Raw genomic sequence first — 72089 nt, 5'->3', positions numbered from 1 at the left:
GCCCTGTCTAGAAGAAGCGTTGGATTGCTTCAGAGACGTTGGACTCCTGCAATTTGTCACAGACAAGGAACACTGGAATGAAGAGCTTCTATTACAGTTTTATGCAACTCTTCACATTCGAGGCTACAACAGGGATCCAAAGACTTGGGTCCTTGAGTGGATGACAGGCAATATCCATCATGAAGCCAAAGCTCTTGATATCATTGAGCTCACAACCCTGCCCACTCCTGGTGAATACTATGAACCAGGTTGTCAACAACACCAGAATGCTTTGGAGAGCATTTTTCAGAAGCCAGAACCCAACATGAGCCAAATGTTGAGCATGATGAAGTCTTTGCCTCACGACGCTGACTAACCATCTGAATTCTTTATTGAAGACCTAGAGTATATGCCTCGCACCATTTACCATATTATCAGAAAAACTCTATGGCCTGTCAAAGGACATTCATCTACAGCGAAGCTTAAAGGAGCAATGAAGACTTTGGTTTTCTATATCTTCAATGGCATCAGATTCAATGCTCAAGACTTCTTCATTAGAAAATTGGCTGCATCTGGCTCCGACATTTTTGGTTTGAAGTTCTATGCTCCATGGGTAATGCGTCTTATCAAGCTGCACTCTGCCTTCAACTATCAGCCATCTGCGCACAATCATCTTGTATTCTTGCCAGAGATTGATATGTCTATTGAAGCTATTTACCCAGAGCCTGCTAAGGATCCGATTTATCTTCACAATGCTGATCGTCAAAGCTTCACCCAGCCCATTGAAGGAGTTCAGGCAGTCTCTCGTTTTTATCCCTTGGCCGCTAACACACGTGCCCCTCGCGCTCAAACTGACGCCACTGGAAGCACCATTGCCCAAAGGCCTCGGAAGCGATCTCGTGTTCTCAATGACCGAGAGCTTCTTGTCGCGCTACATCAGAAACAGGATAAGCATCATAACTGGTTTAAGCGTCAGATGCAAAGCCTCTTGGTGGACGTCAATCGCATTCGCAATCTTGCCACCAAGAATGCCTTTGTTACACATGAAACTTATCGGAGGTCTTGGAAGAGTTTGACATTGCTTAGTGCTGAAGCTGATCTGCAAGACAATGGCTTCACAGAAAGATTCAAGTTTGACTCAACTCCTCCAAGGAATGCTCACTTGCGTCGGACTCCCTCACTTGAAGACTCTGACTATTCGTCCTCAGCTGCAATGGTGAATGCCAGAGTCATCGATGACCAAGATGATGCCACTTCACCTCCTCCAACTTCAGCGCGTGTTGACACTGCAGCGAGTTCTTCTGACCTCAACGACGACCCTGCTGCCTCGCCTGCACCTCATGGGAACGAGTAGAAGCTCTATGTCTTCAAACCTTTTTGGTCATTACTGACAAAAGGGGGAGAAGCATATGAGTTGATAGTCTTCAAGCGGGTCCATATGGGTGGTTGCTTTACTTTTTGCTACATTTGCCAACTGCTTACAACTCTCGCTTTTGATTCATTTGGTTCATTTTTGAGTTGTAACACTTAAACTCGATGGTCATTTGCTACTTATTTGCTATTCTGTGATGCGATGATAAATTCCGCATGTGCGATGATAACTTCTGCACTTAGGTCATTTTGCAGACGTCCATTTTTCATTATGCATGTCATTATCTTCGTAATATCAAATCATGCATGATGAATTGTCATCATAAGTTGAAGAGGATCTCCACAAGTACAACCTGCCATGTGCGTTTGCATTCCAAAAGTAAATTACTTATATGCACATCTTCAGGGGGAGCCATTTGCCACTTATGAAGACAATACCCCATCCTTTACAATTTCACATATTTTATTCCCCGTTGAAACTTCAACCAGTTTGTCATCAATCACAAAAAAGGGGGAGACTGTAAGTGCATCTAGTGCCACCCCTAGTTGGTTTTGGAGTATTGACGACAAACCTGGTTGAGGGACTAATGTGTTTGTGAGAATTGCAGGATAACACAGGTAGAAGTCCCTCATTGATTCGTTTTACCTACCGAAGATGACCCCTAAAAATGTATGAAGACATTGAAGACAAAGGTGGTATGTGAAGACATTCACATTGAAGACTGTGACAAGAGAAGACATCGCGTGAAGACTATGGAGCGCGAAGACTTACTTGTTTCGTCGTTCTTTTTCTTCTTTGTTGAGTCATAGGAACCACCGTACTGTTAAGTGGGGTCCAAGTGAACCGGTCAGAATGACTGAAGTGATGCTTAACCAAAATCCTATGTCTTCGAGCAAAGACAATGAGAGCAAATCTTATCCAGAGATGGATAAGTCAGCTTTGCTTGTAGCTCAAGTAAAGTTGTCGTGTGTGTTTGAAATCTGACCGTTGGAACACATGTCAGTTCCTTAGTGACCCAGGGTCATTTCGGACAAATCGGGTTGGGTTGCCTAGTGGCCATAAATAGCCCACCCCCTACACCATAAATTGGTTGGCTGCTCAGAGTTAGTGTACGGCTTTTGTCGTTTGAGAGCAACCCACCTCGAAGCCTTTGAGAGAGAATTCCTTGTGAGGACAAAGCCCTAAACACCCAGAGCCAAAGAGTGTTAGGCATCACTGAAGTCTTCCTGTCTGTGTGATCTGAAGACTTATTACACTTGAGGACTGTGAATCCTCCAGCCGGTCAGGCGTCACGTTCTGAGCATTCAAGAGTCATTGTGGATCGCCGATGAACAAAGTCTGTGAAGGTTTGGAAGTCTACCTTGAAGACTTACCAGCGTGATTGAGCGAGGACTGGGTGTCCTTAGCTCAAGGGGAATAAGGTGAAGACGCGGTCTTCTGAGTTGAATCTCAGCCTCCCTAACCAGACGTACAGTTGTCACAGCAACTGGAACTGGTCCAACAAATCATTGTCTTCAACGAGCCACTTGTTCTATCCTTCCCATCTCTTTATTTGCAGATTGGTCCTTGTGAAGTCATTGCATGTTTGCATTATCTATTTGTCGTCACTGTGTGACTGCTTGTCCTGATTGGCTTCATACTATGTTCCGTCCTGATCTATACTGCCTAGCTGCTATTAGTCTTTGTGCTTTCATTTCATTGAATACTTGACTATGGCTTGCTTAGTGTAGTCTATCTTCCGCTGCAGGGTAATAGGTTTATTTCTATCGTTTGTCTTCGAAACTTCCATGTTTTGAAGACTTTCCTAAAAATCGCCTATTCACCCCCCCTCTAGTCGATCACTAGCACTTTCAGGATGGCATGGTGTTATTACATAGGTGCCCCTGGCGGTTCACATCTGAAGGACACATGGCGATCATGCAACACATTGGAGGTTGTTCCACGTTCCCACACACGCCTGGATTGTCGGGTGGTCGTTCCCACTTCTTCGAGTTTCAGGTAAAAAGGATTGAGCATTGAAAACAGATTAATGTATGTCTCTGTATCTTCTGCTGACAAGGACGCAGTGAAGACATTCGACAGTTTCAATAGAATGCATATGATTTGGATAGATAGACTTAAGATGGGAGCATAGAAAGGTCAGGGTCCGATCACATTCACTTAGTTCAAAAGATTCGCCTAGAAGACATAGCTATAAGTGAATGCTGTAGAGGACAGAAACCAAATCAGTATATTGAAGATAAACATGAAGCCATGTTAAAAATGAAGACAAACCAAACAAAAGTTTGGGGTGGCGTTACCCACTGTATAGGAAGTATTAGACCCAGACACGGCGCACAATTATCGTGGCGCTCCGAAGTCAAATTCTGCGTTAATGTATTCACACTTAGAGTGTAAGTCTTCATTTGTTGAAGATATACGTTACTTCGTGTGTTTGCACATCTAAGTCATCAACATGCATAAGTGTTAGGATGTGTGCATGATCACAGGACATTTGAGGATTCCAAGATATTTAGCTCACACCGCAACTTGCAAAACCTTTTCTCATCCAATGGCTTTGTGAAGATATCTTCCAGTTGCTCTTCAGTGCTGACGTGAATGATATCAATATCTTCCTTCATGACATGATCTCTAAGAAAGTGATGACGGATCTGAATGTGCTTTGTCTTCGAGTGCTGAACTAGGTTGTTGGCGATCTTGATGGCGCTTTCATTGTCGCAGTAGAGTGGCACTTGCTTCAGATAAATGTCATAGTCTTTGAGTGTTTGCTTCATCCATAGAAGCTGAGCATAGCAAGATCCAGCAGCAATGTATTCAGATTCAACAGTGGAGAGAGATACACAGTTCTACTTCTTTGAAGACCAACACACAAGTGATCGTCCCAGAAAGTGACATGTGCCTGATCTAGACTTGTGGTCCACCTTGTCACCAGCATAATCAGCATCCTATAATCCAACTAGATCAAACTCTGAGCCCTTTGGATACCATAATCCTAGTGCTGGGGTGTGAGCCAAATATCGAAGAATTCGCTTCACAGCTAAGTGATGCGATTCCTTTGGGGCCGCTTGGAATCGGGCACACATGCAAACACTAAGCATGATATCTAGCCTAGATGCACATAAGTAAAGCAAGGAACCAATCATGGAGCGGTATACCTTTTGATCGAACTCTTTACCATTGGCGTCAGAATCTAGATGACTCTTGGTAGGCATTAGCGTCGTGTAACCTTTGCAGTCTTGCATTCCAAACTTCTTCAGGCAATCCTTGAGGTATTTCTCTTGAGATATGAAGATGTCGTTGTGTTGCTGTCGTATTTGAAGACCAAGGAAGAACTTCAGCTCACCCATCATGGACATCTGATATTGCTGTTGCATCATGTATCCAAACTCATCACTGTATTTCTGATTAGTGCAGCCGAAGATAATGTCATCCACATATATTTGGCACACAAACAGTTCACCATTGTAACACCCCGGATATGATTTACCTAATATGTAATCCAACTCTTACTGTTTCCGGCGTTAAGTTATTTTATTTTCTCGGGTTCGGGTTTTTGTCTCCGTGTGTTGTTGTTGTTGTCATGCATCTCATATCATGTCATCATGTGCATTGCATTTGCATACGTGTTTGTCTCATGCATCCGAGCATTTTCCCCGTTGTCCGTTTTGCATTCCGGCGCTCCGTTCTTCTCCGGTGGTCATTTCTACCTTTCTTTCGTGTGTGGGGATTAAACATTTCCGGATTGGACCGAGACTTGCCAAGCGGCCTTGGTTTACTACCGGTAGACCGCCTGTATAGTTTCGTACTATTTGGACTTCGTTTGATGCTCCAACGGTTAACCGAGGGACCGAGAAGGCCTCGTGTGTGTTGCAGCCCAACACCCCTCCAAAGTGGCCCAAAACCCACCAAAACCCTCTCCATCATCTAGAGCGTTCGATCACGATCGCGTGGATGAAAACCGCACCTCATTTGGACTCTCCTAGCTCCCTCTATGCCTATTTAAAGACCCCCTTCGAAAATTCTCGTTCTCCTCTCCCCGAAACCCTAGATCCACCACCTCGCGCCACACCGGACACGTCCTGTCCGGCCGGACAAAACGCGCCACCGCCGCCCAACGAATCGCAGACGGCCACGTGGGCAGCCGCGCCCACTTCGCCGCCGGCCCGCCCGGGCCCAGGCGCCCCCCCTGGCCCGAGCCGCCGCCTTCCGCGGGCCACTTCCCCGCCGCCGCGCACGATTGCGCCGCTGCCCATGCCTCCTCACCCGCGTCGGCCACCACCTCGCCGCGCCGCCGCGCCGGCCGATGCGCCGACATCACCGCCCGGCGCCCTGGGCGGCGACCGCCGACCCCGCTGTCCTCCTCAAGGCCGCCGCCCCAGATCCGTAGCTCCAGCACGCCCCCGCGGCACTCCGGCCGTCCCTGCGCCAAAACCACCTCGCCGGAGCTACAATGCCCGCCGGCGGTCCTCGGTTCGTGCGCCGCCCAGCAAACCCTAGATCTGTGATTCCGTTGACTTCTCCCCCTCTCCCCTTTATTTTTTTGCATACTTTGAGCTGTGATATCTCCGCATCCGTAGATCTGTTTTGGGCATATAGCATATCAAAATGTTTGTCTCAGAGAGCACATCATTTCATCTCATTGCACCATTTTCATTTGAGTTCATCTTGATGCCCGAAATGCTGTTGGAAGAATGCCATTTGAGATAATTGTCAGATCTGCTGCTCCAATTAGATATTTGTCATTTTTGCCATGATTAATGTGTGCATGATATGCCCCTGAGCTCTACATATGTTTTGTTATATGCTTTGCCATCTTTCCGTAGGTGCAACCCATGTATTTTTGTGATGTGTGTGGTGACTAGCACAAGCTTGCAAAGTGGTGCATTCGTTAATGCTGATTTCAGGGACTTAGCAATTCCACTAAGTCCTTGATCTGTTTATCTCAATATGCCATATGTTCATGTTGTTTCCTAGTGATCTGTGCCTCTTTTGATGATGATCAGTGAGGATGTTTTGTTAATCTTGTAGTGCTCTATCCATCCATGTCTTTGTTTGCAATTATGGAGCATCCTAGCTTGAGTCAATCTAGCTCTACTTTTGCTATTTCGTGAATCTGGGCAGATTTTCTACTTGTTAGCGATTTTGCCGAGGATGTTGTAGTTGATCCGTGCATGCTATGCTATTGTTCTTGCCATGTCTAGCTTGTATTTTGTGTATTCTTGATGGGTGTATGCTTAGATTGTCATGACATGCTCTGTAGTGAGTGCATCGAGCTCGTAAACATGCCTACTTGATATCTGTTTTTGCATTCTCCAGTTTTCACTAAGTCTGAGAACTGATTATGTTTTTGCCATGTTCACATGCTTGCAAATGTATTTTCTGATCCCTTTTGGCTCAAGGTCACTAAGGTACTTTTGTTAAGCTCTTTGAGTAGCTCCATGTCATGCTTTACTTTTCCATGTTCAGGCCTTGTAGCATATAGTTTTCATGCTCCAAAATGTGCTACCTGATCTGAAATTCCAGACAAGTGTTAATTTCACTAAGTCTGAAATCTGTTTACCAAATGCATTCTTGCCATGCTTGTTTGAACCGGTTAAGAGATGAATTGGCCGTAACCCAGTATTCATCTTTTGTTAAGCATCATGAATGGATCCCTTCAATGTATTTTGTTGCCATGTTTGAGTGTTGTAGCATGTTCATCTTGTTGCATTTAGATGGCTACTTGCTGTATATCGCAGACCGGTGCCATATTTGAATTGCTTGCCATTTCCAAACCGTGACTCCGATTCCGGCGTTCTTTATATTGTTTTTAAGCGAAATCATCTCACCTTTCCAGTGGCACACTTGGTTTTCCAAGTTGAGGCCAGGTTCATTCATTCCTTGTCAAATCTTGCATATGCATCACATATCGCATCCCGCATAGCATACCATGTTTGCATCATGTTGTTTGAGTTTGCTCGTGGTTGATTGTGTTCCGTTTGCTTGTTTGTCTTGTTTGGGTAGAGCCGGGAGACGAGTTCGCTAACGAGGAGCCTATTGAGTTTGCTTTCGAGGATCCAGTCAACTCTGACAACTTTGCAGGCAAGATGATCATACCCTCGAAATCACTACTATCTTTGCTTTGCTAGATGCTCGCTCTTTTGCTATGCCTATGCTACGATGCCTACCACTTGCTTATCATGCCTCCCAAATTGCCATGTCAAACCTCTAACCCACCATGTCCTAGCCAACCGTTGATTGGATATGTTACCGCTTTGCTCAGCCCCTCTTATAGCGTTGCTAGTTGCAGGTGAAGATTGGAGACCGTTCTTTGTTGGAACATTATTTATTTGTTGGGATATCATTATATTATCTTGTTATATTAATGCATCTATATACTTGGTAAAGGGTGGAAGGCTCGGCCTTTTGCCTAGTGTTTTGTTCCACTCTTGCCGCCCTAGTTTCCGTCATATCGGTATTATGTTCCCGGATTTTGCATTCCTTACGCGGTTGGGTGATAATGGGAACCCCTTGATAGTTCGCCTTGAATAGAGCTTTTCCAGCAATGCCCAACCTTGGTTTTACCATTTGCCTCCTAGCCTCTTTTCCCTTGGGTTTCCGGAGCCCGAGGGTCATCTTATTTAACCCCCCCCCTCGGGCCAGTGCTCCTCTGAGTGTTGATCCGAACAGGGCAGCCTACGGGGCCACCTCGGGGAAACTCGAGGGTTGGTTTTACTCGTAGCTTGACCTATCTGAGTGTGCCCTAAGAACGAGATATGTGCAGCTCCTATCGGGATTTGTCGGCACATTCGGGCGGTGTTGCTGGATTTGTTTTAACTTGTCGAAGTGTCTTGTAGAACCGGGATACTGAGTCTGATCGGAATGTCTCGGGAGAAGGTCTATTCCTTCATTGACCATGAGAGCTTGTCATGGGCTAAGTTGGGACTCCCCTGCAGGGATTTGAACTTTTGAAAGTCGTGCCCGTGGTTATGGGCAGATGGGAATTTGTTAATGTCCGGTTGTAGATAACTTGAACCTTAACTTAATTAAAATGAATCAACTGTGTGAGTTACCGTGACGGTCTCTACTCGGCGGAGTCCGGGAAGTGAACACGGTGTTGGAGTCATGCTTGCCGCAGGTTGTTCTCTAGTTATTTCATTCGCGCTTTGCCTTCTCTTCTCGCTCTCTTTTGCGAATAGGTTAGCCACCATATATGCTAGTCGCTTGCTGCAGCTCCACATATTTACCTTGCCTTACCTATAAGCTTAAATAGTCTTGATCGCAAGGGTGAGAGATTGCTGAGTCCCTGTGGCTCACAGATTACTTCCAAACCAGATGCAGGGCCTGATGACTCCGTTCCAGATGACGCGCTTGAGCTCAAGTGGGAGTTCGACGAGGACTCACGCCGTTACTATGTGTCTTTCCTTGATGATCAATAGTGGTGCCCAGTTGGGGCGATCGGGGCCATGTCGCATGTTGGGTGATCTTTTATTTTGGCACCGTAGTCGGGCCACGAGTGATTGGATGATGTAATGCTATTTATGTACTTTGATTGACGTGGCGAGTGTAAGCCAACTATGTATATCCCCTTCTTATTATCTATATATTACATGGGATGTTGTGAAGATTACCTAACTTGCGACATTGCTTTCAATGCGGTTATGCCTCTAAGTCGTGCCTCGACATGTAGGAGATATAGCCGCATCGAGGGCGTTACAACCATCATATGTCTTCGTGAAGAGAGTGGGATCCAGGGAACCAGGTTTGAAGCCTTTGCTCTTCAGGAAGTCCTTCAGTGTGTCATACCAAGCACGAGGGGCTTGTTTGAGGCCATACAGTGCCTTGTTGAGCTTGTAAACCATGTTAGGATGTTTTGGATTTTCAAAGCCAGGCGGTTGTACAACATACACTTCTTCTTCAATCTTGCCATTGAGAAAGGCACTCTTCACATCCATTTGATACAGAAGAATGTTATGATGATTTGCATAGGCCAGCAGTATGCGTATAGCTTCAAGCCTAGCCATAGGAGCAAATGTTTCATCGAAGTCAATTCCTTCAACTTGAGTGTATCCTTGAGCAACAAGACGAGCCTTGTTTCTGACAACTTGACCATGCTCATCTTGCTTGTTCCGATATATCCATTTAGTGCCTATGATATTGTGCTTACGAGGATCAGGACGCTTGACCAGTTCCCATACATTATTCAGCTCAAACTGTTGAAGCTCTTCTTGCATAGCTTGAATCCATTTAGGTTCCATGAAGGCTTCATCAACTTTCTTGGGTTCAGATATTGAGACGAATGTGAAGTGCCCATAGAAATTTGCTAGTTGTGTTTCCCTTGAATGAGTGAGTGGACCAGGTGCATTGATGCTATCAATTATTTTCTCAATCTGTACTTCATTTGCAACACGAGGATGAACGGGACGAAGATTTTGCTCTTGCTGATCATTGTCATTGTTAGAAGGATTGTCTTCAGGCTGAGTATTGTCTTCAGGTTGATCAGGTGCAGAGATGATGAGTTCCTCTTTGGGTTGTGCTTTAGATGGTATGATTTCTCCAGTACCCATAGGCTTGATGGATTCACTGGATGGAACTTCATCTAGCACATTTGGCAGGTGCTCTCTTTTCGAGCCGTTAGTCTCATCGAACCGCACAACCACAGTTTCAACCACTTTATAGTGGAAGAGGTTGAAGACTCTGTAGGAGTGTGAATCCTTTCCGTAACCAAGCATAAAACCTTCATGTGCTTTCGGTGCAAATTTTGAAGTGTGATGTGGATCCTTGATCCAGCACCTGGCACCAAATACTCTGAAGTAACTGACATTTGGCTTCTTAGCAGTGAGGAGCTCATAGGATGTTTTGTTCAGAAGCTTGTGGAGATAAACATGGTTGATGACATGGCATGCAGTATCAATGGCTTCAGGCTAGAACTTTCTTGGAGTCTTGTATTCATCGAGCATCGTCCGGGCCATCTCAATGAGTGTTCTATTCTTGCGTTCCACGATGCCATTCTGCTGTGGCGTGTATGGATCTGAGAACTCATGAGTGATGCCCAAAGTATCAAGATAAGTGTCGAGGCCGGTGTTCTTGAATTCAGTGCCATTGTCACTTCTGATGTGCTTGATCTTGACGCCATAGTTGTTCATGGATCGATTGGCGAAGCGTCTGAAGACATCCTGCACTTCAATCTTATAGAGGATTATATGCATCCATGTATATCTTGAATAGTCATCAACAATGAAAAAGCCGTAGAGACAAGTAGTAGTAGTAAGAGTTGAGTAGTGAGTGGGACCGAAGAGGTCCATGTGTAGCAGTTCGAAGGGTTGATTCGTTGTCATGATTGTCTTCGAGGGATGCTTGGCCCTCGTCATCTTTCCTGCTTCACAGGCACCGCATAAGTGATCCTTGTTGAACTTGATGCCCTCGATGCCTATGATGTGCTTATTCTTTGCAAGAGTATGCAAGTTCCTCATGCCAGCATGCCCTAGCCTCCGATGCCAAAGCCAGCGTTCTGAAGCTTTTGCAAGAAGACATACAGCTAGCTGTGGTCCTGCTGAGAAATCTACCATGTACAAATCATCTTTCCGATACCCTTCAAAGACTAGAGACTTGTCAGATTCCATTAGAACAAGGCAATGATATTTTCCAAACATCACAATCATATTCAAATTGCAAAGCATTGAGACAGACATCAAGTTGAAACCAAGGGATTCAACAAGCATCACTTTATCCATGTGCTGATCCCTTGAGATTGCAACTCTACCTAGACCCAATACCTTGCTTTTACCAGTATCAGCAAATGTGATGTGACTCTTGTCAGATGGACGTAAGGTTGAGTCCATGAGAAGACTTCGCTTGCCAGTCATGTGATTAGTACATCCACTATCAATAATCCATTCTGAAGCAGCTGGTGTCATAACCTACAGTGCAGTTAGGGGGATAGGCTTCACGAAGAGAATTGTGAAGCATAAAAATTTGATGAGCAAGTGGATTATGAAAACTTAGATCGAGGTTAGGGCTGATAGGACAAGTTGCAAGTGACTCAGGAACAAAATACATAATAAGACCATTTGGGCATTTGATCTTGCACCCTACAAGATGTTTAAGGTCCCCAGCAATAGCTTCAGATGCATTTGATTTTCGGCTAGAGACCCTTCCCTGCAAAAGAGAGTTAAACTTTCTTAGCCACCCACATCTTCAAGGGTGGCTTCGAAGCAATGAGTCTAAGTGCGGCATCTGAGAATTTTGGCTTTGGAGACCTAGCAAATAGTCTTTCAGGTGGACAATAGTACTCATAAGAATAAACAGAGTAGTTCTGGGTCTTATGAACATGGCGGTTTGATGAAACATGCTCATATTCATAGGCCTGAGTATGGTTTCCCTGCAAAACATTTGCGTTAGTGTGATTCAGGTGAGTCCTCTGTCTGTATGAAGCCTTTGGACCATATGAAGCCTGTGGTCTGGGGTTTGTCTTCTTCACTTGTGGTGTCATGACGACATTCACAGGAAGATTCTCCAGACACTTTTTCGGCACCCAGACTTTCTTCATAGGTGGCCCATTCCTGCAGTTAGTATGGCAAACACTTCACCATTCTGATTCTTAAATTGTTTATAGTTTGCATCAAAGGATTCATCAATAACAACGGGATTAGCACAAGTGAAGCCAGATAGGGTGGATGGATCCACTGAAGGTTCCTTTGCAGCAACCCATGTGGTTTTGGGGTACTGCTCTAGTTTCCAGTAAGAGCCATCAGCATTCATTTTCCTTTCAAACCCAACACCCTCTTTCCTAGGGTTTCGGTTCAGGATCTTCCTTTTGAGGACATCACATAGTGTCTGATGCCCTTTGAGACTTTTGTACATCCCTGTTTCAAGCAATGTCTTCAACCTAGCATTTTCATCAGCAATAGCAGTGGCATCCTCAGCAGAGGGGTTAGTTACCACATCAACAGTTGAAGATATTGCAATAGTAGCAGCAGTAGAATATACTGCAACAGAAGTAGCATTGTCACGCTCAATGCATTTAAGACATGGTGGTTCAAATCCTTCCTGAGCGGAACTGATCTGTTTGGCGCGAAGTGACTCGTTTTCCTTTTGAAGATCTTCATGAGCCGCTCTCAATTTCTTAAGATCTTGCTACCTTTGAATACAATCATAGGAAAGCTTTTCATGAGTTGTTGAGAGCGTTTCATGATGACTTTCAAGTTCCTCATACTTAACATGAAGATTTTTTATGTCTTCAATTAAGGACTGAGATTGAGTCATTTCAGCGTCTAACAGGTCATCACTTTTGTCTAACAGTTTTTGAATATGTTCCATAGCTTTCTATTGTTCAGTTGCAATTTTAGCAAGTGTTTTGTAGCTGGGTTTGGAACCACAATCAGAGTCATCTTCACTGGATGTTTGATAGTGAGTAGTGCGTGAGTTTACCTTGGCACCGCGTGCCATGAAGCAGTAGGTGGGAGCGGAGTTGTCCTTGTCATTAGCATCGGCGTCGGTGATGAAGTCATTGTCTTCAGTGCTGAAGATGGACTTGGCAACGTATGATGTAGCCAGACTCGCAACACCAGAATCGGACTCCTCCTTAGACTCCACCTCCGCCTCCTCAGAAGAGGACTCCTCCTCTGAATCCATTTCCTTGCCAACAAACACACGTGCCTTGCCAGACGAGCTCTTCTTGTGTGATGAAGACTTTGAGGAAGACTTGGAAGAAGACTTTGAGTATTTCTTCTTCTTCTTGTCGTTAGAGTCATACTCCTTGCTCTTCTTCTTGTTGTTGTCATTGTCCCACTGCGGACACTCAGAGATGTAGTGGTCGGGTTTCTTGCACTTGTGGCATGTTTTCTTCTTGTAGTCATGAGCAGAAGCTTCATCATTCCTTGAGCTGGATCGTGAGGACTTTCTGAAGCCTTTCTTCTTGGTGAATTTCTAGAACTTCTTCACAAGCATAGCAAGCTCCTTTCCAATGTCTTCAGGATCATCAGAGCTGCAGTCAGATTCTTCTTCAGATGAGGAAACAGCTTTTGCCTTCAAAGCACGAGTTCACCCATAGTTGGGACCGTAGATGTCTCTTTTCTCAGAAAGCTGAAACTCATGTGTGTTGAGCCTTTCAAGTATGTCAGACGAATCGAGTGTCTTGAAGTCAGGGCGTTCTTGAATCATCAGGGCTAGGGTGTCAAACGAGCTGTCAAGTGATCTCAGGAGTGTCTTGACGATTTCATGCTTGGTGATCTCAGTAGCGCCGAGAGCTTGAAGCTCATTTGTGATGTCAGTGAGTCGATCAAACATGAGCTGAACATTCTCATTGTCATTTCTCTTGAAGTGGTTGAAGAGGTTGAGAAGGACACCGATTCTTTAATCTCTCTGGGTTGAGACGCCTTCGTTGACCTTGGAGAGCCAGTCCCATACTAGCTTAGATGTTTACAGAGCACTCACACGGTCATACTGCCCTTTGGTCAGATGACCACAAATGATGTTCTTGGCAGCGGAGTCCAGTTGAACGAACTTCTTGACATCAGTAGCGGTGACACCTTCACCAGCCTTGGGGACGCCATTCTTGACGACATACCAGAGGCCGACATCAATGGCTTCAAGATGCATGCGCATCTTATTCTTCCAGTAGGGATATTCAGTTCCATCGAAGACGGGGCACGCAGCGGAGACTTTGATTATCCCTGCAGTCGACATAGCTAAAACTCCAAGTGGTTAAACCAAATCACACAGAACAAGGGAGTACCTTGCTCTGATACCAATTGAAAATGCTAGTGATCGACTAGAGGGGGTGAATAGGCGATTTTTTATGAAAGTCTTCAAAACATGGAAGTTTCGAAAACAAACGATAGAAATAAACCTATTACCATGCAGTGGAAGGTAGACTACACTAAGCAAGCCATAGTCAAGTATTCAATGAAATGAAGGCACAAAGACTAATAGCAGCTAGGCAGTATAGATCAAGATGGAAGATAGTATGAAGCCAATCAGATCAAGCAGTCACTCAGTGAAGATAGAAGATAATGCAAACAGGCAATGACTTCACAAGGACTAACAGTAAATAAAGAGATGGAAAGGATAGAACCAGTGGCTCGTTGAAGACAATGATTTGTTGGACCAGTTCCAGTTGCTGTGACAACCGTATGTCTGGTTAGGGAGGCTGAGATTCAACTCAGAAGACCGCATCTTCACCTTATTCCCCTTGAGCTAAGGACACCCAGTCCTCTCCCAATCACTCTGGTAATTCTTCAAGGTAGACTTCCAAACCTTCACAGACTTCGTTCACCGGCGATCCACAATGACTCTTGGATGCTCAGAACACGACGCCTAACCGGCTGGAGGATTCACAGTCCTCAAGTGTAATAAGTCTTCAGATCACACAGACAAGAAGACTTAAGTGATGCCTAACACTCTTTGGCTCTGGGTGTTTAGGGCTTTGTCCTCGCAAGGATTTCTCTCTCAAAGGCTTCGAGGTGGGTTGCTCTCAAATGACAAAAGCCGTGCACTAACTTTGAGCAGCCACAATTTATGGTGTAGGGGTGGGCTATTTATAGCCACTAGGCAACCCGACCTGATTTGTCCGAAATTACCCTGGGTCACTAAGGAACTGCCACGTGTTCCAACGGTCAGATTTCAAACACACACGGCAACTTTACTTGAGCTACAAGCAAAGCTGACTTATCCAGCTCTGGATAAGATTTGCTCTCATTGTCTTCGCTCGAAGACATAGGATTTGGTTAAGCATCACTTCAGTCATTCTGACTGGTTCACTTGGACCCCACTTAACAGTACGGTGGTTCCTATGACTCAACAAAGAAGAAAAAGAACGACGAAACAACTAAGTCTTCGCGCTCCATAATCTTCACGCGATGTCTTCTCTTGTCATAGTCTTCAATGTGAATGTCTTCACATACCACCTTTGACTTCAATGTCTTCATACATTTTTAGGGGTCATCTTCGGTAGGAAAACCGAATCAATGAGGGACTTCTACCTGTGTTATCCTGCAATTCTCACAAACACATTAGTCCCTCAACCAGGTTTGTCGTCAATACTCCAAAACCAACTAGGGGTGGCACTAGATGCACTTACAGTGTTGCTGAGCACTGTCATGGCCCATCTTCAGAGGTTAGTGGGACCCTGGTTCTCATTACACCGACATCTGGCGTCCTGTCGGAGGGGGATTCGATCATAGAGGGCTTCTACATCAACACCATTGCCCTTTCGATGAAGCGTGAGTAGTTTACCACGGACCTATGAGTCCATAGCTAGTAGCTAGATGGCTTCTTCTCTCTCTTTGATTCTCAATACCATATTCTCCTCGATGTTCTTGGAGATCTATTCAATGTAATACTTTTTTGCGGTGTGTTTGCCAAGATCCGATGAATTGTGGATTTATGATCAGCTTATCTATGAATATTATTTGAATCTCCTCTGAATTCTTATATGCATGATTTGATATCTTTGCAAGTCTCTTTGAACTATCGATTTGGTTTGGCCAACTAGATTGGTTTCCCTTGCAATGGGAGAAGTGCTTAGCTTTGGGTTCAATCTTGCGGTGTCATTTCCCAGTGACAGTAGGGGCAGCAAGGCACGTATTGTATTGTTGCCATCGAGGATAACAAGATGGGGTTTTCATTATATTGTTTGAGTTTATCCTGCTACATCATGTCATCTTACTTAATGTGTTACTCTGTTCTTCATGAACTTAATACTCTAGATGCAGGCAGGAGTCGGTCGATGTGTGGAGTAATAGTAGTAGATGCAGGCAGGAGTCGGTCTACCTGACACGGACGTGATGTCTATATTCATGATCATTGCCTTAGATATCATCATAACTTTGCACTTTTCTATCAATTGCTCCGCAGTAATTTGTTTACCCATGGTAATATTTTCTATCTTGAGAGAAGACTCTAATGAAACCTATGGCCCCCGGGTCTATTTTCCATCATATAAGTTTCCGATCTACAATATTAGTTTCGTATTTACTTCCTTTGCAATCTTTTACTTTCCGATCTATAAACCAAAAATATTTGCTTTACCGTTTATTTATCTCTATCAGATCTCACTTTTGCAAGTAACCGTGAAGGGATTGACAACCCCTTTATCGCGTTGGGTGCAAGTTTGTTTGATTGTTTGTGCAGGTATTCAGTGACTTATTCGTTGTCTCCCACTCGATTGATATCTTGGTTCTCAAAACTGAGGGAAATACTTACTCTACTTTGCTGCATCACCCTTTTATTTTCAAGGGAAAACCAATGTAAGCTCAAGAAGTAGCAGGGCAAAGTAGTCGTCCATCAACGTCAAATGGCCTCATGCGTTGTGCCCAATTGAGCACCGATGGCCCTTGATCGATCCCTTGAAATTGAGAACATGCTCTTTTGTTTGCCCCACGTATGCGAGAACCACCTACATCATACTTGTTTCATCCATGTAGTTCTCCTCATCGGACGAGTAGTTGGACGACTCAACGTACTGCTTGTATATGTACTCCATGTCCAAATCCATTGCTTCAAAGAAGGGACAAAAAAAATTAACATGCGCATTTCACGAAACACTTGTCGGAGTGGTGACCACAGTAGGGGCGGATGGTACCTGTGCGACGGCGGGCGGGCGAGAGGTGTGGACCAGCGGTGGAGGACAAGCAGCGTGGAGGCCTTGTGTAGTGGTGGAGGTCGCGGAGGTCCGACAGGGGCTCGACGGGCAGCCCGGGTGCTAGAGCGGTGGCGTCGCTAAGAGAGAAAGCGGATGCAAAGAAAGAGGGGAGGATGGAGACTTGGTTCGTCGGTCCGCACGCTTGCGGGAGATTTGAGGGTTCATTGGAGATGCCATTAACGTCAAATGTTAGGCAGGTCATCTAAAAAAGATTTTGAGACATTCCTTCAGTTGTATTTTCATTGAGCTTAGATAAAATTGTCAAAGAACAAACCTCTATGTTTGACTTCATAGTTTTGTGTGGCACTAGGCCAAGGAAATGTTAATGTTCTTTTATGGCCACTGTCCGAGGAAATATTAGTGATGCTTTAGTACCATGTTTACTTCAATATAGCTGAGTAAAAAATTTGTCTGTCAAATTCATGCGTACCATTCTCTGTTACTCACCCGTACTACACTGATTTATACTGATCTTCCAAAGCCTACACTGAACTATACTGATCTTCCCAAGCCTGCATTAGTATTGCACTGAAGAACTAGAATCGCTGCACATCTAAAAATTCAGAAAACACAGCACCAAGGCTGCTGCACTTGTCAAAATTCAGATAATCCCTACACCACTGAACTAGTATTCACTGGATTCCAAAATTTGCATCCACAAGCAGATAACCACTCCTTGTAAGAAGAAAATAAACCAATTTACCAGTATAAGGAAACTTCAAGAATAGTATGGTTATAATAATTCACAACAATACATGATTTTTTGAGTTGATTGCTTCCTCAAATCTGTTCTAAAAATCAGAGAAGAAAGCCTATAGCAGCTACAAGCCTACAACTACAAATGATCCGTTGTTAAAATTGTCGGATCTCTTCGGCCTATATGGTCTGCACTAGCATGGGACCAAAGAAAGGGAGGAGTCCAGAGTCCACTGCGGAACTCGCCATGCAAGGCAGCTCAACGGCGACCTCGACGTCCGCCTCCAGGTGAACCGCCTGAGGCAAGGAGCGCTGGGCCCTCATGGCTCAGCACTTGCCCCCGCCGCCAGGGACGACGCTCTGCCTGCCGCCGGTAAAGGCACTCTGCCTTCTCTCACATTTAGCACCACCACTTGTCGATCCCATCTGCGTGAAAGACGACTTTGCAATTCTGCAATGGATTTACACTCCGATTTCGATCGAGCTCTTCGGTCTTCTTACGAAGGACGACGCAACCGCAGCCTCCCCGTCACCGCCCTGAAATGTGAACATGTGGCGGAAAGAAGTGAAAATAAGACTTATAATATGGAAAAACCAAGAAAATGAGATGAGCCCAATAAACCGGAAAGGAGTACTATGCACTATGAAGTAGTATCATGCACTAGTATCGTATGCATGACACTAGTATATGATACTCCCCACTATGAGTAGCCTAACAGGGAGGAGGGTGGTCGGCAAACGGGGCAAGAGTCTAAGTGAAAGAAGAGCAGCGTAATGGCCATTCCTTTACTTGGACGAACCAAACAAACTTCAAACAAATCGTTACACCTCCTAAAACTCCGCGATTTGATTACGATAAAGATATCATTCTTGCAACCAAACAACTCCTTAGATTATGTTCTCACTATACATGAGAAGTTGTGCCCCCAATTCAGTTTTGCAATGTCAATGCTGGTTTTCTGCATACAGATAAGAAAGAGGATGACAGGAGAGGAAGCAGAGGAACCATGCGGACCAGAACGAGGACAACATATGAAGAAGAAAAAAACTATGCAATAAGAACGCATTGCAGAAATCACTACATATTCATCTCTTATTCCTGAATAGTGACATAGCCAGGATTTTTGTGCACTAAGACCAATTTCTCCTAATCAAAAGAAAGGCGGCGGCATGTGTATGATAGTACTGAACAGTAATGCGCTTAAACTCATAAACCATCAGACAACTTAGAAGGAGCAACCCACGGAATCTACTACACAATAGGACAAGAAAGATAGTCTTAAACACGAACATGGCATATCTGCACAACTTGAATCATCCCGCAGATCCTTGTCCAGAGCTTAAAGGCATCACCACCTCCAAAAAAAATATCAGCCTATAATTTCTCCATAGGGAATAATAGCAGGACATGAAATATACACACATTGGCAGGTGCAACGGCTGACAACCTTGATGAACAATAATGCAGATATACTTTCTATTTGAAGACATTAACATCAAGATTTTAGATCAACTACGCCTAATATGGTTTATATGGCTGGTGTTTCAAGTAATACTATAAATCACAAGCTCATGAATGTTACTTGTCTGGCGGCTGAAACACATATTTCGGTCTCTTGTTTCCATCAGCATCAACAGACGAGGTCTTGCTCAACAGGCGAGGACCGCCATCTAAAAGGCATAGCGAGCAGAAAACGGTTACATTCATCATCACTTATTCACCAATTATGGAGAAAAACATTGACGTCATAACTAACCATAAACCCAAACAGGCCAGATCGTGCAAATAATAACTGATTGATCATGCCGACGACCTAAAGTAACACATCCTTTATCTCCAGCAATTTAGAAAGACTTTTACCATACAGAAATAATGCCAACATGGTTTAAGTCTGAGCTATTACTGCAAAGGCTGAATAATAACCACCATAATTAAGGTCTTGATTATTACTCCCTCCGTTTCATAATTCTTGTCATGGTTCTACTGTTCAGATTTGAATAATGATAACCACCATGATTTAAGGCTTAACTATAACTGTACAGACTGAATAATAACATCTGCTACACGAAATAAGAACCTTGCATACCAAAATGACCCAAACCACAGCTAATTGAGGCATAAACGACAACAAGTATGGCTATAGTTACCTGGATATTTCTTTGGCGCACAGGAAATGGTTGGGGGCGCATGATTGTAAACCTAACGACCAGAGTTCGATCCACGTCGGGGACGAATTTCTGGAATTCTCATGAGGGATGCTTCTTCTATATCAATAAAACCATGGGTGCTAGTGCCCATGGAGTTTCATTTTTTTTTTAGGAAATGGCTGAGCTGAAAAGCATGTATCGGTCACAAGAAGATTCTATTATCCCTCTCACTTTTTTCCTCTCTATGTCAATAGTGACAATCCAACCATCACCATCCGAATCATGACTCATGGAGAGGAGGCAAACTGCATCATCACCACACAGGATGGGAAAAGAAGATTGCACGCACGATGGATTAGAAGGAAGCAACCAGTCAGCTCCAAGGTCATCAACATTAACTATATGCTCCTTGGACCAATAGTTCCAACTTCCAAGAGGTCTCCCTATACCATGTCACAAGCCTCCAACCAAGGGTTGCCCATGGAGTTTCATTTTTTTTTTAGGAAATGGCTGAGCTGAAAAGCATGTATCGGTCACAAGAAGATTCTATTATCCCTCTCACTTTTTTCCTCTCTATGTCAATAGTGACAATCCAACCATCACCATCCGAATCATGACTCATGGAGAGGAGGCAAACTGCATCATCACCACACAGGATGGGAAAAGAAGATTGCACGCACGATGGATTAGAAGGAAGCAACCAGTCAGCTCCAAGGTCATCAACATTAACTATATGCTCCTTGGACCAATAGTTCCAACTTCCAAGAGGTCTCCCTATACCATGTCACAAGCCTCCAACCAACACATTCGGGTTCTACCACCTTCTTGGTTGGATCGACATCAGAATCAAATATTACATTGGCTTCAGGGATGGTGGTTGTGGAACTGAATAAATCTTCCATCTCAACACATCTGATTATGAAGCCATCAGGGGATTCAGTGCATGTGACATCGCGTATTTCAATTGATGAAAATTCGTCGTAGTATTCTAGGTTGTTTGGTAGTGGGTCAGGCAATGGAACGAAACATGCCGTTACCTGGTTCTTCGAGCACATTGCACAAGAGAATCCCCTTCCAGAGATCGACATAGCCCACCTCTTCACCTAAGGCAATCACCTTATCCGGAAAAAGCCCTGGATGAATCGTATATATCCAGGAAGGAAGATCGACGGCAAGAATATGTTTGCTCCAGACAGACCCTTTGGACCTGAAGACGTGGAGTGTGTATATCCGTGAAACACAATTCATTCGGAAAGCGGCCAAGACATAGTTCTGGCTGTCGAAGTCGGGAACGACGCCGACGAGGTAAGGACTAATTCTCTCACTAGCCAAATGCGAGTCGACTTGAGGGAGCGGATCAAGCGACGGCTTGCACCCGGGCTGTTCGTCCCTACAGATGAACAACTGTGGTCGGCCGGAACGGGGAAACATACGGAAGAGGATGCAGTACTCCGACGACCATAGGATCTCCGGGCTTTTGGTGAAGTGGTCCTCTTCGAGGTCGGGGCAGCTGCTAACATGGAAGTAGGAGAGCGATGGCAGATCTTTGATGAAGACTGTCACCTTCATGGATCCCATTGCTTCCGTTGTGGTGCGCGCGGTGATACAGCGGACAACGTCCAGCTTGCTAGCGCGCCACCCACGTGTGCAGAGGACGTGGCCAAGACATAGTTCTGGCTGTCGAAGTCGGGAACGACGCCGACGAGGTAAGGACTAATTCTCTCACTAGCCAAATGCGAGTCGACTTGAGGGAGCGGATCAAGCGACGGCTTGCACCCGGGCTGTTCGTCCCCCTACAGATGAACAATTGTGGTCGGCCGGAACGGGGAAACATACGGAAGAGGATGCAGTACTCCGACGACCATAGGATCTCCGGGCTTTTGGTGAAGTGGTCCTCTTCGAGGTCGGGGCAGCTGCTAACATGGAAGTAGGAGAGCGATGGCAGATCTTTGATGAAGATTGTCACCTTCATGGATCCCATTGCTTCCGTTGTGGTGCGCGCGGTGATACAGCGGACAACGTCCAGCTTGCTAGCGCGCCACCCACGTGTGCAAAGGAGGACGTGGCCCGGACGGCCAACGGAGCTGGAGCCGAGGAGGCGGCGCTTCGCCATGGCTTGGGGTGTTTCGATTTGGGGATTAGGGTTTGCCGATTGATCAAAATGCAAATGATACACACGGATCTGAAGTTGTCAGATTCGATAGTACGAAGTCTATACCACAAGCAAAGCATGGACTGACACCGGATTGCCATTGGTGTAAAGGTTAAAAGTGCTAACTAGATTATTGACTCTAGTGCAAGTGGGAGACTGTTGGAAATATGCCCTAGAGGCAATAATATTGTATTGCTATATTTCCATTATTCATAATTAAGAGTTTATATACTACAAGAAATATGTCTAACTTATGACCTTCTCTTAGTGACCCCAGCTGAATTGGTCGTAAATTTACGGCCATTTCGCTTGGAAGGGCTCAAACCCTGAAATTGCTTACACCAAATGATCATAAAGCAGACAAGAGGCGCCAATGACCTTATTCCTACCTGATTACGACTAATATAAATGGTCATGAGGTTGTGAACGTGGATGCATTGGTACTTATTGCTATGACTAGGCGCCATCTCATCAGTTTTCCCTATGTGTCATGTCCATGTGTCAATTTTTGCACTAGGTTGTGAAGCAACCTATATTTCTGTAAAATTCCCCCCCCCCCCCCCAAAAATTGGGCATTCTTTACTATCCAAATCATTGCCTCATGACAATATTCAACTCCATTTGCCTAGTAAATCTTCCTCGGCAAATTTCCAAAGTTTTTGTTCAACTCGAACTGTTGTGAAGGAAGTACTAGCTAGGCATATCTTAATGAGCTGAATTTTTGCCACATCTTCTATATTCCCAAATAATAGCTCTCCACAAAATTTGAGCCCCATCTAACAATACATGTGAGTGTGGCTTCAACATTCATATTTCTGTCCAGTGTGGTACGTTGCAAAGCAAGTGACACCTAGGCTCCTCCATTTGAGCTACAAATTTTCCAAGATAGTGTCCTTAATAGATGATCATCCTCAGCCAAAACTTAAGCCCATTGGCCATGCGCATTTCCCGTACCACTAATCAAACACTTGGGTGTTAATTCATGTTTGAGCTCAGTTCAGTCTCCTCGTGAGAATCTTCTATTGCCTTCTTCTTCCTGGCACCTAACAGGGGAGTGCCCAAACCACTAGACATGCCTAGGCTGCCCGGAACGGGTGGCAACACCACGGTCACGCGGTGACCACACGGCAGGCATGCGAGTCTACGCGCTTTGGAGTTGGGACCCTGGGCCACCATCCAAACCTCAACATATCGCCACCAAACCATGCATTTCTGATTAAATAGATACTTATGTACCTATAAATATTTTTTGGAAAAAATAAAGAGCAAACTATGAGGTAGCTGTAGTTCAAATTTGACCCGCTTTCTACTCAATCATCGGAAATTTATCTTTTTCACCAGAGGTGTATATGTACTTTTAATGACCAACCATTTTGTCAATTGTACATTAAATATGGCCTAATATATTATAAAAATGACCTGGTCCCATTTTGCAACAAATATATGGTAGGTCCTTCTCAATAAAACTCATTTTGGGCAGTCGAAAAATAGAAAATTGATTTTTCGTCCAAAGAAAATAAAAACTCCCTTAGGAAACATTGTTTGCCAGTCCAATATGCACCCTTGTAAACAATATAAGATCATTGGAACAAACTATGCCATGAATGTGGCCATAAGATTGATCATTTGGCTTGAAAGCCATGAATCTTCAGAGATAATAACTCATTTCTGAGAACACTTTTTTAAAATAATTGTCATATTATAAGTTTATTATTTTTCCTGGTAACTTGGTCACTTATAATGACACAATGCGAAGGTTTTCCAATTTTTAATTTTTTTGAATTTTTTATGCTCGTTTCAAAATGCGGTCAAAACGTCGGGAATGACCGTTCCTAGCTAGTGGTTGACTCTTGGAATTTTTTGGTGTTTCTCTGATTAAATATATACTTATGTATCTAGAAATGATTTTTGGAAAAAATAAGGAGTAAACTATAAGGCAGTTGCAGTTCAAATTTGACCCGCTTCCTACTAAATCGGCAAAAATTTCTCTTTTTCACCATAGGTGGATCAAAACATTTGACACACAACCATTTTGTCAATTGTGTATTAAATATGTCCTAGTATTTTATAAAATTGATTTGGTCCAATTTTGCAACAAATATATGGTAGGTCCTTCACAAAAAAACTCATTTTGGGCACTCGAAAAATGGAAAATAAATTTTCCGTGCAAAGAAAATGAAAACTCCCTTAGGCAACATTGTTTGGAATTCCAATATGCACCCTTGTGCACAATATGAGATCATTTGAACAAACTATGCAATGAATGTGGCCATAAGATTGATCATTTGGCTTGAAAGCCATGAATCTTTACGCATGATAGCTCATTTCTGAGAACACTTTTTTAAATTAATTGTTGTATTACAATTTTATTATTTTTCCTAGAAACTTTGAAACATATAATGACACAATGCTAAGGTTTTCCAATTTTTTGATTTTTTTTGATTTTTTATGCCCGTTTCAAAATGCGGTCAAAACGGCGGGCTTGACCGTTCCTAGCTAGTGGTTGAATCTTGGAAAACTTTTGATGTTTCTCTGATTAAATAGATACTTATGTACCTAAAAATGATTTTTAGAAAAAATAAAGAGCAAACTATGAGGCAGCTGCAGTTCAAATTTGACCCGCTTCCTACTAAATCATCGGAAATTTGTCTTTTTCACCAGAGGTGGATCAAAGCTTTTGACACCCAACCATTTGGTCAATTGTGCATTAAATATGTCCTAGTATTTTATAAAATTTATTTGGTCCAATTTTACAAGAAATATATGGCAGGTCCTTCACAAAAAAACTCATTTCAGGCACTCGGAAAATGGAAAATAAATTTTCGGTGCAAAGAAAATGAAAACTCCCTTAGGCAACATTGTTTGGAATTCCAAGATGCACCCTTGTGAACAATATGACATCATTTGAACAAACTATGCCATGAATGTGGCCATAAGATTGATCATTTGGCATGAAAGCCACGAATCTTCACGCATGATAGCTAATTTCTGAGAACAATTTTTTAAAATAATTGTCGTATTACAAGTTTTTATTTTGCCTGGAAACTTGGTCACATATAATGACACAATGCGAAAGTTTTCCAATTTTTTGATTTTTTTTGAATTTTTTATGCCCGTTTCAAAATGCGGTCAAAACGGCGGGCATGACCGTTCCTAGCTAGTGGTTGAATATTGGAAAGCTTTTAATGTTTCTATGATTAAATAGATACTTATGTACCTATAAATGATTTTTGGAAAAAATAAATAGTAAACTATGAGGCAGCTGCAATTCAAATTTGACCCGCTTCATACTGAATCATTGGAAATTTGCCTTTTTCACCAGAGGTGGATCAAAACTTTTGACACCCAACCATTTGGTCAATTTTGCATTAAATATGGCCTAGTATTTTAGAAAATTTATTTGGTCCAATTTGGCAACAAATATATGGTAGGTCCTTCACAAAAAACTCATTTCGGGCACTTGAAAAATGGAAAATGAATTTTCCGTGCAAAGAAAATGAAAACTCCCTTAGGCAACATTGTTTGGAATTCCAAGATGCACTCTTGTGCACAATATGAGATCATTTGAACAAACTATGTAATGAATGTGGCCATAAGATTGATCATTTGGATTGAAAGCCACGAATCTTCACGCATGATAGCTAATTTCTGAGAATATTTTTTTTAAAATAATTGTCTTATTATAAGTTTGTTATTTTTCCTGGTAACTTGGTCACATATGATGACACAAATGCGAAAGTTTTCCAATTTTTTGATTTTTTTGAATTTTTTATGCCCGTTTCAAAATAGGGTCAAAACAGTGGGCATAATCGTTTCTAGCTAGTGGTTGAATCTTGGAAAACTTTTGATATTTATCTGATTAAATAGATACTTATGTACCTATAAATGATTTTTGGAAAAAATAAATAGCAAACTATGAGGCAGCTGTAGTTCAAATTTGACCCGCTTCCTACTGAATCATCAGAAATTTCTCTTTTTCACCAAAGGTGGATCAAAACTTTTGACACCCAACCATTTGGTCAATTGTGCATTAAATATGGCCTAATATTTTAGAAAATTGATTTGGTCCAATTTTGCAACAAATATATGGTAGGTCCTTCACAAAAAAACTCATTTTCGGGCACTGAGAAAATGGAAAATGTTTTTTTTTTGCCAAAAAACTCATTTCTGAAGACACATTTTAAAAGATATTTATCTTATTTCTTGTTTGTTATTTTTCCTGAAAACTTGTTCACATTTGGTGATACAATGAGAAGGTTTTCCATTTTTTTGAATTTTTCATGTCATAAAATAGCTGACATGATTTTAACACGTTAATTTTAGTCAACCACGACCAATTTAGATGGTCATAACATCGTACTGTAATCTGATTGGTTCATGGACGTGTCACGCGAATCGTGCATCAAACACCGTCTGATGATCGGGGATCCAACGACAGTCCTCGGCCCTTCCACACCATCCCCAAAACCCTAGCTCTATCCTGTGGTCATTTTCCATCCACCCCCCGCCTCCTTTCTTTCCCTAGCTCTCTCCTCTCCCCTTCCAGATCTAGCAGAGCTCCTCTCGATCCCCTCCCCTTCCTCCCCGCTGTCGTGACATCGCACCCTCCCCGCCAGCCCCTCCCACTCCAACCGCCGCCCCCATTCTCTCCAGATCCAATCCAAGCCCCCCTCGTCCACCGCCCCCTTCCTCCCGTCACTACACCAACCTCGCCGCCGGCCCACCCCTGGTCCTCCCGCCACATGAGCGCGCCACCCACCGCGTCCACAGAGACTGCCTTGAACCTATGGTGCGCGAGCTGGAGGACGGCGGGGGAGGCCAACAACCTGGCGCCGTGGGCTGCCGTGCCGCAGGACTGCGTGCCGCACGTGCACGCATACCTCACTAGCCCCGCCTACCGCTCCAACCTCGACCTCGTCATGGGGAGGCCTCCGCCTACGCCCGCGCTGCCACCGGCGCCTGGGTCTTCGATGTCGATGAGACGCTGCTCTCCAAGCTCCCCTACTACGCGCAACACGGATACGGGTGGGCGACCCACGCTTGTCACATTCTGAGATCGCGGGCCTGCTATTAACACACACGGTTAATTTGTTGTTCGATTGCAGGCTGGAGCTGTTCGACCACTGGGAGTTCGAACGGTGGGTGGAGACGGGGGAGGCGCCGGTGTTCCCCTCTAGCCTCCGCCTCTACAGGGAGGTCCACGATGTCGGCTTCAAGACCTTCCTTCTCACCGGCCGCAGCGAGGCCCATGAGGGTAGAAAGAGCTGTCGTGGACCTGCTATGTACGTACGCCTCCTCTCCTAATCCCCACACTGCGTTCAGGTTCAGTCAGGAAGTGTGAAGACCATTCAGGTTCGGGTTCAGTTAGGGGCTGTCGGACATTAAATTCTCAACATCTGCATCATGAGTAACACAATAGCGAGACCACTTTGTCAGTTTGGCTGCATCTTGTTAGTCTCAGCAGGTTTCAGTGACATCTAGCTGATTTAATTTCAGGGTTTCTTTTGTACCTCAACTTGGACTATAACATGTTGGTTGCAGTAAGTGCTGCAACTAGTAGATCAGTGTAGGAAGGCTCCACGGGGTAGAAAAAAGCATTGCTGGGAACAATTCTGTTGGTCCAGTGCACTGTGGAATCAATCAATCAATTCGACAACAACTTAGTCTACCTATTCAGCCATAATAGCTCAATCTGTTCCAATTATCGTCGTGCCTTTGTCCACAAATACACATTGTTCTACAATCAATCTCTTTCCAATTTGCAAATAGCATATGTTAACTCCGTCCGATGTATTGCTTTTCAAGTCATTGTGTTGTTCTTTCAGTGGCATTTAGTCTGCTGTTGTATGGTTCAGAAGCTCGGATGGGATTATGCAGACAATCTCTCTCCAGTTACTTTGCACATGTAGTACGGATTAAGTTCAAGAACTTCTTCTGTAGCATCATTGCTTTTCCCCAGCAAGCTCAGTGAAAAGATGCATTGGTTGCTTTTGGTGCACATGGAGGAACATTTTTCTATAAAATAACTATTGTGTAGTGAATTGTACTCCTGGAGTAACATTCTTCTATGAAATAACTATTGTGTAGTGAATTTTGCTGCTGTAGATCAGATGGCATGGAATAGGCATTAGTCTAAAAAGATTTTTGTTTTCTGGTGCCTATGGGTTCTTGGCCTTTGTTTATCTGTTATGTTGTGTGCTGTGCAAATATACATAAACCACACTAACCCACTACTGCTATTTTCAGGTATGCCATCACAAAAGCCTTATGTGTTGCTTTTTTCATGACATTCTTCTCGGTATTTGCCATTGTGCCAGTCGGAGGTGCCGCTGCTACATTTGGCGGAGCTACCACTGCCGCCCCAAAGGGAAACCTTCATCAGACACTACCTCATAACAGTGCCTCAAAGTTCTGTGCCCCATCTCCCCTCTTTCTAATTTACCGAAATAAAAACATTGTAAATACTAGTAGGAAAACATGTTAAATCTTTTGTGTATAGAACTGGAATAACCCTGCAGTTTGGTTCCGTAGAGTGGTAAATTCAAGCTTACGCTTTATGGGTTTGTGTTCCTTTGTTTTATTTTCCTTTTGATCTGTACTGTCAGTTGGCTAGTTCTGCACTTGTCTTCTTTTTTTCAACCTTGTTTCATAATGGTAGAAAAATATGGAACCAGAACTATCATTAACTTTTGTGGGAAATACTGATCTTGACATTGTGACAATTCATCCTGGCAAGACGTGGGTACTGTTTGAGCATATTTTGTGTAGTGTCCACCTAAGAGCGGTGATTTTGTTGTTACGGTTCAGAATAGTGTTTTTATACTTGATCAGCGCACCTCTACTATTCTGGTTACTTTTGCTTTCTTCTATGTAGTTGTCCAGGGCATGACAGTTTTATGTGTGGCTTGTTATTGTGTTACCAGCCTACTTTCTTGTACTGACTCTACAATCAGTGACACACCTCTTATGATTTTTGTATTACCGATGGCTTAATATTTAAACCGTTTAGCTTGATTTGAAATTGAAATCATAGGGTTTTTTAATCTCATTTTGAATTGTTTGTAGTTCCTCCAGGTCCTTCTCTAGCTGTGTTTATAACTGTCTTTGTTCCTTTTTTTTGATAATAGGACCAGGTTGACACGATTGACTTGTCGGATAACGAGATTGTCAAGCTTGAGAACTTCCCTTTCATGAATCGCCCAGGGAGCCCGCACCTGATTACAACTTACAATGAGAGGGAGCAGGTGACGCCCAGGGAGCTCAGCATCCGAGTCCCGGCCATCCTTCGCAGCAAGGACGAGGAGGGCGTCAAGGGCTACCGCGTCGCCGGAGCCGTCAACAACTACACCTCCCAGCTCCTCACCTAGGGGTCATCATCACAATCGCCATCTTGTAAATCTTCCCGCCAATGTAATGTTCAGTTAGATCATACGAGCTTCAGCACACACTACAAGAAATATGTCAACTTATGACCACCACTATTGGTCACTGAATGGTCACAAATTTCCATTTATGACCTTTTTGTGACCAAAAACATAAGGTCAAAAGCTGGGCATCGTAAACTGACTATAGCGACCTTTAACAAAAGGTCGTTGATCCTATGACCTTCTGTTTTGGTCGCTAGCTCTCTCCCCAGGCCATGTCGGATCCGACGTGGCAATCTAACGTGGCAAAATTGCGACCAATTGAAAAGGTCGTTGATAAGATTCAGCCCGGTCCAATTCGGTGTCTATATGGGCCGAGCCCAACAATTCAGCCCATTTAATGTTATTTTTCTTTTTAATTCTGGTTAGATACATGGGCCTGGCCCAACAATTCAACATTTTTATTTTCTGGGCCATTACTATTAATTTTCTATTTTCAGCCATATTATTTTTGTGCTGGTCCCACTGGTCAGATTGGTCCCACTTGTCATGCTGATATCACAATTGCACCCACACGTCAGAAATTTGAAAATTTGTCAAACAATTCTCATAAATATGTCCCCCTGGTCTGGTTTCCATTTCATAGTATTGAAGTTATATACACAATCAATATTTCAAACAGACTAGAGCGAATGAAATTAATCCAAAACAACACTAAATATTACAATACATTATATGCTACTCTGACTAATATTACACTCTGCCTGATATTACAATACATAATATGCTACTCTTGCTGATAGGCTTCACGACTTCGCACTTCATACTTCACCTATGAAAAAAAAGAAGAATAAGAACCTGTAGGCAGCATCAAACATAGCTTATAAGCAAGAATTGACAATAAGCTCAATTTAACAAAAAAGATTTTGATATATTTATACAGTTCACAAGGTCAGCTGACTATTAACGGCTTTCCCATAGATTACAAACAATTATGTGTACAAGGCAATTCAACATTTAAGTTGGAAGGTGTTCATTAGCAAAATAGAAATGGCAATACACAACTAAATTGGCTATTAATACAGCAAGCATGACATGACAACAGCTGCTTGATAGATTTTATTAAACATGTATGAAGCAGCAGCACACATAGACAACAACAATATATATGAAGGATTATAGATTGCATAACTGGTCAACTAATCTTCCATCTATATTTCTATCAGCAGCACACTAGATAGGCCACACATTTATTCCTACAGTACAGTGAGGTAAAAACAGATTATGGTGCCTGCCAAGTGAGGTAAAAACAGATTATCAACAGCACACTAGATAGGCCACACATCTATATTTCTATCAGCAGCACACTAGATAGGCCACACATTTATTACATTGACATGGTGGTGGCTGGCTAGCAATCATGGCTGCTAGCTCATGCTGCCAGTGTGCGTGCACATCTCCCTGCTGGAACCAACCCAACCCAAGCAAAGCAACAGTAGCAAACCACACATGTACAAGTAAACTTCAGTACGAAACAGTTTCTCGCCGAAAGGAACTACCAAAGCATTTCCAAGAATTTCGAAGAAACTACCTCAAGTCGATTCAGCCAAGGATATTATTTCCCACAAGCAAAAAACTATGGTTCAGCTCCCACATGGGCATGGGGTTTTTTGGGTTTCAAGAAACAAATCACAGAACTGGATGGGCATATGGAAGGTACATTGTGAATCTACAGCGTCAACCTGCTGGAGTTACTTATCCTCAGTGATGAGCAGCTGCTTCCTCCTTTGGCTTGGTCATCTGGACAGCCAAAAAAAACATGCAACTGTAAGAAGATGGATTGATGGTAAAAAGAGTGAAGAATTGTGATTCAGTGAACAGAAAAGCATATGTACATTATAATACTGCAGACAACAAAATAATAAGCCTAATATGAAGATAAGTGTTTTTCTTATTGATGGCTGTAAGATGGATTAATGGTAAAAAGAGAGAAGAATTGTGATTCAGTAAACAGAAAACAAGACGTTATTATTCAGCAGTGATACTTGATATTTGACAAGTATGGTTTCATGTATACAAGTTAGGCAGAGCAATGTACAAGATAAATCATTTTATATAAAGCGTGTCGAATCAATATCTAAAATGTTATCGAGCAAAGCATAGAAACAGAGTCCCAAAAATCTAATTAGCTGCTGTGGCGACAGCCACGCGGCAAGCCGGCAGCGGCAGGCTGGGGCGAGGGTTGGGGAGGAGGCAAGTGTTCTTAGGTTATTAACAAGGAAACTGGGTGATTAACATCCCAAAAAAGAAAAAAACAACTTAAAATATTGAGTGCGGCAGCAACATCTACTTGTTACTGGAGTCCCAGTTCAAGATGGCCAGAGGCCACTTGGCACCATGGAACTTGCACAGTTTCCATCATATATATGAATGAGTTAGGAAGTAAAGTAGAGTTGAACTACCCAGCCTCATACATGTATATAAAGTGTGCTGCACTGCTGCTACAGAAAGTTTCATAGGCTTTCAAGTGAAGGGATACACGTTGTTCAACTGCCGTGTTTATTTTTTGTTGTTGGGGAAAGCAATAGCTTAATCAGTTCACTTCTCTAATATTATGAACAACCTATCACTCAAATAGTCCTTGAGTGCTAATATAGTATTGTATTGGTAAAAGAAACATGTCACCACGAAGAGCTTTAACAGTTAGCACCATTTTTTATTAGAGAAGTTTAGAGAGAAATTTGAGAAATCTATATTAGAGAAAACTTCAATGCATACAGAAGTTCTCTCAAGTCTCATTGCAAATATCAAGTGCATACAGAAGCTTTGGTTTGAGTGGGAATGGTATGAAAGGGGCATATAAGGACAATATACTCAAGAGTTGCATATCTACATAGAAATGATGCTGATCACATAAGTAAATAACAGTGAATGACAAACGATATGCACTTAAGAAAAGTGAGCAGCAAATTCAAGCAATAAACTAAACTGATATAAGCAATTCTCTGATGCTGTATCGTAATACTTATATGTCACAACTGAGCGCTAATTCTGAGCTATAAAACACCACTAATCAGAACTCCATGTACCAAAAGACTACATGATATGCTTATCTAACACAGCAACAGTAGCAGCACAACACCAATCAAGAAGCTGATTCCACTAACAAGCAGTCTAGCAACACATCCGAGTCGAGTAACAGCGCCAAAGCAGGGGAGGAACGAGGAAGCGGCAGCGCATACCTTCATCTTGGACTTCTTGGCCTGCAGCTTCTTGGCATGCTCCTCCTTGGCCTTCTTCTCCCCTATAAACACACACACACACACACACACACGATCAATTCAAACCCAAACAAATCAAATCACGCTCTTCATCTGAACCGCTACTGATCCATGGAGAAAGAAACCGACATGGAGGGGAGAAAGAGCACGAGCAAGCGGTCGAACACGGTGATCGGGAGCGCCGCGTCCTCGGGCACCTCCTTGGACAGGTACAACGGGTACCTCTTGGCCGCCTCGCTCCCCTCCTTGGGCTGCATCACGCCGTCCTCCTGCGCGCCGGCCTCCTCCACCGCCGCCGCCAAGCACCTCCCGATGGACCGGATCCTCCCACTCCTCCTGTCGATCCCGACCCCCTGCCACCGCACGCCACACGCTGGGCTCATCGCCACCGAGATCTTGGTTCGAGGGAGGGGCATGGCAGCGCGGTGGTGGGATGTTGGTTGGAGGTTGGAAGGGGAACTGGTTACCCAGAGCAGGAGGGAGGAGGACGTCGACGGGAGATTGGATCTCTTCTGATGAGGGAGGGGAGGGGAGAGCCGAGGTCGTGTCCGGCGGCGAGGTGAGGGAGATGGGGGAGGTGGGTGGCGGCGATGGGAGGGATCTGGATCTGAGCGTTAGGGTTCGTCACACGGGGAGAGAGAGGAGTGGTGTGCGGTGGGGCTGGAGGTGGAGGTGGAGGCCACGCGGAGGCGGACGGCGGCGGATCTGAGGGAGGGAGAGGGGAGACGGTGGGAGACAGAGGCGAGGCGGAGAGGGAAGGACGGTGGCGGTGGCGATCTAGAAAGGAGGTGGCGGCTGTGATATGGAAGGGAGGAGGAGTGGTGTGCGGGGGAGAGAGGGGCTAGGGTTCACTGCACGGGGGAGAGGGGAGAGGATTTGAGGGGGAGGGAGAGAAAGAAAGAAAGAATGGAGGCGGGGGGGGGGGGTGGGTGGAAAATGTCCATGAGGACAGACCTAGGGTTTCGGCTCGGGTGGGTTTGGGCCGTTGGATCCGGAAGCATCCGACGGTGGTTGATGCGTGATCCGCGTGATATGCTCATGGTCCAATCAGAACGCAGCAAACCATTTGATGACCTTATGACCAATATAAATTGGTCGTGATCGATTCAAGATAAAAAAATTCATTCCATTTTTCAGTGCTCAAAATGAGTATTTTTGTCAAAGTCCTATCAAATATTTGTTCAAATGATTCCATATTTCGCACAATTTGCATCTTGGAATGGCAAACAATATTGACAAAGGGAGTTTTCATTTTCTTTGGACGAAAAAACCATTTTCCATTTTTCGAGTGCCCAAAACGAGGTTTTTTTGTGAAGAACCTATAATATATTTGTTGCGAAATTGGACCGAATCATTTTTCTAAAATACTAGGCCATATTTCATGCACAATTGACCAAATGGTTGGGGGTAAAAAGTTTTGATCCACCTCTCGTGAAAAAGACAAATTTTCGCCGGTTCAGCTGGAAGCGGGTAAAATTTGAACTGTAGTTGCCTTCTAGTTTGCTCTTTATTTTTTCCAAAAATCATTTCTAGGTACATAAGTATCTATTTTATCAGAGAAACACCAAAAAAATTCCAATATTCAACCACTAGCTAGGAACGGTCATTCCCGTCGTTTTGACCGCATTTTGAAACAGGCATAAGAAATTCAAAAAAAATCAAAAATATGGAAAACCTTCGCATTGTGTCATCATATGTGACCAAGTTTCCAGGAAAAATAATAAACTTGTAATACGACAATTATTTTAAAAAAGTATTCTCAGAAACGAGCTATCACGTGTGGAGATCAATGGCTTTCAAGCCAAATGATCAATCTTATGGCCACATTCATGGCATAGTTTGTTCAAATGATCTCATATTGTGCACAAGGGTGCATATTGGAATGGCAAACAATGTTGCCTAAGAAAGTTTTCATTTTCGTTGCACGGAAAATTCATTTTCCATTTTTCGAGTGCTCGAAATGAGGTTTTTTGTGAAGGACCTACCATATATTTGTTGCAAAATTGTACCAAATCATTTTTATAAAATATTAGGAATTATTTAATGCACAATTGACAAAATGGTTGGGTGTCAAAAGTTTTGATCCACCTCTGGTGAAAAAGACAAATTCCCGCCGATTCAGCTGGAAGCGGGTCAAATTTGAAGTGCAGCTGCCTCATAGTTTGCTATTTATTTTTTCCAAAAATCATTTCTAGGTACGTAAGTATCTATTTAATCAGAGAAACACCAAAAGTTTTCGAAGATTCAACCACTAGCTAGGAACGGTCAAGCCCGCCGTTTTGACCGCATTTTGAAACGGGCATAAAAAATTCAAAAAACCAAAAAATTGGAAAACCTTCGCATTGTGTCATTATATGTGACCAAGTTTCCAGGAAAAATAATAAACTTGTAATACGGTAATTATTTTAAAAAAGTGTTCTCAGAAATGAGCTATCAAGTGTGAAGATTCATGGATTTCAAGCCAAATGATCAATCTTATGGCCACATTCATGGCATAGTTTGTTCAAATGATCTCATATTTTGCACAAGGGGGCATATTGGAATGGCAAACAATGGTTCCTAAGGAAGTTTTCATTTTCTTTGGACAAAAAAACCATTTTCCATTTTCTGAGTGCCTGAAATGAGTTTTTTGTGAAGGACCTACCATATATTTGTTGCAAAATTGGACCTAATCAATTTTCTAAAATACTAGGCCATATTTAATGCACAATTTACAAAATGGTTTGGTGTCAAATTTTTTGATCCACCTCTGGTGAAAAAGACAAATTCCCGTCGATTCAGCTGGAAGCGGGTCAAATTTGAACTGCAGCTGCCTCATAGTTTGCTCTTTATTTTTTCCAAAAATCATTTCTAGGTAAATAGGTATCTACTTAATCATAGAAACACCAAAAAAATTCCAAGATTTAACCACTAGCTAGGAACTGTCATTCCCGCCGTTTTGACCACATTTTGAAACGGGCATAAAAAATTCAAAAAAAACCAAAAAATTGGGAAACCTTCGCATTGTGTCATTATATGTGACCAAGTTCCCAGGAAAAATAACAAACTTGTAATACGACAATTATTTTAAAAAAGTGTTCTCAGAAACGAGCTATCACGTGTGGAGATCAATGGCTTTCAAGCCAAATGATCAATCTTATGGCCACATTCATGGCATAGTTTGTTCAAATGATCTCATATTGTGCACAAGGGTTCATATTGGAATGGCAAACAATGTTGCCTAAGGAAGTTTTCACTTTCGTTGGACGAAAAACCCATTTTCCATTTTTCGAGTGCCCGAAAGGAGGTTTTTTTGTGAAGGAACTACCAAATAATTGTTGCAAAATTGGACCAAATCATTTTTATAAAATACTAGGCCATATTTAATGAACAATTGAAAAAATGGTTGGGAGTAAAATTTTTTGATTCACCTCTCGTGAAAATGACAAATTTCCGCCGATTCAATTGGAAGCGGGTCAAATTTGAACTGCAGCTGCCTCATAGTTTGCTATTTATTTTTTCCAAAAATCATTTCTAGTTACATAAGGACCTATTTAATCATAAATACATGGTTTGGTGGCGATACGTCGAGGTTTGGGCAGTGGCCGAGGGCCCCAACTCTAGAGCGCGTAAACTCGCATGCCCGTCGCGTGGTCACCGCGTGACCCTAATGTTGCCATGTGTTCTGGGTGGCCTAGGCATGTCTAGTGGGTTGGGCACTTCCCAGGTTGGTGCTAGGAAGAAAATTAGAACATAAGATTCTCACGAGGAGACCGATCGATGCTCAAACATGAATTAGCAACCAAGTGTTTGATTAGCGGTACGGGAAATGCACATGGCCAATGGGCATGAGTTTTGGCTGAGGATGATCATCTACTAAGGAGAATGTCTTCACAAATTTTTAGCTCAAAAGGAGGAACCTAGGTGGTACTTGCTTTGCAAAGTACCACACTGGACAAAAATATGAATGTTGAAGCTGGGCTCAAAATAATGAATGGAGTGAGCTGAAATTTTGTGGAGGATGGTTATTTGGGCATAGGAAAGCATTGCAGAAAATTGATACCATTTGTACATGCCAAAGTAGTACTTCCTTCACAATGCTCTTCTATGGATACAAACTTGGGAAAACTAGTGAGAGAGATTGGATGAATGAAATGAGCTCAAAATTGGTGTAGGTAAGTTACTTAAGTATGGTCATGCGCTGGTAAATTTTCAGATCATTTGGGTAAGCCTAGCTAGTACTTACTTCACAAAGCTTCTCTCGAGGTAGAAACTTTGGAAATTTCTCAAGAAAGATTTACTAGGAAAATTGAGCTGAATATTATCATGTGGCAATGATTTGGGTATGGAAGAGTGCCCGAAAAGTTTGAGGGTAATAGGAGGGGTCTATATAACACTTGCTTTGCAACGTGCCAATTTGGCCATAAAATATAAATTGAACCTGGGCTCACATAGATGACTTGACTGAGCTGCAATTTGGAGGAGGGTGATAATTTGGGCATATGAAGGAACTGTATAAATTTCATGTCATTTAGAGATATAAAAAAGGTACTTCCTTCACAATGCTTCTAGGTGGACAAAAACTTTGGACATTTCCCGAGGAAGATTTGCTAGGCAAATGGAGCTGAATTTTGTCATGCGGTAATGATTTGGATAGGAAAGAGTGCCCAAAAATTCCGAGGGCAATCAAGAATATATAAATAGCACTTCCTTTATAAAGTGTTGTTGTGAAGAAAATAGGAAAATTAATATTCTTGAATTAGTTTTGAACTAGGCAAGGAAGGATTTTTACATATTTGATGAAGATATGCCCCAAAGAATTTATGAGATTTTTTGGGAATTTTGGGAATTATATAAATATAGGTTGCTTCACAACCTAGGGCAAAAACTGCCACATGGACATGACACATAGGCAAAACTGATGAGATGGCGCCTAGTCATCACAACGCACCATAATCTACAAGGCTATGACCATCTATATTGGTCATTAAAAACTAGAAATAAGGCAGCGGACTAGCACTGTTTGATTTCTGACCATTTCGTGTAAGGAAATTACGACCTTTCTGACCAAAATGGTCGCAATGGTTTAGGGTTTGGAGCCCCCTGAACAGCTTTTGACCAATTGGTCTAAAATGGTCATAAATTTATGACCAATTCTTCGAGGCTCACTGACAGAAGGTCATAAGTTGACATATTTCTTGTAGTGACATCTCTTTTGGTTGACTGAATTCGTACTGAAGATGCCATGTTTTTCTGCGTGGAATACTGCAGATAACCTGACGGAAGCGCTCTTGTTCCTCTCACACTTCATGGGCGACATCCACAAGGTAGTACTCCTGCCAAACCCCCAAGTGCTCGATTTTTGTAAGTGTTTCTGTTGCGGGTTGCAACTTAAGCCGATGCTTCTTGTTTATGTAGCCACTAAAATATGTACTTCACCATGTAAGGCTAGTTCAGACTTGAGGCTGAACCCTTCTCTGTGTAGTATGATTCCGAGGAAACATATGTCAATAATGCTGAAACTTTTCACGTTGGTGTTACTTTGCTGAACCATGTCTTGTGTACTAATCATGAGTTACTAGCATTTGGCTTCTCTGTGCTAATTAAACCTGGTAAGTATGTATACTTCTTTGAGATACAAATTCGACATTGCATGTTTAGGAGGTTCAATTTCTACAGGTGTTGCCAAATGAACGTGTCAACGTGTCTCTCCTTAGGGGTTGATTAAACCGCATATGATCTACTGTATCAATTTCTTGCTGTTCAAACATTGAAATCCTGGTTCATTTGTCAAACATTAAAATGTTGTTGACCCTGTCTTTCTATGCTTAAATGATAAAAATTTCGCATTTTGCTTGATAACTTGCAGATGCTGGCCTTCATTCATGTTTTGTCATGAGGTCCAGGATGAACAAGTAGGGAGAAGCGGTGATAGCGGTGTTACCTGATGTGAACATTTTTTTATTGTAAAACTAATGTGAACCATGTTTGGTTGTAATAATGCGCCAAGTTTGGCTCTTTTTGATTGTATTCATGATGTGAACCATATTTTTCCGGATTAGTCGTGCTTTGTTCGAAGCATTTTGTTTTCTCTCTGTGTCGGGGGTTAGGTGCGACATATGCCAAAGGATGGATTATCATGGTGGGGGCGAGTAGAACGTCGCCGGTGCCTGGAAACGGGATGAGGCGTAGACATGCACGCCGGCAAATCTTACCCAGGTTCAGGGCTCTCCGGGGAGATAACACCCCTACTGCTGCTCCGCGGGGTCTCCGCATGATCACTATGGCAAAGTGTTCACACGATTGCTCCTTGAGCTATTCCCTGGAAGTAGGAGAGGCAAGGCTAGCTCTCTCCCTCCTATATGATCTGGTCTAGAGCTAATGGGTTCCAACCCTTTGCATGGGTGCCCTGGGGGGTTTATATAGGCCTACCCCCCAGGGGTACAATGGTAATCCGGCTGGACGCGGGCCCAGCCGTCAGTGCCTCCGGCCTCCGTCTTCTCCGCTGACTGGTGGGCCCCGCCGACTGGTGGGCCCCGCCGACTGTCTAGGTACGGAGCCCACAGGCTGCGTCCGCTGCGGGCGGGTCTTGCCGGCTGCTGATTACTGTAACCGTCCTTCTAATGACGCGAGCTTCGTCATGGAGTCGTGGCAACAGCCCGCCGCTTGGTGGGCGATCACTATTGCCACTCTCCATCACATCTGGTTAATGGCGCGTGGGCCCCGGGGAGGAGCCGGCCGACTCTCCGGGGCTGACTCCCGACGGGTCCGACTTGTGGCGCACTGGCCGTCTGCTGGGATCCCGCTAGCCGGTGGGACCCGCCGCCCAAAGGTCGTATAGACAAGCCGTCGTGGGCGCAGGATTCGGTCCACCGGTGCTGATGTCAGGGCCAGCATGGCTACAGTGCCACGTCGCACGGAGATCTCCGCGGGTACGGCGTACTGTGGCCATGCCTGCCTTTGGAAAGGGGTGGGAGTGGGCTTGACTGTAGCCACTCCCCGTCCCGTCCGTCTTAATGAGGACATGGGGTTTTGCTGGAGTCGTGGGTCGACTCCTCAAGGCCGGCTTCTCTGGAAGTCACCTGTCAGGAGTCGGCTTATCCTAAAGTCGTCCCCGGGACTCGGCCGCGAGTGGGCAGTCGGTCGCCTTGCCGCCGACTTCTCAGAAGGCAGCTCTTTGTCCTGGGGTCTTGAGGGGCGCAGCCTGCCCCGATGTCTTGAAAGGTTCTGGGGCTCAGGTTAGCCTACCCGTGGCCCATTACTCCGACAGTAGTCCCCGAAGCTGGTGAGGCGCCACGGACGATCGGCCGAGAAGCCTCAGTAGTTTCTCTTTCCGGGTGCTCAACACATGGTTGTTGCTTGATTTCCGCCGGGCCGACTAGAAGGAGTCGGACTCGCCCAACTCTGACTTGCACAGTATTTCGAATGTCATGGCGGGATCCAAGTAGCGTGCTGGCTAAGCCTCTAGGCCGCCGCCCGTTCCGGGCCTGTCACGTGATAACACGCGGCCGGGCCTGTCTTCCAGCCTACGCGCGTGACGAGACAGGCCCGTAGGCGGGGCCCGCCACTACCGTGCCTCGGCGCCCGAGCGGATCCACTGTGGCCCAGGCGGACAGTTGGGATTCCCGTGGAGTTACTGCGTGCAGTAACTTTGTCGTGGAAACGTGGGCGTCGTGGGGCCGTGGGCGCAGTAAATCCCACGACCGCCCCTCGGCTTCGTAGCCCATGAGGCTATAAGTAGGGGGAGGAGGGGGGCGCGGCAGAGCACACGCGCCCCTCCTTCCCGCTACTCCTTGCTCTTCTTCTTCTTCTTCTTCTTCTTCTTCTTCTTCTTCTTCTTCTTCTTCTTCTTCTTCTTCTTCTTCCTCGCCCCGCCGTGCGCCCAAGCTCTGACGAACGCCGCGGCGATCAGCTCGCGATGAGTTCTTCTTCTGCCGCCGTGCCTCCCTTGGTGCGTTCCGGCACCTGGGACGGCTCAGAAGTTCACGACGACCACATTGAGTTCCTTCGCAAGACTCGTCGGCTCCCCGGTGAAGACTATGTGCGGGTGCATCTTGCACTGAGGGAGGATATTTCCCCAGCGCCGGAGGATGGCGAGCGGGTCATCTTCCACTCGCACTGCCTGCGCGGATTGGGGCTGTCGGCGAGCAGCTTCTTCCGCTCTTTCCTGGAGTTCTAGAGCCTATAGCTGCACCACCTCACGCCCAACACGGTGGTGCTGTTGTCCGTCTTCGTGGCCTTGTGCGAAGGCTTCCTCGGAGTCCTCCCCACTCTCGAGCTCTGGGGGGAGTTCTTCTACTGCAAGCTCGGCACCCAGGCTGCAGGCGTGCCGGCTCAATGCGGCGCATTCATCGCCGGGCGGAGATCGGGAGCCGACAACCCCTTCCCCACCATCAAGTTGATAAAGTCGGTGAAGATGTGGCAGCGATCATACTTCTACGTAAAAAGCGTCCTCGCGGGGGGCGATTGGGTCAACCTGCCGGCTTTAGCCCGCCGGCTGGGAGACTGCCCAACTGGTCGTATCGGGCCAAGTCGCTGACGCTTGCGGGTGCCATCGCCATCACGCGACTCCGAGTTCTGACACAGTCGGAGGGCCTGACTAGTCCGGATCTGCTGGTCGCCTTCGTGGCGCGTCGAGTTCTCCCGCTCCAAAGCCGCCCCCACATGATATGCCAAATGAGCGGGCGCCGTGACCCGAGTCGGATGTGCACCAAGGACATGCCTCACGAGGAGGTGGCCTACATGGTGAACTACCTCTCGGACAACAAGCTGCTGGAGGACTGGCGATTCGGCAAGGAGCCGTACTCCCGCACCAACCCCCCACCTATAGTGAGTTGCCCTTTCTTTCTTTCCTTCGAGTTGTCTTCTTTCTTGCCGAGTCTGTTTTGTGCGACCTGACCAGTTGGCTTTGGTCAGAATCCCCTCCTCCATCCACCAGCCGGCACCTCGGAGCTGGCCCACGAGTTCCTTGCCGACCGAGCGGAGAGCGACGTTGACGACCCCAATCTGGGGGCGGCGGCTTTGGAAGACGACATCGAGGGAGGAGGCGGCCCGCGGCTCGGGGCCAGTCTAGAGGACTGGCTTGACGATGATGAGGAGGTCGCCCCCTGCCCCCGGCCAGGAGCCAGCCATACCGGCGCGGGCTCTTCTGCCGCGCCGGGTGCTCCAGGCGGCAGGAAGAAGCGCAGGGCCATGCCGACTTTGTTCGGCAGTCGGCCGAAGAAGCCCAAGAGTTCGGCTGCAGCGACCCGGCGGGACGAGGCGGCTGTGAAGGCCATCCGCTTCCGTAAGGAAGTGAAGAAGCCGCTACTGGTCTCCGCATGAGTATTCCGTCTTGACGCTTTATTCTTTCTCTGTAGCTTTGTCTAAGTCTTTTACTTGCTTCCCTCGCTTCAGGGCTCCCCTCACTCTTGAGAGGGTTGCCGCCGCCTCCGTCATGGCGTCAGCGGAGACGTCCGCCACCACTCGGCGGATTGACCCCGCTGCTGACCTCCGGGAGGCGAGGGAGCGGAATGCGCAGGAGAAGCACAATGAGGAAGAGGCCGACCGCCTGGAGAAGGTGGACTCTGATAAGGCGGAGGCCTCTGCCAAGAAGAAACTGGCGGAGGCCGAAGCCGTCGCCGCGACGAAGCGGCAGGCTGAGGAGGCCGCGCACCGCCAATCGGCGGTGTTCGTCACCCCTCTGAACTCTGCGCCGCTGCCTCCAGAGTTCACGGGGCAGACTGGGGAAGCCGTCCGCGAGAACCCCGTCATGGAGAAGGAAGGCGGTGGCTCCTCCACGCCGGATGTGATCGCCCGCCGCCACCTCCGCCGCCGTCTGGGAGCACGCAAGGCAAACAGCCGGCGGATCCGCTGGTGCCGCCGACTGAAGACGAGGCCGTGGCGAGGCTACTCCTTCAAGTCGGCTCGCCAACGCGCCGCCATCTTGAGAAGGCGACTTCGGCGCCACACCCCCTGGAGACCGGCACCGCCAGCTCGGCGATCCCAGACGCCGAAGCGACGAGCGCCGTGCCCATTGGGTGGGTGTGAGGAGGCGGCACAGGGCCGCTGAACCAGGTGCTTCTGGACGTCCAAACAAAGCTTCGAGCTGAGGGCGATGCCATCCAGAACTGCACCAAGGCGTACCTGGCATCGCGGGCAGCCGTCCGGGTATGTTTTCTCTTTGGTCCTTGTTTTCTTGTTCCTCTGTGTGGGGGCGCGCTAGCGCACCCACTGGGTGTAGTCCCCGAGTTTTGGGCCGGCTGCTAAGCAGGCGGCCCGGAACTCCAATTGGTGAGCTCTGGGTACTAATTTTTGTCTGAAATGCTTGTCGCAGGACTACCACAACCTCCGAGTCACCACCTTCAACCGCAACGTTGAAGAGCTGGGCAAGCGGACTGCCGACCTGTCGGAGAGCCGGAGTAAGTCTTTTTTCTTCTTTGCGGGGGCACACTGGCGCACCCGCGGGCTGTAGTCCCCAAGATTCGGGCCGACTGCTGAACAGTCAGGCCGGATCTCCCCGGCGACTTTCTTTATTGATGACTTAACACCTTCTTTCTTCCTTCTCTTCAAAAGCCAACGCTGTTCTTCAATAGTAGCTGAGCGAAGCCAACTCCACGTTGCGCGCCAAGGGGGAGGAGTGCAGCAAGCTCGCCACAGAGCGCGATCTGCTGGCCACTCAATTGGCAGAGCAGAAGGAGCTGCTTGCGAAGATGCAGAAGGAGGCGGAAGAGGTGGAAACCGCCCTCCTTGCCGAGTTCGCGAGCGAGCGCTCCTCCTGGACTAACAAAGAGGCAATGCTGGCCTCTGGCTTCCATGAGATTGAAGACATTGTTGATGGTGAGTTTCTTTTAATTTCTTTTTTCGAGCTGCCGATTATAAGTCGTGTCGACTCCTGGTTTTTGACTTGTTTCTTCATTTCTTCCGTCTTGGCAGACTTCTTCCCTGGGCACTCGCAGGCCGCCACCCAAGCCATCGAGGCTGACCGTCAAGGTCGGAGGGCGGAAGGTGCAGAGATCGCCGCCGACGCTCCCCGAACCCTTGATGAGCATATCCCGAGCATCGAGGCTCGCCTTCGGCCGACTCACCGGATGTTGCGCCGGCTCCAACGTGTCGGTGCCCAGGTGATTGCCGCCCTGTGGCCGGACATGTAGGCTCCGCGTACCCCCAGCCTGACTGCCGACTGGCTAGAGGTCGCGGCTGGTCGTCTTGAGGCCTGGAAAGGTTCCTCGGCCCGAGCTGGAGCGCTGAAAGTGCAACTATCCCTAGGTGGTTTTGGTAATTCATAACAACATATAGCTCATTGAGCTAATGCTATTCCAAGATGATTATTTCAGGAAAGCTCAATGATTGGCATGGCATGGATGTGAAAGTGGAACCCTCAAAATGCTAAGGACAAAGGATTGGCTCAAGCTCAAAAGCTCAAGACTCTTCATTTTATATTTTAGTGATCCAAGATCACATTGAGTCCATAGGAAAAGCCAATACTATCAAGGAGGGATGAGGTGTTGCTTAATGAGCCTCTTGCTTCATGTGCTTACTGATATGCTCCAAAACCCTCAACTACTTTCCCATATCCACATATGACCTAAACCCTAAGCCAAACTCGGTCCTACCGATTCTTCCTATCCGGCGCCACCGAGTTTCACTTGTCATTACCCACTGCCAAACCCTAGCAATTCGGTTCTACCGATAAGGATCTCGGTCTCACCGAGATGGGGTTGCAAACTCTCTGTTTCCCTTTCGTAACTTTTCGGTCCCACCGAAAGAGCGAATCGGTCGCACCGAGATTGCAATGTAAACTCAGTGTTTCCCCTTTGTAACTTTTCGGTCTCACCGAGTTCCACTCGGTCTCACCGAAAGAGAAAATCGGTCCCACCGAGTTTGCCTGACCAACTCTCTGGTTAGCCAGTTACCAAATTCGGTCTCATCGAGTTTGTGTAATCGGTCTCACCGAGATTACGTTATGCCCAAACCCTAACCATATCGGTCCTACCGAGTTGCATGTCAGTCCCACCGAAATTCCTAACGGTCACTAGGTTTGCTATTTCGGTCAGACCGAGTTTTCTGATTTGGTCCCACCGAGATTGGTAAATTGTGTGTAACGGTTGGATTTTGTGTGGAGGATATATATACCCCTCCACCTCCTTCTCATTCGAAGAGAGAGCCATCAGAACACACACACCATTCCAACTCATATGTTCTGAGAGAGAACCACCTACTCATGTGTTGAGACCAAGACATTCCATTCCTACCATAAGAATCTTGATCTCTAGCCTTCCCAAGTTGCTTTCCACTCAAATCTTCTTTCCACCAAATCCAAATCCTATGAGAGAGAGTTGAGTGTTGGGGAGACTATCATTTGAAGCACAAGAGCAAGGAGTTCATTACCTACACACCATTTGTTACTTCTTGGAGAGTGGTGTCTCCTAGATTGGCTAGGTGTCACTTGGGAGCCTCCGACAAGATTGTGGAGTTGAACCAAGGAGTTTGTAAGGGCAAGGAGATCGCCTACTTCGTGAAGATCTACCGCTAGTGAGGCAAGTCCTTCGTGGGCGATGGCCATGGTGGGATAGACAAGGTTGCTTCTTCGTGGAACCTTTGTGGGTGGTTGCTTCTTCGTGGACCCTTCGTGGGTGGAGCCCTGTGTGGACTCGCGCAACCGTTGCCCTTGGGTGGAGCCCTGTGTGGACTCGCGCAACCGTTACCCTTCGTGGGTTGAAGTCTCCATCAACGTGGATGTAGGATAGCACCACCTATCCGAACCACGGGAAAAACATCCGTGTCTCCAATAGCGTTTGAATTCTCCAAACCCTTCCCTTTACATTCTCGCAAGTTGCATGCTTTACTTTCCGCTGCCTATAAACTATTTGCATGCTTGCTTGAATTATGTTATGATTGCTTGACTTGTCCTAAGATAGCTAAAAACTGCCAAGAACTAAAATTGGGAAAAGGTTAAGTTTTTATTTGGTCAAGTAGTCTAATCACCCCCCCCCTTCTAGACATACTTCCGATCCTACAAGTGCGCCGGGCCTTGGAGTTCGTCAAGGCGTGGTATCCGGGGCTGGATCTAGACCGGCTGGCGACACTCCGGTCAGAGGCTCAACTAGAGCTAGCAGCCGCGGAAGATGCCCTCGTCAAGCTTGCCACGGTGATCACTGAGTACACCGACACCAGCGTCTTCGTCCCTGAGCGGTCTGAAGACAGCGAGGAGGTACCGCCGGAGTGGTTTGGAATGAACCCAGACTACGGCGAGGACTCGGCAGAGGTGATCGGCTCCAGCGTCGAGGAGGAAGGCGAGGTGGAGGACGGAGGCGAAACGGAGGCACCAGAAGACGGGGCAGACGACCAGCCTCAGCTCGACCGCGCCTTCAACAACGAGCCGCGTGCGACCAAGCCGACTACCGCCGGAGGCGATCAAGCCGAGACTGCCCGGCCGGCCGCCCCAATGCCTGACGCTGCCGCCTCCTCCAACCCTCCGAATCCGTCTGCCGCATCTTAGGCTGCCGCTTTATCTTTATTTTATCTGCTTTAGTAGTCTTGAAGAACTTGTTAATTTGCACAATTCCACCCGCGGGGTGTATTTTGAACTTCTGCTCGAAGATTCGGCCAAGGGCCTATGCTATGTAAATATTTATTCAAATTCTATCTTTTCTTGCTCATTGCTCTTTTGGCTTTTTTCCTTTGCCGCTTTCCCTTAGTTGCCTGTCTTGCCAGTCGGATAGCCGCTCTGCGGACTGCCTCTGGATCAAATGCTTGGCTACTTTGAGAAGGCAAGTACTTAGCCATTTTAGAGTTTTTTAGCAAGTTGATTAGAAGGCGGTGAGCCGACTGCTTAATAGTCGGTTTGTGAAAAGAAAAAAGGAAGGCTGGAAGCCGGCTTAAGCTATGTTTTATGCTTTGAGTCCTTAGCCATTTTTCATGCGAGCGCCCATTCTACCTTACTCCTGCCCACCGTACAGTCGCTCTGCAAGCTGCGGCTTCTGACAGGAGATGGCTTAGGCGCCACACACTACTTGTCCGGCTGCAGGAAGCATTTCATAGTGCAAGGCAGCAAGTTCCCGGGCCGACCTGTCGAGCCCGGTGCCAAGCGGCATAACAAAGAGTAACATACTCGTAGGCATAACTTTTATCATATAGACAAAAGAGGGCAGTCCCCGAGCTCGTCTCGGGGGGCCTGAAGTCTTGGTACTTTAATACAAAAGGTAGCGTGGTACATACGGCATCAACTGTAAAATCTTTGGAGGAGATTTGCATTCCATGGCCACTCTGTCTCTTTGCCGGAGTCGTCCCTCTTTCGTGCTTGGGGCTTCTGAGCGTCAATCAGGTGGTAGGAGTCATTGCCCAGCACTTTGCTGATGATGAAAGGGCCTTCCCAAGGTGCCGACAGCTTGTGCTGGTGAAGTTGCGGACGAATGCTTCGGTGAAGTCGACCCAGATGTTGATGCTGCGGGGGTTCAGGCTGTTCAGCCATGTCTGGGCCGTGCCCGGGAGCATGAGCGGAACGTATTTTACAGCGACACGCTTGTTGCCGTTCGCTATGCTGACAGCCGTGGAGTAGTCGACTAGCCAGTCTTCCGGCTTCACGAAGCCGGTGTACTTGGGCGTGTCTCGTGGGAGCGTAAACCCTCTGGGAAAGGTCTCGTCTTGAATGCGGGGCCCAAAACAAGGCGGACCCAACTCGTCTTCTTCTTCCAGCGCCAGGGATCGGTGAAGCCGGTCGATCCGGTGGCGATCGTATTTCTCCCCGACTCCCTCTCGGAGGCCAAGGCGGTCGCCAAGAGTCGGATGATCAACAGGCGGCAGGGAGACTCGCCTTCCCTTGCGAGGAGGAGGGGGCGGACAGTCGTCTCGTCGTTCCACTGCTCTCGGGCGGCCGTCTCGGTCGCACTCAATGGTAATGTGAGTCCGACTGTGGCTGACAGTCGGATCCTTGTCCTTTCTTCCTCGGGCGCCGCCAGTCGACGTCTGAGACATCGCGCCTTGGTCTCGGCGAAGGTCGTCGTTTTGCCGCTGTGGCGCCTCTATGCGGCAGCCGACCTCATTCTGCGCGGCAGCCGCGTCGAGGAGCCGCTGGACTCGCTCCATCATCAGGCGGCGCTCTTCGCCCTCGAAATTGTCCAGCTCGTCCGCCGCCGCCTGGGCGGCTAAAATGTTCTCCGAAGGTGTAGCGTACACAGGGCGACTTGCCCCGAACAGGTTGGCGATGGCTACGCCGCGCTGCTGGACCGTGCCAAGGCGGCTGGGCCCAGCTGGGGCTGGCGAGCCACCAACAGCGCGATCCATCTCTCGCTGGTAGGCTTCTGACAAGCGTCTCATGCTAGCCAGCTTCCTCGCGCCTTCGACGAGCTGAAGGTGGCGCGCCTCCAACATCTCCGCATCGGCGTCTTCCGGAATGGGCGCAGTCAGGTCTTGTAGTGCCGCGCCAAGCGGATCATGAGCTCCTCCGTCGGGGAGCTCGTCATGACTGATGATGAGTACCTCGGTGACGGTGCTTCCGTCGCTCTCCGCACGAGGGAGAGGCTCGTCGTAGACCACCACATTAGTGGGGAACGTGTCGAGCGACGCGGTGTCGGAGTCGACCAGCATCGGGTCGGTGGAACCTACAAACTCCAAGTCTACGGCAGGCTCGCCAGCGACGTGGAGTTGATAGAGGAGGCCCGCGAGGAGGCTCTCGGAGCCGCCCGTGCCTGCGTCGGATGCAGGTTCGTCGGAGATGCGAACCTCGCCGACAAGTTTGGCGAGGCGGCTAGCGGCACAGGCAATCTCGACGCCGTGCAGTGCGTCGGTGCAAACTCCGTCTAGCGTGCCTGGCTGGCTGCGCTCGCCAGGGAGGAAAAGGGTTCCCGCCCAGAACAGGTCTCCGGACGATGGTGCACCAGGCCCCACGGTGGGCGCCAAATGTCGGGGGTTGGGTGCGACATATGCCAAAGGATGGCTTATCATGGTGGGGGCGAGTAGAACATTGCCGGTGCCTGGAAACGGGATGAGGCGTAGACATGCACGCCGGCGAATCTTACCCAGCTTCAGGGCTCTTCGGGGAGATAACACCCCTACTGCTGCTCTGCGGGGTTTCTGCATGATCACTATGGCAAAGTGTTTACACGATTGCTCCTTGAGCTGTTCCCTGGAAGTAGGAGTGGGCAAGGGTAGCTCTCTCCCTCCTATATGATTTGGTCTAGAGCTAATGGGTTCCAACCCTTTGCATGGGTGCCCTGGGGGTTTATATAGGCCTACCCCCAGGGGTACAATGGTAATCCGGCTGGACGCGGGCCCAGCCGTCAGTGCCTCTGGCCTCCATCTTCTCCGCCGACTGCTGGGGCCCGCCGACTAGTGGGCCTTGCCGACTGGCTAGGTACGGAGCCGACAGGCCGCGTCCGCCGCGGGCGGGTCTTGCCGGCTGCTGATTACTGTAGCCGTGCTTCTAATGACATGAGCTTCGTCATGGAGTCGTGGCAACAGCCCGCCGCCTGGCGGGCGATTACTATTGCCACTCTCCATCACATCTGCTTAATGGCGCGTGGGCCCTGGGGGAGGAGCCGGCCGACTCTCGGGGGCCGACTCCCGACGGGTCCGACTTGTGGCGCACTGGCCGTCTTCTGGGATCCCGCTGGCCGGTGGGACCCGCCGCCCAAAGGTCGTATAGACAAGCCATCGTGGGCGCAAGATTCGGTCCACCGGTGCTGATGTCAGGGCCAGCATGGCTACAGTGCCACGCCGCACAGAGATCTCCGCGGGTACGGCGTACTATGGCCATGCCTGCCTTTGGAAAGGGGTGGGAGTGGGCTTGACTGTAGCCACTCCCCGTCCCGTCTCTCTTAATGAGGACATGGGGTTTTTGTTGGAGTCGTGGGCCGACTCCTCAAGGCCGGCTTCTCTGGAAGTCGCGAGTCAGGAGTCGGCTTATCCTGAAGTCATCCCCGGGACTCGGTCGCGAGTGGCAGTCGGTCGCCTTGCCGCCGACTTCTTAGAAGGCGGCTCTTCGTCCTGGGGTCTTGAGGGGCGCAGCCTGCCCCGATGTCTTGAAAGGTTCTGGGGCTAGGCTTAGCCTACCCGTGGCCCATTACTCCGACACTCTGTTCTGATTTAAATATTGTTATTTATTTACTAGAAAATTGAGATCTGAAGAATATAACAGTGACAACTAGGACCCACTTATTAGAACCTGACAACCGAGTCCCACCTCACTAGTGGGCCTATCTTCTGAAAAAAATAAAATCAAAAACTTTGGAGCAAGAAAGGCCATGCCCTAGAAAATAAAAAGGCCAAATTGTTAGGCCAGGCCCATGTATCTAGAGAAAATTAACAGAAAAATATACAGTAAAAAGGCTAAATTGTTGGGCTCGGCCCATGTAAACCGCCGAATCGGACCGGGCTGATTCTTGTGCCACATCAGCTTGCCACGCTGGATGCCTACGTGGCCTGAGGAGGTTGCTAGTGACCAAAAAATTGGTCGTGGAACCAACGACCTTTTACATATCACAAAGAAGGTCACTAATTTCAGTTTACGACCGCCAGCTTTTGACCTTCTGTTTTTGGTCACAAAAAGGTCGCAAATGAAAAACTATGACCTTTCAGCGTCCAATAGTGAGGGTCACAAGTTGACATATTTCTTGTAATGATATTTCATGCTATAATTGGTATGATGCTGGAATATGCGATTCAGTGGAAAACTCATATGCATGTGTGAAATGATAAACGGTAAAACAATAGGTTCCCGGTGACGCCTCTAAGACCGGCTCAAGTGTTGTTGGTGATCATTTTCTGGATCTTAGGATATCGTTAACTGTAACGATAATCGTAATACAACATTGAGGGTATGACGTTATAAGAACGATCATATTGAATCGACCCAATACTTGTCTGTTATACTATGTGATCATATCGTCTGAAATCATCTGTTATAACACGGAGTGTTAGCATGTGTTTTAGTTCCTCAGACCACGAGAGTGTCTCGGTCACTTCCTACTGGACGGTGGGCTTTGGGGTTGCTCAAACGTCATCTGTAACAAGGTGATCATAACGACAACTTTCAGGCTCACCGAAAAGTTTGACAAGTGGCCAAACAGCTCAAGAGTGGGATTTGCTCCTCCGACGATGGAGAGATATTCTTAGGTCCCTCTTGGTGTGACAGCATCCTTCATCGTATGGCCAGACACTAGTGACTACATCACGAGGATGCCGGAACACGTCAACGAGAAAGAAGAACAAAACCGGTAACGGGAGCAACAACATAGTGAGCATGGTGATGACTCTAGAGGATACCGATGCACACCGGGTTTTGTAAAGTATCGCGAAGCAAAGGGAACACCACATGATAACCAAAGGTTCACTCGAATATCCTTTGTGTAATCATAGGGACAGATATGGTTGTTTGCGGTTCCACTATCGGTCATTGAACGAAGGGGTTTCGTTCATGTCTATGGTTCCCGAACCTACGGGGTCGCAAGCATAAGGTAATCATGATCTTCTGAGTGTTAGTAGGATGTGAGTGATGAGAATATATTTGTGTAATTGTTTCATTAATATCCGGAATAGTTCCGAGAGGTTCCGAAAGCGTTTCAGGGTCACCGGAAGGGTTTTGGTGAATATCGGGTATTACCTATTAATATATATATATATATATATATATATATATATATATAGGTGGAAAACATTTCCGGGGATGTTAAATTATATAATGCTCTAAAAATGCTTAGAACAAATATATATTTAATTTAATATCAACGGGTCTAAAAAGGCCAAGATGTGGAAGGAAACTTGGGCCACAAGGGCCCAAGTGGAGTAGGCATCTCCCTTCCCTAAGGAAGGGGGGCGAATCCTACTAGGGGAGGAGGCTTTCCCTCCTTGGTGGCAGTCCTCCTCTTCCCCTCCAACCTATATATACTAGAGGATTTCCACCTTTTGAACAACACAAGTTTTGGGTGCCTCTTCTAGTTGATCTAGTTCTAGTTCTAGTTCTCTCTAATCCTCATAATAGAGAAGCCATGTGCGGTTCTTTTCTTATCCCTCTAATTCTTCGGCGATGGTTAGCTCTGGACGGCGAAGCGCTGCCAAATCGTGTGAAGCATGTACGCTTGTAATCTGTAGAGAGGTCGTGCTTTCGGTCTTCCCTTTAGGGGATGGTTCATAAAGTAGTTCAAGGGATCGCTCATCTACAGTTCGAGGGGCTTCAAGTACGATCTACACCGACATGGTCTTCTTCCGTGCAACTCGATGATGGTAACGATCGTGATCACAACCTGTTATGCATCTTCATATTGATCTTGGGTGTGCGTAGGCGCACTTTTTTGGTTTTCTACTACGTTTCCCAATACTTAAGCATACAAATAGCGAGTACTACGATAGACTCCTACAGACACACTACTCATCATCATCAGTATCATGCAAGAGCATGTTCTAGTCAATGTCATCAGACTAAATGTCGAATCAGCCTTAATCATCCTTGAGGGGCCTACCTCGTCCTCCTTGTTGATCGCCCTCTCGAGAGCGAGAAATACGCCTACTTAGCGAAAGGCGGTGTGGCGGTATTTCGATCGCGCATGATAGGGAGACAACTGCGATAGATTCACGACGAGGTGACGGGGGAATGTGGTGTTGAATGACCAGAATGATAGATCCGGGCATGGTGGTCCTCGATCCGACACCTGTAGGGATGGGGCTGCCGGGATTGGACAGCGACAGGGTGCCCGCTTGTGCGAGTGGACATGCAGGGATGCGGCTCAAGGAGGCGGACAGAATAGTTGGATCCGATGAGGTGGTGGTGGCATCGGTGGTTCACAACGGTGCAAAATAGGGTGGCGGTGGTAGGGTGTCCAGAACCAGCAGCGGCGCCGACGTGGCAGGGAAAGCCGCCACGTGGTAAAACTTCAGTCAACGTTGCATCTGCGTGCCGCATGGTTGGGGATTTGCGGCAATCATGCGATTGTTATATATTTGCAGCACTTGGGGCCAAAATTTTGGGTTGCGCTAAAAATGCATCAATATTTGGAGATACATCATGTGCCGGAGCATTGCTTTGTGGTCCAAATGCTAAGAAGCAGTTTTGTAGCTTTTGGCGTATTAGGACATCTCCAACAAGCTATATCAAATTTTGTTGGTACAATGTGACGCCCATGTAATTAAGCTACAGTAAACCTCTGTTAATGATGCCACGTCACGATGGTTACTGTTGCTAATCTCGTGTTAGTTCGAAACCGATTCAAATTCAAAATCAAGTCAAACGGTAAAATTTTCAAACGTTAAAACTAAAATGTTCAAAATGGGGCAAATAAATCCAAAGTCATAATGGTGGAGGAACCACATTTTATTAAAAGTATTAAAAGCACTAAAATGATTTAAACAGCAGCGAAACAACTATTTGAACGACTTTGGTATTTTATAAAATACTAAACTATTTTATATTAGGGTAAAACTTTTTATAGTAGTGGATTGTTCTGAAACATTATTTTAGGGGCTATAGATATATTTTACTAAATTAAAATTAATGTGTAACTAAAATAAAACACAAAAGAAAAACATGAAAAGAAAAAAAAGAGGAATAAAACAACCCCACCACTGGGCCACTCGGCCCAGTTGGCCACCACCGCCCGCATGGGCCGGCCCACCCGCACCCCTTATCCCCTCACCCCCCCCGCAAACCCTAACCACCCACACCCCCACTCGCTCCCTCCCCCTCCCCCCGATCCAGTTCTGGATCGGGATCGGGCCGACGCCCCGTGCCCCCCCATGACGCTGGCGCCCTGTCCCCATCGCCAATCCCGCTGCCCGTCGCCCCACCTCGCCGGCGTAGAAGGCCACCCCACGCCACGGCCACCTTCTCGCGGCTCCTTGCCATGCTCCGACCCTCCCGCATCGCCAACCTCCTCCCTCGCACCCCGTGTCGGTCGCCCTTGCCAGAGACCGGCCGTCTTCTCGCAGCACGCCATCGCCTCGAGCACCCAGGCCTCCTTCTTGCCCGCGCGCCTGCCGCGCCGGGGCTAGGCCCACCGACTTGGCACTCGTTGGCCGTCACCCATCCCGGCCGCCTCATCATAGCCGCACCTTGCCGTCATCGCGCCACCACGCCTTGGAGTCGCCCCGGCACCGTTTCTCGTCCCCGTCCTCCTCCCCAAAGGCTCCATCGAGCCTCGCCGCCCGTTCCCCTGCAACATGGGGTGAGGACCTCCTCCGTCTCCCCCTCTGCTCCTGTCACCAGATCCAACCGCGCCCGTCGTTCGCGCCATGGTCCTGCTGCCATCCCTGATGGCCACCGGCCCCGTGCTACTTTGCCATGGCAACGACCCGCTATCCGCACACGGCCGCTTCCTCCTCCCTGCGCCGCGACTGGACCGGCACCCCGCTCGCGCCCCCTGCCATCTCGACCAACCACTGCGCTCGCCGATGCCATGCCTAACCCGCGCGCAGCCTCGCCGGCCCTACCTGCTGCGACCTTCTGCTGCTTGCTCCGTCGCGGCCTTGCGCAGCCCCGCTGCTCGCCGTCCACAGCTGGCTCGTCGTGGTTGTGCTCCGGCGAGCCACCCGACCGCAGCCCCGCGCCCCAGCCTCAAGCTTCGGCTCAGCCGCGCCGGCGCCGCCCCTATCCTTCTGCCGCGGCTCCCACCAGACGCACGCAGCGCCCATTCGGGTGTGCCCGACGCCTGACCCACTATGGCCCCTAGGGCCAATGATATGTGGGGCCGCCCCCTCTGAAACGTTAAAAAAAGATATAAAAAATAAATACTTAAAAATAAATAAATAATAATTAAAATAAATAATTAATTAATTAAGTTAATTAATCCTAATTAACTAATCTAATTAACTAGTTAGTTTAATTAAACAGTAATTAGATTAGTTAAATCCTAATTAGACTAAACAGTCAATGACGAACGGGACCCACATGTCAGGTTGACCAGGTCAACTGCTGACATCATGATGATGTCAGCAAACACTATTCTGGATAATGTTGCATTAAAATAATTAAATAAATCATAAAAAATGATTTATTCCTTTTAAAATTAATATAAAATAAACCGTAGCTCGGATGAAAAAACTTTGTACATGAAAGTTGCTCAGAATGATGAGACGAATCCGGATTCGCAGCCCGTTTGTCCGCCACGCATCCCTAGCATAGCAAACACGCAACTTTCCCCCTCCGGTTCATCTGTCTGAAAACGCGAATCACCGGGGATAATTTCCCGGATGTTTCCCCCCTTCACTAGTACCACCTCTTACCACGTTAGGGCACCCCTAGCACTGCTACTTGTCATGTCATGCATCGTCATGCATTTGTTTGCATTATATTTATTGTTTCTTCCCCCCTTTCTCTCACTATACACCGAGACCGATGCCGCTGCTAGCCTGCTACCCAGTTCGACTACGGTGTTGACGACCCCTCCTTCTTGTCTGAGCAACCAGGCAAGCCCCCCCCTTTGATCACCAGATATCGCCTACTCTTCTCTCTACTTATTGCATTAGAGTAGTGTAGCATGTTACTGCTTTCCATTAATCCTATTCTGATGCATAGCCTGTCATTGTTGCTACAACTGTTGATACCTTACCTGCAATTCTACATGCTTAGTATAGGAGGCTAGTGTTCCATCAGTGGCCCTACACTCTTGTCCGTCTGCCATGCTAATACTACTGGGCCGTGATCACTTCGGGAGGTGATCACGGGCATATACTATATACTTTACACTGTTACATTACCTGTGGTACTGTTCGGAGATGGGGGCTGAAGGGGTAGGTGGTTCCACCCAGGTAGTGGTGGGCCTGGGTTCCTGACGGCCCCCGACTGTTACTTCGTGGCGGAGCGACAGGGCAGGTTGAGACCACCTAGGAGAGAGGTGGGCCTAGCCCTGGTCGGCGTTCACGGACACTTAACACGCTTAACGAGATCTTGGTATTTAATCTGAGTCTGGCTATTGGACTATACGCACTAACCATCTACGTGGGCACAGTTATGGGCACTCGATGTCGTGGTATCAGCCGAAGCCTTCGTGACGTCAGCGACTGAGCGGCGCGCGCCGGGTTGGACCGCGTAACACAACTTCCTTTGTAATGGAGGTTGCTAGGTCTGCTCACCGGCCGCGTACGCAACATGCAGGTGTGTCATGGGCAATGGGCCCAGACCCCTGCGCCATAGGATTTAGACCGGCGTGCTGACCTCTCTGTTGTGCCTAGGTAGGGCTGCGACGTGTTGATCTTCCGAGGCCGGGCATGACCCAGAAAAGTGTGTCCGAACAAAGGGGATCAAGCGTGTTGGGAAATGTGGTGCACCCCTGCAGGGAAGTTAATCTATTCGAATAGCCGTGATCTTCGGTAACAGGACGACTTGGAGTTGTACCTTGACCTTATGACAACTAGAACCGGATACTTAATAAAACACACCCTTCCAAGTGCCAGATACAACCCGGTGGTCGCTCTCTAACAGGGCGACGAGGAGAGGATCATCTGTTAGGGTTATGCTATGGGATGCTACTTGGAGGACTTCAATATACTCTCTTCTACATGCTGCAAGACGGAGGCTGCCAGAAGCGTAGCCTTCGATATGACTAGCTACCCACCTCTTATTCCAGCATTCTGCAGTTCAGTCCACATATGATAGCCTTATTCCATTTGATACCAATGCATACATATGTAGTGTAGCTCCTTACTTGCGAGTACTTTGGATGAGTACTCACGGTTGCTTTGCTCCCTCTTTTCCCCCTTTATATACCCGATTGCTGCGACTAGACGTTGGAGACCAGGAGCTAGACGTCACCGTCGACGATGACTACTACTACTCGGGAGGTGCCTACTACTATGTGCAGCCCGCTGACGACGACCAGGAGTAGTTTAGGAGGATCCCAGGCAGGAGGCATGCGCCTCTTTCGATCTGTATCCCAGTTTGTGCTAGCCTTCTTAAGGCAAACTTGTTTAACTTATGTCTGTACTCAGATATTGTTGCTTCTGCTGACTCGTCTATGATCGAGCTCTTGTATTCGAGCCTTAGTGTCCCCTGGCTTATAATATGATGCTTGTATGACTTATTTTATTTGTAGAGTTGTGTTGTGATATCTTTCCGTGAGTCCCTGATCTTGATCGTACATATTTGCGTGTATGATTAGTGTATGATTGAATCGGGGGCATCACAAGTTGGTATCAGAGCCGACTGCCTGTAGGAATCCCCCTTCGACACTCCTTGGCCGAAGTCGAGTCTAGTCATTGCAAAACTTTTACTAACATGGCTGTGCGGCTTACGGGCCCATGTCGCCATTGGGTGGTAGTCGGATCTTTTATTCCTTGACCTATACTCTGGGACTCTGACATCTCTTCTATTCCGGTTAAATGAATTTACTAAAACTCTAACATTAGGTTCTCGTAAATATTTTCTGCCGGAGAGCCCCTTCAGTCCAGATGATCGCTGGCTGCACCAGAATATTTTGAAGATACTCTCTGATGTTTCCCCGAGACCCTTGTGCCCTTCGCCGTTGCATTTCCATACCACCGATAAATCCCTATGGAAAGCTACATACATTTGTCGTCCATAACTTCTTTTCTAATTGTTGTTGTTATTACAAGATACCCTGAAATACTCCGGATATTCCAAGAATCATTTGTGTCTACTGCCTTGCGGCTCCTATTCCTCATGAATACATGTATGGATAATTTCTCGCACTTACCAAGTATCCACTCATCCCAGTTGATTCATGTATTTCACAAAGGTCTTAGAAATACTATTCGATCTTCCGAAAATCCTCAGCAGCTTATTGCTCTTGAAATTCTTTGCTTTCTTGTGTTATGGTTAATCCCATAAGTATAGTAATCTTATTGGCATTCTTAGACACCGTCATTTTGATCCTATTGATTCAACATGAGTGCGAATGCACGCAACCATCAGTTGATCCTTTTAAATTATCTTTCTGGCTCAGACATCATTTTTGAACACGAGCTTGTTCTCGACCAATCTGTTTACCGTCAATTGTACCCTTAGGTCTACTGAACTTATCCACCCATGATCAGAGCGTCTGCTTCTGATCCTTCTATTGGAAAACATAATTCCTTTGATATCTAAGCATCGAATAATTTAGGTGTTCTATAATCTGATGCCTTGCATCCTTTCTCCAACTGATTGTGTGCCGATGCTCACATCAGCTCCGCTATGGACCGTCAGATCCTTTATTGGATTATTATTCGACAGTGTCCTCCTTATTCAATAACCTTGTGAACCTTTCCTCGGATACATAATGCTTTTGGTAAATTGTATCCGTTGTTTTCTCAACCATGCTCTGTTTTCGAGCTGGTGGTTTTTAAGATTGAAGCTTGTGGTATATGTTTCCACGATACCCTGACGGGTTGAACCTATGCCTTACCCAAACTATATGAAACAAAAGGTTTTATCGGGTCATACTTATCTGGTATTGCACCAGGTAAAAACTTTCAACAACTAATGTCATTTTCAAAATACGAGAGGTGAATGAAAGGTTACACGTTGAACAAGTGGGAGTCGGCCTTGAACCCTGTGTTCATGCCCATGGGCCCGATGTATACCTTATCATGGAAGCTTCTCTTAAAATAATTATCCCCTTGTTATAAGTTCATCTTGTATCGGTGGACGTGGTTCCGACCATGTTTCTCCTTGATTCCATTTCTCGTGCAAGTTTGAGCACTTGTCTTCTGCAGAGCATTACCCTAGTCCAACCTCTACTTTGATCTGTCGTCGAGTGTTACCCCCCTGGCATCTCGAGATTATCATGGAACCGCATAACTTCTTATGAGTTCTTCAACAAGTGCTACATTCTCACTGACTCCAAAAATTTCACGGGCTCTGAGTTATTAAACACTCAAAGACACCGATAACTGACTGAAGTCTGCACCGCGATTAAACAAATCGTGGTAACCTTCATGACTTATGAATTTGAACTCGATCATGTCATTCCTAGCCTACTTGGCTATATCCTTGTCATGTCGATTTTAACTGTGCTACCTGGTCCTTCTTCCTAGAGCAAAAATTTCGAGGTGAGCTAATCTTACGTCGATCTTCCTCATCATAACCATTGTCCTTGAATGACAAGCTTGATTTCAAGTTTGTGTCGTACCTATGGTTTCAATAACTTCTCGCTTCATCATTCCGTGGACTTGATGTCATCGCCGAGCGGTTACATCTTCTTGAAACCTCTCGACAAATGTGTCGTGATCATCATCAACATTTTGACCCCTTCTAGGATATCAATTGAATACATGATGAGAAGTACCATCCTCTCCCCTCAATGGTTTGTGTTATCACCGACCACTTTATTGCCTTCCGTTCAACACAAACTTATTCGTGTTTTGTGTTATACCTTGAGATCCTTGCTATCCAGCATTTGTTCTTCTTTACCTTGGAATGTTACCACCTTCTATGTCAAGAATGTCGTGGTAATTTTACCACCTCTTGAGAATTCTTGATATAGTAATATCTCTCACCCTTTGCGTTCATTTCTTGGTCTCCGTGTTGTTTCTAACCATAATACTGACAAATTGTCTGTGATGTGTAAATTCTAAACTTCTAGCAACCCTATTGCTTTGAAGTTATTGGTCTACAGTTTCATTATAAGTCTATTGCTTATTGAATCATCATTCGAACATTGATCGTGCTACCTAGTCAAGATTCCTGGGTGCACCCTTCTATCATTGTTCAGTTGTGTATGTTTCCCTCGAGCATACATCCTTATATCATTTGATCCGACAAATGATATTTCCTTGTTCACATAATTGTGGAAATCAATCCTTTGGAAATCTCAATGATTTGTTGCTGAGCCTATCAGCCACCTCCTCATCCTCTCCTTGGTTTACTGATGAACTCTTGTTTCAGAGCTCACTTCCATAGATCATTTCTGAGAATCTCACAATGTCATCTTGTCAAATTGTGTTGGACCTTTTCTTCTCAGGCATCCTGAGTCTAAGGTAATTTGACACCAATCGGATCTGAATCTCGGACAGATATGATGGTTGGAATATATTTCCAAGGGTAATAACAATGTTCTTTCATGACCCGGTAAGGTGATGTCATGCCCGGCACACCTGGCCGGAGGACCTACTATTATAGTTTCCTTTTTAGCAAGGTTAGCGATTCTTCCATGAGGAAATCGTAAGACTTATTCTATAAGTTGTTCCTGATCGATCCTTTGTGCGTCCAAATTCTGATCCTTACCTGATGACCATATCAATGCTATCTCGAAGCCTGTCTGTGGTACTCCGATTTTTAACAAAATCATTTGAAGCCCAATGCTAAATAATTCTTGCTCACTTACCCCAAACACCATTGTATGGGTAATGTCATGTTATTTCTCTCCCCTTTACTAAAGGGTTTTCTACGTTATATCCTATCATGGATATCATGCTCTCCTTGTCCTTGGGAAGGATGTACCCCTGAAATATGTGTTTAAACACATTTTCCTTTCCATTGTTCTGTTTAATCTGATAATCATATTTTCCTTTCCATTTGTTGGGTTAACGTTTCTTGTGATCTATATGAGCTAAGCAGTAATAATTCACTGCTTATGGAAACACCTCGGTGTACAACTCTGTCAGTGAGACACTGTATCTACCGTTGATGACTTCCGGTAACCGCCGATGGACGAGAACTTTGCCTATTGGTCTGCCTCGTTCAACGAGCAGGAAAATGGTTCTCTTCGTCCCTCGCCCTTGGTACCGACGTTGTTGCCGACATAACTGACATCTACTCTCTAACATGCCTTTCTATCATGATCGTGCAAGATGTCACCGCTCCTATTTTTAACCCACATGGTGGGTCCATAACCCATAGTTCCACAGGATCGAAACCTGACTCTCATGTACACCCTGTTGTCAAAGTTATTCCTCGCGCTTGACTTTGTATGTAATTCATGGGCCACCTGCCTGTTGATCAATTCTGGTATCAGACACAATACTTATTCCCGTTGCTTTGAGCCTCTTTCACGCCCTATTTCAGGCATCGAACGATTGCCTGCTCGCTCAAAACTTCCCATGATATCTCCTTATTTTGCTCTCGATATTTTCTTAAGTTTCAATTCGAGAGTTACTTTCTGCCACCTTCCCCGATGTTAACTACCAGGTAGTCAACCTTGCAGAGGTCCGTTCTTACAGAATAACCACCCTTTATTCTTTCGTAAGTACGATGGAGATCCTTAAGAAAGGATGTCGGCTTCATCATGATGACCTGAAGAAGAGAAGTGAAGACATCAACATAGTGGATAGACCTCTTCAAGAAGCTCAACCAAGACGAGAAGATCCGTTAGAATATCGTAACTAGACCTTTCCCCCTTACCCCCCTCTTAAATCTCGGGACGAGATTTCTTGTAGTGCAGGAGAATTGTGACGCCCGTGTAGTTAAGCTACAGTAAACCTCTGTTAATGATGCCACATCACGATGGTTACTGTTGCTAATCTCGTGTTAGTTCGAAACCAATTCAAATTCAAATTCAAAATCAAGTCAAATGGTAAATTTTTCAAACGTTAAAACTAAAATGTTCAAAATGGGGCAAATAAATCCAAAATCATAATGGTGGAGGAACCACATTTTTGTAAAAGGATTAAAAGCACTAAAATGATTTAAACAGTAGCAAAACAACTATTTGAACGACTTTGGTATTTTATAAAATACTAAAGTATTTTATATCAGGGTAAAACTTTTTATAGTAGTGGATTGCTCTGAAACATTATTTTAGGGGCTATAGATATATTTTACTAAATTAAAATTAATGTGTAACTAAAAAAGATATAAAAAATAAATACTTAAAAATAAATAATTTAATTAATTGATTAATTAATTAAGTTAATTAATCCTAATTAACTAATCTAATTAACTAGTTAGTTTAATTAAATAGTAATTAGATTAGTTAAACCCTAATTAGACTAAACAGTCAATGACGAACGGGACCCACATGTCAGGTTGACCAGGTCAACTGCTGACGTCATGATGACGTCAGCAAACACTATTCTGGATAATGTTGCATTAAAATAATTAAATAAATCATAAAAATGATTTAATCCTTTTAAAATTAATATAAAATAAACCGTAGCTCGGATGAAAAAACTTTGTACATGAAAGTTGCTCAGAACGACGAGACGAATCCGGATACGCAGCCCATTTGTCCGCCACGCATCACTAGCATAGCAAACACACAACTTTCCCCCTCCAGTCCATCTGTCCGAAAACGCGAAACACCGGGGATAATTTCCCGGATGTTTCCCCCCTTCACCGGTACCACCTCTTACCATGTTAGGGCACCCCTAGCACCGCTACTTGTCATGTCATGCATCATCATGCATTTGTTTGCATTATATTTATTGTTTCTTCCCCCTTTTCTCTCACTAGACACCGAGACCGACGCCGCTGCTACCCAGTTCGACTACGGTGTTGACGACCCCTCCTTCTTGTCTGAGCAACCAGGCAAGCCCCCCCTTTGATCACCAGATATCGCCTACCCTTCTCTCTACTTCTTGCATTCGAGTAGTGTAGCATGTTACTGCTTTCCATTAATCCTATTCTGATGCACAGCCTGTCATTGTTGCTACAACTGTTGATACCTTACCTGCAATTCTACATGCTTAGTATAGGAGGCTAGTGTTCCATCAGTGGCCCTACACTCTTGTCCGTCTGCCATGCTATATTACTGGGCCGTGATCACTTCGGGAGGTGATCACGGGCATATACTATATACTTTACACTGTTACATTACCTGTGGTACTATTCGGAGATGGGGGCTGAAGGGGCAGGTGGTTCCACCCAGGTAGTGGCGGGCCTGGGTTCCCGCCCCCCCCCCCGACTGTTACTTTGTGGGGGAGCGACAGGGCAGATTGAGACCACCTAGGAGAGAGGTGGGCCTGGCCCTGGTCGGCGTTCGTGGACACTTAACACGCTTAACGAGATCTTGGTATTTGATCTGAGTCTGGCTATTGGCCTATACACACTAACCATCTTTGCGGGGACAGTTATGGGCACTCGACGTCGTGGTATCAGCCAAAACCTTCGTGACTTCAGCGACTGAGCAGCGTGCGCCGGGTTGCACCGTGTAACGCAACTTCCTTTCTAATGGAGGTTGCTAGGTCTGCTCACCAGCCGCGTACGCAACGTGCAGGTGTGCAATGGGCGATGGGCCCAGACCCCTGCGCCATAGGATTTAGACCGGCGTGCTGACCTCTCTGTTGTGCCTAGGTAGGGCTGCGACATGTTGATCTTTCGAGGTCGGGCATGACCCAGAAAAGTGTGTCCGGACAAAGGAGATCAAGCGTCTTGGGAAATGTGGTGCACCCCTGCAGGGAAGTTAATCTATTCGAATAGCCATGATCTTCGGTAACAGGACGACTTGGAGTTGTACCTTGACCTTATGACAACTAGAACTAGATACTTAATAAAACACACCCTTCCAAGTGCCAGATACAACCCGGTGGTTGCTCTCTGACATGGCGACGAGGAGAGGATCATCGGTTAGGGTTATGCTATGCGATGCTACTTGGAGGACTTCAGTCTACTCTCTTCTACATGCTGCAAGACGGAGGCTGCCAGAAGCGTAGTCTTCTATAGGACTAGCTATCCCCCTCTTATTCCGGCATTCTGCAGTTCAGTCCACATATGATAGCCTTATTCCGTTTGATACCAATGCATACATATGTAGTGTAGCTCCTTGCTTGCGAGTACTTTGGATGAGTACTCATGGTTGCTTTGCTCCCTCTTTTCCCCCTTTCTATACCCGATTGCTGCGACCAGACGTTGGAGCCCAGGAGCCAGACCCCACTGTCGACGACGACTACTACTACTCGGGAGGTGCCTACTACTACATGCAGCCCGCTGACGACGACCAGGAGTAGTTTAGGAGGATCCCAGGCAGGAGGCCTGCGCCTCTTTCGATTTGTATCCCAGTTTGTGCTAGCCTTCTTAAGGCAAACTTGTTTAACTTATGTCTGTACTCAGATATTGTTGCTTCCGCTGACTCATCTATGATCGAGCACTTGTATTCGAGCCTTCTTGGCCCCTGGCTTGTAATATGATGCTTGTATGACTTATTTTCTTTGTAGAGTTGTGTTGTGATATCTTTCCGTGAGTCCCTGATCTTGATCATACACATTTGCGTGTATGATTAGTGTACGATTGAATCGGGGGCGTCACATACAATGTCCATGCCATTCATTAGGAGGCGAAAAATAAACGTGATTGTTATCTATTTCGCCTTGAAGCTTGTGCAAGGAGTGTCGGTTAATCTACATACAACTTTGCTCTCTCTTCTCATTTATTGCATGCCATATTATGACATATCCTACTCTTCTCTTATAACTATTGGAGATGCCCTTATACATCATCCATTGGAGATGCTCTTATACATCATCTGTTGAAGATGCTACAAGGACCTTCCAAGTGCTCCATGGTGTACAGGTGCTAAGAATTCCACGCAGGCAAAAGGTTAATATAACAAAGCAATTAAGGTGGAGAGAGGTCAATTTGGTAACCTAGGAAGAAATGATGCTAAGCACGCAAACCTATACAAAATGCCTACCGATAACCCCCAAGTGTAGGGAGTATTGTAGCACTTCTCAAAGCAGGGTGGTAAGTATGGATTGTTGAACCCAAAATGAGCTGAAGTGGGCATGATAAAGCCTGAGTTTTATGTTCAATGAGAATGCAATGCTATTGTACATATGTGTAGGCATCTTCAACATGGACCTTCAAAACACCCACAAACGTCCGACCGACTTGTTCAGATGCACTTTTTCATGCAAGACGATCACATATTTGTTCGCATATGTGTCCACCTGTCTGTTTTCCCACAAATCATAAGCAAACATGGGGTGCGGGAGTTCAGATCACCGCCACGTAGGACTCCGACACCCCCGGCCCACCCAAAATCAAGGTGAAGCCTGCACACTTGGAGCAGTCTACATTATTTTCGCACCAAAGCCCGCACTCTCCTCTCCCGCTCTGCTTTGATCGTCGTTGTCTCCACCCCAATTCCTGCGCTTTTTGTCATCCACCGCTGCATGGACACATACAAAGACCCACCGGAGTCGGCGGAAGTGGGCGATACAAAGAAGGTGGTCACCTGCAAGATCAACTCGGCGACACAATAATCCCACCGCATCAAAAGGAAGGCAAAAGCTTCTAGAGGACGCCAGTCAGGGTGGCGGGCAGGTGTAGGGGCCCGGGCAAGGGGACAGGGTGCAGGGGCCGGGTGGGATGTGTTGGGAAATGTAGTAGAAAAAAATCGCACCTACGATCACCAAGATCAATATGAAGATGCATAACAGGTTGGGATCAACGATCGTTACAGACTCCGGAGTGCAATGGAAGAAGGTGAGTCCATGCAGATCGTACTTGAAGTCCCTCGAACGTTGATGATGATCCCGTGAACCATCTTCGAACGATCCCTTGAACGGAAGACCGAAAGCACGACCTCTCTACTTGGTTGCAAGCGTACGGTCTTCATGATCCGGCAGCGCTTCGCAGTCCAGAGCTAATCGTCGTCGGAGAATTAGAGGGAGGAGATTATAAGCACACTGGGCTTCTAATTATAAGGATTAGAGGTGGCTAGGACTAGCTCTAATTAGCCTAGAACCAACTAGAACTAGATATAGTCTAGATCAAACTAGACGAGGACTAGATCAAGAGAGAACTTGAGGAGGCTTCAAAACTTATGTTCTAGGGGCTAGCCCCGCCCCTCTATTTATATGTTGAGTCCTGAGGTCGCAGCTTGGGGAGGGGGCCTCCCCAAAGTTGGTTTGGGACGCAAGGAAGAGTCCTCCTCTGATTCTAGCATGAAATGCCAAGGTTCTTGACGTTTCTGAAAATGTCACGGACTTCGGCGTCTGGCCCAGGACCAGACGCTAGGGACCTTGGCGCCAGCTCCCTGCTTGATACGTCTCCAACATATCTATAATTTTTTATTGTTCCATGCTATTATATTATCAATCTTGGATGTTTTATATTCATTGTATAGCAACTTTATATCATTTTTTGGACTAACCTATTGACATAGTTGTCGGTGTCAAAACTGGCAGATCTCGGGTAGGGGGTCCCAAGCTGTGTGTCTGAGGATCAATGGTAACAAGGGACAATAGGGACACGATCTTTACCCAGGTTCGGGCCCTCTTAAAGGAGGTAAAACCCTACGTCCTGCTTGATTGTATTCGGTGTGTATAAGGGTTACAAGAGTTGATCTACCTCGAGATCGTGATGGCTAAACCCTAGCTATCAAGTCTGTGACTCTTCTCCTTTTCTACGAATCTAACCCTCCGGTTTATATACACAGCGAAGGGGCCTAGGGTTGTATAGAGTCGGTTCGCAGAGGAAGGAAGCATTACACCCGGACACCAAACTTGCGTTCTGCGCACATAGGAGTCCTACCCGGAAACAAGGGATAGTCTTCTGCTTTGTCTTCACGGCCCATCAGTCCGGCCCATATCTAATAGACCGAACACCTGAGGACCCCCTAATCCAGGACTCCCCCAGTAGCCCCTGAACCAGTCTTCGATGACGATGTGTTCGGCACGCGAATTATCTTCGGCATTGCAAGACAGGTTCCTCCTTCCGAGCATTTTAATTAGGCTTCCTGCATAAAGGGATTGTGTCCAGATGTGCATAATTAATACAACCCTTAGCCACAAAGGCAAGGCGTCCAAATAGAAACAGTGTCTTTACTGAAAACTCTTTCGGCAAAGCGTCACACTTGACTTTTTAACACTTCGAATCATTTTCATGCTTCTTGTTTCGCGTTTCGAGGCCTAGCCTCCATTGACACATCTCGTCAAAACAGAGATCATGCCCGCCCATTACGGGATTCCCATCAATACGATTTGGGTAATCCAACCACACCTTACGCATGATCTCGTTGGGAGCAGGCGAGTTTTGTGGCTTTAGAGGGGGACACTTGGTATTTTCATCGTTCATAAAAGGGTAAAGACCCCTCCTTTTTCTTCACGCCTTCCTCTAGCTTCTATCTCCCAATCTCCAAGCCCCAGCGCCTACAACTCCGATCTCCTCCACCGTTGCCACCCTTCCCAGCAATGACCAGGTCTGACTCCAAGGGCAAGTGGGAGGCCTCCACCATCACCGAAAAGGATGTCAAGGATCTCCGGAGTGTGGGCTATCTGTCCGCGGACATCAAGTATAGGATTCCAGAAGAAGACCAGGTCATTCCTACTCCACGGCCTGGTTAGAGGGTTGTGTCCATCCCCCATTTCCTTCGGGGGCTAGGATTTCCCCTCCACCCCTTCGTCCGGGGTCTTATGTTTTTCTACAGGCTAGATTTCCATTATCTAGCCCCAAATTCCTTCCTCCACGTACCAGCTTTTATAGTCGTGTGTGAGGCTCTCCTCCGCATCCCCCCACGCTTTGTCCTGTGGCTCAAAGTCTTCAATCTGAAGCCGAAGGTGGTTGACGGACAGCATGCAGATTGCGGCGGAGCTATGGTAAGCAAGCTCCCCGATGCAATCTGGCCAAAAGGGGCATTCGTAGAAATAGTCAAGGTATGATAGTAAGAGTGGTTCTATATCATCGAACCCTGCGATGCCACCTGGGCGGCATGCCTAATTTCAGATCTGGACCCCCAGTGAGACTCACCTCATGGACCGCCAAGGGCCTTGATTGGAGGTCTAAATCGGAGGTGAGGATGCTCCAGAAGCGCATCTCCAACATGTTGGGTGAGAACACCGGTCTCACAAACGTGATTCAAGTGATGCTCTTCCGCCGCACCCTTCCCTGCCAGCTCCGGGCCTCCCCATGTGGGGGTTCAATCTAGAGGAGCCATGGACCCTGAAGCGCTTCTTCAGCACCACGCATGAAGATATATGGAAGCAACTCTTCAAGGCTCAGAAAAAGTGGCCGAACAAGACCGAGGACATTCGACTCCACATCGAGAACCCGACCACAGCGGTAAGCATAATATTTCCAAAGACCTATCTGGTCAATATTTTAGATATAACAAAAATTATATTGACTGCTTTCCTTACAGGTCTGGACTGCAAAGGCGGAGCGGATCAACTGTCCGGCACCGCTGCCTGAGGACCCGACCACACCCCAGCTAACGGAGATGCTGGTCCCGACGCCCTATCAGGCGCCCGAGAAGAAAACCAAGAAGAAGAAAGGCAAGGAGGCCAAGGGCGGCCCCACCCCAAGGGTCCTTCAGAAACAGTGTCCGGAGAGACCGAAGCCCTCTCTTCCCATGAAGATGAGGAGGAAGAGGAGGAGGAGGTGGAAAGCGACTCCCCCCATAAGGGGAGGAAGAAGAAGAGGGCGGTCTCCGAAGACCTGGAGGGGGAGGCACCCAAGAGGGGGAAGCTGACCCTCCCGGACAGTTTGGACTCAGAGTCTGAAGTAATCGCCAAGAAACCTCCCAGGGTGAAGCCCCTGGCCGAATCGTAAGTATTCAGAAACTCACTATTATCTTTGGTCTACTTGCTTCCATTATGTAAGTTATTTTGTTATTTGCCTTTCAGCCCTCCCCGTGTGCTCCCCCATACTCCATTATCGGACCGGAACTCTCTACCGCCCGAAATGGCAGAGAGTGATAGGCCACCATGAGCCCCCTCACCTATCGCCATGGAGGACACCGAAGTGTTGTTCCAAAGGACATCCCCTGGCCGAGAGAGGCGAGTGGAGACGTCAAGAGAGTGCCCGAGGATAATAGGTTAATACCTCGGTCGCCGAAGATCTAGGGGAGGCGACCCTTACGACAACCGACAGTTGGGAGCCCAAGCAATCCGGGCTCCAGTCGAACACCATTCCGGAGGCCAGCATGGCTCCAAGATCGGATAAGCAGCCCCCTACGAAAGAGGGGGAGTAGCACCAGCTCCATTGGCAGCCTCCACTTATCCGGAGGCGCCCAACACTCTGGAGGAAGCACTGCAAAGTGCTTCCATCATGGAGGAGCACCGCACCCTGATGGGTGTGGTTATGGAGAAGGTCCAGTCTGCTAAGAACGGACTGAACGAAGCCTTCTGCAGTGTACTGACATGCTTTGAGGTATGCGACGTAATGTTCTAAAAACTTTTCATATAGAAGAATAAACCTGTGTACAGATAGTAGCCCCTGAGGCTCTGTCCGGTATACAAGAAACCGAACAGAGGATCCACATAGTATTCGGGAGAGTGACATATTGTGTTGCTATTGTAACAGGCCTCCATGTTGGCAACAACTGCCTAGACTGCATAAGTTTTCGAGCTCAATCGGAAGCTTCAGGTGGCAAATGAGGAACTCGACCGCATCAACAAGCGGTTCGACGAAACACAAGGTATGCCACCGGTACAACGACGTTCTATACAAACGGTTTTTAACCCCTTTCCGCGTCGGCATTTGGAACCGTCGCCAAGTGAGTGTGGGTGAGGGAGTCCTGGATTAGGGGGTGTTCGGGCAGCCGGACTATACCTTCAGCCGGACTCCTGGACTATGAAGATACAAGATTGAAGACTTCGTCCCGTGTCCGGATGGGACTTTCCTTGGCGTGGAAGGCAAGCTTGGCGATGCGGATATTCAAGATCTCCTACCATTGTAACCGACTCTATGTAACCCTAACCCTATCCGGTGTCTATATAAACCGGAGGGTTGTAGTCCGTAGGCAATCAACTCCATATACAACAATCATACCATAGGCTAGCTTCTAGGGTTTAGCCTCCTTGATCTCGTGGTAGATCTACTCTTGTACTACCCATATCATCAATATTAATCAAGCAGGACGTAGGGTTTTACCTCCATCAAGAGGGCCCAAACCTGGGTAAAACATCGTGTTCCCTACCTCCTGTTACCATCCGGCCTAGACGCACAGTTCGAGACCCACTACCCGAGATCCGCCGGTTTTGACACCAACATTGGTGCTTTCATTGAGAGTTCCTCTATGTCGTCGCCTTTAGGCCCGATGGCTCCTTTGATCATCAACAACGATACGGTCCAGGGTGAGACTTTTCTCCCCGGACAGAACTTCGTCTTCGGCGGCTTCGCTCTACGGGCCAATTCGCTCGGCCACCTGGAGCAGATCGAAAGCTACGACCCTGGCCATCAACTTAGGTTTGGAAGCTTAAACTACACGGCTAACATCCGCGGAGACTTGATCTTCGACGGGTTCGAGCCACGGCCAAGCGCGCCGCACTATCTCGAGGGGCATGATCTAGCTCTACCCCCGAACAGTGTCCTGGAGGCCGCACACGCATCGGTTCTCTTGGAAATATGCCCAAGAGGCAATAATAAATTAGTTATTATTATTATATTTCCTTGTTCATGATAATCGTTTATTATCCATGCTATAATTGTATTGATAGGCCTCTAGTTGACTAGCTCGTTGATCAATAGATGGTTATGGTTTCCTGGCCATGGACATTGGATGTCGTTGATAACAGGATCACATCATTAGGAGAATGATGTGATGGACAAGACCCAATCCTAAACATAGCATAAGATCGTATAGTTCGTTTGCTATAGTTTTCCAATGTCAAGTATCTTTTCCTTAGACCATGAGATCGTGTAACTCCCGGATACCGTAGGAGTGCTTTGGGTGTACCAAACGTCACAACGTAACTGGGTGACTATAAAGGTATACTACGGGTATCTCCGAAAGTGTCTGTTGGGTTGACACGGATCAAGACTGTGATTTGTCACTCCGTATGACGGAGAGGTATCACTGGGCCCACTCGGTAATACATCATCATTATGAGCTCAAAGTGACCAAGTGTCTGGTCACGGGATCATGCATTATGGTATGAGTAAAGTGACTTGCCGGTAACGAGATTGAACAAGGTATTGGGATACCGATGATCGGATCTCGGGCAAGTAACATACCGATTGACAAAGGGAATTGTATACGGGGTTGCTTGAATCCTCGACATCGTGGTTCATCCGATGAGATCATCGAGGAGCATGTGGGAGCCAACATGGGTATCCATATCCTGCTGTTGGTTATTGACTGGAGAGCAATCTCGGTCATGTCTACATGTCTCCCGAAGCCGTAGGGTCTACACACTTAAGGTTCGGTGACGCTAGGGTTGTAGGGATATGTATATGCAGTAACCCGAATGTTGTTCGGAGTCCCGGATGAGATCCCGGACGTCACGAGGATTTCCGGAATGGTCTGGAGGTAAAGAATTATATATAGGAAGTGCTATTTCGGCCATCGGGACAAGTTTCGGGGTCACCGGTATTGTACCGGGACCACCGGAAGGGTCCCGGGGGTCCACCGGGTGGGGCCACCTGCCCCGGGGGCCACATGGGCTGTAGGGGGTGCGCCTTGGCCTATATGGGCCAAGGGCACCAGCCTCAAGAGGCCCATGCGCCAAGAGATAAGGAAGGGAAGAGTCCCAAAGGGGGAAGGCACCTCCTAGGTGCCTTGGGGAGGAGGGATTCCTCCCTTGGCCGCCGCCCCCTAGGAGATTGGATCTCCTAGGGCCGGCGCCCCCCTAGGCTCCCTATTTATAGTGGGGGAAGGAGGGCCTCTCAAACCACGCCTTTGGTGCCTCCCTCTCCCTCTCCAACACATCCTCCTCCTCCATAGTGCTTGGCGAAGCCCTGCCGGAGTATTGCAGCTCCACCACCACCACGCCGTCGTGCTGCTGTTGGAGCCATCTTCCTCAACCTCTCCTTTCCCCTTGCTGGATCAAGAAGAAGGAGACGTTACGCTGACCGTACGTGTGTTGAACGCGAAGGTGCCGTCCGTTCGGCGCTAGGATCTCCGGTGATTTGGATCACGTCGAGTACGACTCCCTCATCCCCGTTCTCTTGAACGCTTCCGCGCGCAATCTACAAGGGTATGTAGATCCACTCCTCCCTCGTTGCTAGATGACTCCATAGATTGATCTTGGTGGCAGGTAGGAAAATTTTGAATTATTGCTACGTTCCCCAACAGTGGCATCATGAGCTAGGTCTATGCGTAGTTTCTATGCATGAGTAGAACACAAAGTAGTTGTGGGCATTGATTTTGTTCAATATGCTTACCGTTACTAGTCCAATCTTGATTCGGTGGCATTGTGGGATGAAGCGGCCCGGACCGACCTTACACGTACTCTTACGTGAGACTGGTTCCACCGACTGACATGCACTAGTTGCATAAGGTGGCTAGCGGGTGTCTGTCTCTCCCACTTTAGTCGGATCGGATTCGATGAAAAGGGTCCTTATGAAGGGTAAATAGCAATTGGCATATCACGATGTGGTTCTTGCGTAGGTAAGAAACGTTCTTGCTAGAAACCCATAACAGCCACGTAAAACATGCAAACAACAGTTAGAGGACGTCTAACTTGTTTTTGCAGGGTATGCTATGTGATGTGATATGGCCGAGAAGAATGTGATGAATGATATATGTGATGTATGAGATTGATCATGTTCTTGTAATAGGAATCACGGCTTGCATGTCGATGAGTATGACAACCGGCAGGAGCCATAGGAGTTGTCTTTATTTATTTATGACATGCGTGTCAACATAAACGTCATGTAATTACTTTATTTTATTGCTAACCGTTAGCTGTAGAAGTAGAAGTAATAGTTGGCGAGACAACTTCATGAAGACACGATGATGGAGATCATGGTGTCATGCCGGTGACGATGATG

General features: G+C 46.6%; 1 pseudogene; it reads left to right on the top strand.

Moving 5' to 3' along the window:
• Nucleotides 1-26755: 26755 nt before the first annotated feature.
• LOC123129625 (uncharacterized) lies at nucleotides 26756-38492 on the top strand (annotated as a pseudogene).
• Nucleotides 38493-72089: the final 33597 nt, after the last annotated feature.

Source organism: Triticum aestivum, chromosome 6A (genome assembly GCF_018294505.1).
Source record: "Triticum aestivum cultivar Chinese Spring chromosome 6A, IWGSC CS RefSeq v2.1, whole genome shotgun sequence".
In the NCBI taxonomy this organism is placed as follows: domain Eukaryota; kingdom Viridiplantae; phylum Streptophyta; class Magnoliopsida; order Poales; family Poaceae; genus Triticum; species Triticum aestivum.
Note: the sequence above shows the minus strand (reverse complement) of the source record. Positions and strands in the feature narration are given on the sequence as shown.